We start from the raw sequence: 70,472 nt of genomic DNA, 5'->3' as shown, positions 1-70,472 counted from the left end.
GGAAGGCAACAGAAGATCACCCCAGTCCTTGGACACTTGGGCACTTGCATCCTTATGGGAGACCTAGAAGCTCCTGGCTTTCCATTCTACCTTCTAGGGAGTGCTCCAGTAGATAGAAAATCTCTCTGTGTGTCTCCTCCTCCTCTCTCTTTAATTCTACCTTTCTAATAATGCATCATTAAAGAAAGAAAGAAGTAGAGACTGAGCAGCCATAAAGACCAGGGGAAGAGTAAGCATCACTAGCAGTTGATGTCATTGACTCAACCCTTAGTGAAGAACTTGGAGCTGTGTTTACTGTAGAAACATCAGCTATTCAGTGAAAAGAAAGCAAGAGGAGGTGAATTATGAGGCTCCAAGCGCCAGGGCTTGGGGACAGGATTACAGGCCTTCTGTGAAACCTTTATCCAAAGCACTGCCTACTCCCGGCACAAGGCCTGGCCTGGAGGCAAGTGGGGCCTGTGGAACCAACAGCAGGGCCATGGTTGGACCCCCCACTTCACCCCACCCCATCCAGATTAGCCCATGTGACCCACCTTAGTGTTGCCACCAAAAAACAGATGTAAGCCCAACTGGAGGAAGGGTCTTGGCGAACATAGTACAGCTCACGTGTTTGCATTCATCTTCAGCAGGTGCTCGCTGTGTCCCAGAAGTGGCTGCATCCCTGCAGAAGCAGGTGCTAAGGGGGAAGGCTGGAGGGTAGCTCCTGTGACAGGAAGGTGAAGAACGCAGGATAGAGCAGACCTAGGCTTGGCTAGGGCTCGGTAGGGGGTTTGGCCCAGGCCCCTGTAGCCCCACACGCTGTGTCCTGTGCAGCAGGTACAGGTCCAAGGGTGGAAGCCCGCCCCACTGACCATGACCTCCACACCTAGCTAGCAATTCTCCTCTTGTGGGCAGGGGTCTTGGCCAGAGACAACTTTGTGTTCACCATGACTCTTCTGGCAGATGAGGAAGCCGAAGCCAAGCTTGTGGTGTCCCAGCAGGTGCTACTGACCGCCTCAAATGATCCATGGGGGCCACTGGGTTTCCCGCCTCCCCCAGCAACAGCAATGTCACAGACAAGGAGGACTCCTTCTTACCCATCCCTTCTTGCCCCATCTTTAAAAGTTACAACCCCATTTATTCCCCAAACTTTCTGACTAAGCCTTTGTGGATTCCACCTGTTGGCACCCCACAATAAATATCTCTCTTACCTCTCTAAAAGATTTATTTATTGGAAACAATGCTGTGATGGAGTGAGTTCAGCCTGCAGTACCAGCATTCTTTGTGGACGCTAGTTTGCGTCCCAGCTATTCCACTTCTGATCCAGCTCTCTGCTAATGTGCCTGGGAAGCCTGAAGAAGACGACTTGGGCCCCTGCATCATCATGAGAGATTCCATGGCCTAGCCAGCCATTGAGGCAATTTGGGAAGTAAACCAGCAGATGGAAAATCACTATCTCTCCCTTTTTTGTGTAACTGTCTTTCAAGTATATTAATAATAATAATAATAATGAATTAATAATAGCAATGGGCCTAGTGCTGTGGTGCAGTAGACTAAGCCCCACCTGTAGCATCAGCATTCCATAACGGGAGCCTGTTTGTGTCCTCACTGCTCTACCTCTGAGCTACTTGCCTGCCAATGCACCTGAAAAACCAGGACAAGATGGCTCCAGTACTTGGGTTCCTGCACGCATGTGGGAGGCCTGCAAGAAGCTCCTGGCTCCTGGTTTTAGATCAGTTCAGCTCTGGCCCTTGTGCCCCTTTGGGGAGTGAACCAGAAGATGGGCGCTCTCTGTCTCTCTCTCCTTTTCTCTCTATAAATCTGCCTGTCAAATAAAAAAATAGGTATAGATAGATGGATAGATAATATACCTACCTCCCCAGGGAACTGCATTCAAGCTGAGAGTCCTTACAGCGGCTGGCACTGTAGGTGGCAGCTTAATCGCCATACACAATGACAGCCCCTAAACTTACCTTTGAATTCCATTTCCATGAGCTTTCAGAAGCATTTGCATACTGCACCTTGCCCATGCTTCCACAGCCCACCCCCACAGTCCCCATGTGACCTGCCTGCCCCTCCTGTCCTGGGAGTCCTGTTCCCGTTCCTTTACCATTGCTTTGCCTGGCTTTACTTTTAGTTTCAGAAGGCCATCATGATCTTATTTCTTGGCTTTGAAATTTGAGCACAGGGCCTGGTGCTGTGGCCTAGCAGTTAAAATCCTCGCTTTGACACCGCTGGGATCCCATATGGGCGGCCCCATTTCCCATCCAGCTCCCTGCTTGTGGCCTGGGAAAACAGTCCAGGACGGCCCAAAGTCTTGGGACCCTGCAACCATGTGGGAAACCTGGAAGAAGTTCCTGGATCCTGGCTTCGGATTGGTTTAGTTCCAGCCATTGCGGTCACTTGGGGAGTGAATCATCGGATGGAAGATCTTTCTCTCTGTCTCTCCTCTCTGTATAACTGACTTTTCAATAAAAATAAAATAAATCTTAAAAAAAAAGAGAGAAAGAAATTTGACCACCGGCCCAGTCAGCTTAAGTAGTCACCAACTATGGAACCTTGGGCAAGTGGCTTGGCTGTGGGGCTCCATTCTCCCCCACCCCCATCAGAATGCCAGCCCCTCCCCACCCCTAGGCGCTGGAGAGAGGTGGGCGTCAGTTCTGAATGAAGCTGGGCTCCCCCTTCGTGAGGAAGGGTTATTTCCTTCCTTGGACAATTTCCAGTGAAGATCAAGTTTTCTTTCTCTAAATGAGGACAACAGGGACACAACGACAAATCCCAGGATCTAGATAGCCATGGGTCATCACCAGGGTGAGGAGGAAGCATTTCCTAAATTAAAAATAAAACCAGGAGCTGGCGTGTCATGCAGAAGGTTAAGCTGCTGCTTGCAGTGTGTGCATCTCACATTGGAACAAGGTCCCAGCTGCTCCAGCTCCCTGCTACTGCTACGCGAGAAGCAGCAAAAGATGGCCCAAGCGCTCGGGATCCTGCACCCACGTGGGAGACCTGGAAGAGGCTCCTGGCACCCAGCTTCGGATTGTCTCAATTCTGACCATTACGGACACTTGGGAAGTAAACCAGAGAAAGGCTGGAAGATCTTTCTCTCTGTCGCCTCTCTGTAGATCTGTCTTTCCAATAAAAATAAATAAATCTTTAACAATTTTAAATCTTTTTTTAAAAATGGGATCATTTAAACATGATGTGATCGGTGGAAGAAAGCTGTCTCAAAATATATTTCAGGCGGGCCCGGCGCGGTGGCGCAAGTGGTTAAAGGTCCTCGCCTTGCACCCCCGGGATCCCATATGGGCACCGGTTCTAATCCCGGCAGCCCTGCTTCCCTTCCAGCTCCCTGCCTGTGGCCCGGGAAAGCAGTCGAGGACGGCCCAAAGCTTTGGGAACCTGCACCCACGTGGGAGACCCGGAAGAGGCTCCTGGCTTCGGATCGGCATAGTATCGGCCCGTTGCGCTCACTTGGGGAGTGAATCATCGGACGGAAGATCTTCCTCTCTGTGTCTCCTCTCTGTATATCCGCCTTTCCAATGAAAAAAATAATAAAAATAAATCTTTAAAAATATATATATATATTTCAGGCACCTGCAAATGATAGAGTTTGGTAAAGGACCGTCTAAGTAGCGTCAAACTCACCCGTTCTCTGAGTAGAACAATGAGGTGTCCCAGAGAGGTTCGGCAGGGCCCACCGCCTGAGCGGTCTCCTCTCCACTGACAGCACCCAGGCTCACGGTCCTGTCTAGCATCTCCTGCAGATTTCCTGTTCCTCTCCGAAGATACGATGCGGAAAGATGCTGTGTAAAGCGTCTGGAGGTCTGAGTTCTGATCCTAGGAGCTGATTCGTCCCCTTGAGCAAGTCACGTTACCACTTGTTGCCTCCACGTTCCCCTTCTCCCTAAGAGGGTGAAGAGTGGGAAGGCGCAAACCCTAAATCCGTGTGGGTCCCAGTCCTTGGTGTGGTGCAGTGAGCCCAAGCAGCCAGCAGAGGGCGCGCGGCCCTCAGGAGCCGAACTGAGTCCTGTGGAGGGTGGACACGAGGGACGGAGTGACCTGCTCCTGTGGAGGGTGGACACGTGGGACTGAGTCACCTGCTCCTCCATAGGAGTTGAGTTTAGGGACAGGGACAGCGGGGTGCAGAACGGTATCCCAGGCCTGGTCCCTCTTTATGGCATTGCAAATTAACCCAGATGTATATATATACAAATAACCTTGCCTTCTATACTTTCTTGCCCTGGGGAATCCCATCATGGTGCAGGTGTCATTGGGTAGAAATCACATCAAATGTGGGTTGGGTCACTCCCACCCCCCGATATTTATGTATTTGAAATGCAGAGGAGAAAGAGAGAGAGATCTTCCATTCACTGGTTCATTCCCCAAATGCCCACAGTAGCCAGGCTACATCCAAGCCAAAGCACAGCCAGGCACTCCCTCCAGGTCTCCCAAGTGGGTGGCAGGAATCCAGTTACTTGGGCCATCTTCCCCTGGGGTGTAGGCATATCAGCAGGGAGTTGGAACAGATGCGGAACAGCCATGACTTGACCCAGGGTTCCAATATGGGATACCAGCATAGCAGGTGGCAACTTTTTTTTTTTTTTTTTTTTTTAGGATTTATTTATTTTTATTACAAAGCCAGATATACAGAATGGAGGAGAGACAGTGAGGAAGATCTTCCGTCCAAAGATTCACTCCCCAAGTGACCGCAATGACCGGTGTTCCACATCCTCTGGACCCGACTGTTTCCTAATCCCTTGACACCTCTGTTGAGTAGATACTGTTGCTCCCATTTAGGAGTGAGGAAATCAAGGTCCAAAGCGCAGTTTGTTGATCATTCCATAATAGGTGTGGCAGCATTCCTTGGTTGAACAGAGCAAATGGGCTGCCCAGGTCCCAGTGCGAAGGGGATCTTCCCAAGGGCCCTCTGGGTAAATAAGGATGGACTTGAACCCTGAGCTCTTCGGTATACCCAGAAGCTCTGGAAAAGAACTTGAACTTGGCCTGTTGTTAATATTTAAACAGAAGCAGCTGGTATTTTCTGGAAGTCATACCATGGGGGTGGGGGGAGTAGAAGGATTAAAAGAGGAAGGAATGGAAGAGAAAGGACCCCTGAAACCGAGTCAGAGTCCAGTAGAGGGTGGAGCACTAGCTGTGTGAGGGAGAAGAGAATCCTCGAGGGGGCAGGAGGGTGACTGGGTTGTCATCCAATCCCCTCTCCCTGACCCAGGTGCCCGAGACTCTGGGACGGAAAGGGCTGTGACATAGGGCTACCACTGGCGGGGCAGTGGGGGTGGCAGTTCAGCTGGAATGGTGTGAGAAAAAGAGGCAGAAGCTCCTGAGGCCTTTGGTCAGAGGAGCAAGCAATGGCAGAGGCGGTAATGTAGAAGAAAGATAGCACATGCAGAGGGCTCTGTGACTCCTTGGGGAGAATAAAGCGTGTGAATCCAAGGGCCACACCATTGAGCACCAGGGTTTTGGTAAATCCACTGCAAATGCTACACTCAGGTTGAGCTACATCACCAGGCCAGTGTGGTCTCTTTTGGACAATGTCCACTTGATTCTGAATCAATGTCTCCAACCCGAATAGATGTTATTCTTGTTCTCCTTTGATCCACAAGAAATCAGAGGCTTAGAACTCACCAGGCTCACCCAGCAGGAAACATCTCATGGCCTGTCCTGGGTTGATTGGGAATGCAAGTGTAATGTGGAAGAGACCTAGTGGCAAGGTTCATCTGTCTCACAGAGACCTTGGGTCTGCCACTGGATACAGCTGAAGGAGGCTTGGCTGGCACTAGAACAAAGGGCATGCTCTTCAGCAGCCGTGGGTGTGGCTGAAGGTGTGAGTGCCATGCCATGGTGGGGTGGGTGGGTATGTGAAGATCATACATCTAGCCAGTTGAGCTTGTGTTTTCAGCATCCTTTCCATTCCTGCTTATTTTGCACAGGCTGTGTGGCTGGGAGAATCCCAGGCCAGAGGAGCTCTGATGAATCCAATATGACCCTTTCCCAGGGGTGCGAGCTGGGCCTGGAAAGGACCCACAGTGCCCAGAAGGCTTTAGAAAGAGGCTTCCTATCCTCAAAGAAAATGCAGGGAAAGACACCCTGTTTTCTCCCGGGAATTGTGGGCCTAGATAAGGGGAGCAAGCTGCGGTTGGCATCCACACCTACAAAGCTGGCACCAGCAGAAAACAGAGCAGGGACATCAAGGGAAGTCATGTCAAAGTCCTTGTTACAGTGTCAGGAGGCCTGCCACGGTGGCCCAAGGCCCGCTGCAGTGGACCAGTACATAGCCAAATAGGTCAGCCAGGTGGTGTTGAGCTTGCTGAGACTTATAATTGTAATTGCCCTTGCTGGTGCAGCCTGCCTTTGAAGAAAGTGAATCCCAAATGATCCAGAGACTTCAAGCGTCATAGTGACTGCATCTAACCCATAGTTCAATCCATCTACTGGGTTTTTGCTTTCACCTCTTTTTCCTTTTTTTTTTTTTTAATTAATTACATTGCACCTCTTTTTCCTTTCTAGACCTTCTAGTCCCTCCTCTTTTTTTTTTTTTCAAATTGGTTATGCTGCTTTTCATTGTTTCCTATTTAGTCTAGACTTTTCCAAACTTGCCCGCTTTCTCTCTCCCTTTAAGCACAGGAAGTCAATGTGCTAGACCACGTGGCTGCTGGCTCCGGTCCTGCCAAGGAAGCGGGTCTGTTCCTGTCGCCTGTCTGCGCTCCTGGTGCTCACTGGTTCCTCATTGTACGTACCCCATTACCTCCAACTACACACTGCATAGTGCTGGAATCATCTGTGGCTCCAGCAGAAGCAAGCTTTCTCCAGGGAGTGTGGATGTTTGCTTCTGCCAGGCATGTGGGGTCATTGCTGACTTGGTACCCCACTGATGTCAAAGTTAAGGTTGAACATTCCCTGCACATTTCACAGAGGCGTGCTTCAACTGTAGACATGCTGCTGAGAACTGGTTTGGTTTGTGATTCTTCTTTCCAGACTTGCTTTCCAAGAAAGCTTTCCTTTTTTTTTTTTTTTTAAGGATTTATTGTTTATTTTTATTGGAAAGACAGATTTACAGAGAGAGAGAGGGAGAGAAAAATCTTCTATCCATTGTATCAGTTCCCAAGTGGCCACAATGGCTGGAGTTGACCCGCTCACTCCAAAGCCAGAAGCCAGGAGTTTCTTTTAGGTCTCCCGCGCAGGTGCAGGGTTCCAAGGCTTTGGGCCGTCCTCCACTGCTTTCCCAGGTAACAAGCACGGAGCTGAATGAAAAGTGGAGCAGCCAGGACATGAACCAGCAACCATATAGGATGCTGCCGCTTAGAGATAAAGGGTTATCCAGCTGAGCCAACGTGCCAGCCCCAAGGAAGCTTTTCTTAATAACCTTGGCTCATGGCTTTCTTCTATGCCATTTCCACTCACTACTTTGTGACTCCCATAGATTTACTCAAATTGCTTTTTCTTTTACAATTTTCCTTTATTTGAAAGGTGGAAACACACCTTCAATGAGACTTTCTAGTTGCTGGTTCATTTCTCAAATGCCTGCAACAAGCACAGGGCTGGGCCACATCAAAGCCAAGAGCCTAGAACTCCATCCAGGTCTCTCAAATGGGTGGCAGGGCGCCAGGACTTGGGGGCTTCCCCTGCTGCCATCCCAGCTGCATTACGAGGGAACTGGATGGGAAACAGAGCTGGGACTCAAATCTGGTCACTCTGATTTGAGTTGTGGGCTTCTCAAACTGTGTCTTAACTGCTAATCAAAATGCTCACCTTTCTCCTTTTTTCTTGTAAGATTTATTTACTTTTACTGGAAAGGTAGATTTACAGAGAGGAGAGACACCGAGAAAGATCTTCCATTTGTTGGTTCACTCCCCGAGTGGCCACAATAATCAGAGCTGTGCTGATTCAAAGCAAGGAGCCAGGAGATTCTTCCAGGTCTCCCACGCAGGTTCAGGGTCACAAGGCTTTGGGTCATCCTCCTTTGCTTTCCCAGGCCATAAGCAGGGAGCTGGAAGGGAAATGGAGCAGCCAGGACATAAACCAGGCCATATGGGATCCTGGTGCTTGCAAAAGGAGGATTTAGCCACTGAGCCATCATGCCATGCACCCTCCTTGATTTTTCTAATGCATCTGATTTCTCAAAACTTTGTTGAGACTGAGTAACTCCCCAGAAGCCTTTGCAATAAACCTGCTTTTGTGTCAATTCCAATATCAATGAAAACTTGCTCAGATGCAGGTGGCAGAAGACTCAATCCCAACTGCATTAAGCAAAATTCTGTGGGTTTGTACACCTGAGAAACCCAGTAGGAGGCCTTCAGATGCAGTGTGATCCAGGGCTAAAAAAGACTGTCCCAGGACTGGCCTTTTTTCGGTCACTCTTCTTTTCCTTCTGTTTTGGCTTAGTTCTCAGGTAGCCCCACTCTGTGTGGTAACCACTAGCCCCTCCACACCTACCTATACCCTCACAGCTCCGGCAGGAGTGGGAAAGAGTTCCTGGTAACTCCGACAGACGACAGACATCTCAGAACCTGCCAGAGTGGACTGATTCCACCAGTGCCCCATTCCTTGTCCCCAGGGACATTTGCTGTGGGCTGCTCGGTTCAGTCTGACCTGCAGGGATACTTCCATGGCACCAAAGAGCCCCTTTGTAAACCACATGCTCTGAGGCTGGGGGACTTGTGGTTTCCCAGGCTTGCCCAGGGAGGAGTTACAGTTCTGGGGTGAGCAGAAGCGCTCTCAGCAGGGATCACGTCACCTCCCCTTGCTTTCACCGCGCCCCAAAGCCCACAGCGGAAGACAGTGGAGCAGGACCTGGGGGCAGACAAAGCTGCATGGACCAGATGTGGGTTCTGTCCCGGTCCTTGAGACTGCTAGCGCAGATGCCGCCCTGTGTGGCTGCACACAGAAGGGACAGGAGCCAGAGTACGTGGGTGGCAGACCCGAAGGCTACGCTCAGCCCACCCCCGCTCCTCTGGCACCCAAGACCCCGCTTGCGATTCCTCGGGAACGCATCTTATCCAGCCTCAGCAAGCTATTTTTCTCTATCTGCTATAAACATAACAAGGACACAGGCTCCCCAGCCCCACGTCCTTAGGCAAATCAGCTCTCGGGAGGGCTGCAGCCAAACTCACCCTGGGGTCAGGATGCAGGGTCTTGATTACACAGCCAGTCTGCGAGGGGAACCGAGACGAAAGTCTTCCAGAAATATGATCACCCAGGCCAGAAGCTAAACTCAATCACCGCAGGAGGATTGGTTACCCAGCCGAGGCCAAGAGCGTCTGCTGATTGGCTTTGCCAAAGGGGCTGGTTGGGGGCTGGGCTGATAGCAAGAATAGCAGGGGAATTCCAAGGACCGAAGGGTAGCATGGGGCAGAGCAGAGCCCTGCTCCTCAGAGCTTCAGTACTCACCAGGGGTCTCAGCGTGAAGCAAGCACCGCAGGCTGCCCCCAGCCTCGTCCCTGAACTTGACCAAGGCAGTCTGCCTGCAGACCCTTGCAGCTAGAGCTGGAGTGACACGGGAAGCAGGTGGCAAGGTAATAATAATAGTAACCACTTATATATATATTTATAATTTATTTTGTCTGACCCTGCACTTTCCATAAAGCTGAGTGGTTAAGTTGTGGGCACTCACAGGCACCCTGGGGTTAATTCTTGCTCCATCTAGCTTTGAGATTTTACTCAAATTACCGACACTATTTATTGCTTTGATCTTCTCATCTGTAAAGCTGCAATAATAAACACATTTATCTCATAGGGTTGCCAGGCATGGCATGGAACATGAGCATGTCCCATGTGGGCCAGCACCTGGTAAACATAAGGGGTGCGTACATGTGTAGGGCCATCATCTCCATGTGGAATTCCTAATCCTACTCTGATTGTGCAAAATGACGAAATTAAGAGGGAGGTTTGGCTGCTGGTGCAAACACTTAAATAATTAGAACAGAAGTTGATTTCTCTGAAACCTAAAGTTTAGATGGGCAAATCAGGAGGGCAAGGTTTGAATGGACCCCCTTCTCAAAGTTCTCCTATTGAAAGACTCATCTTCAAAGCCACAATATTGGGGGACCCTTTCAGAGGTGACCGAGGTATGAGGCTCTGTCCTCACAAATGGGCCAAAGTGGGGGCCGGGTATGGTGGATCAACTGGTTAATCCTCCCTTTGCAAGCACCAGGATCCCATGCGGTTGCCGGTTCATGTCCCAGCTACTCCATTTCAAATCCAGCTTCCTACTTGTGTCCTGGGAAACCAGTGGAGGATGGCTCAAAGCCATCCTTAGGATCCATGTGGGAGACCCAGAAGAAACTCCTGGCTTCTGGCTTCTACCTGGCCCAGCCTTGACCATTGTGACCATTAGAGAAGTGAACCAGCAGATAAAAGATTTTTCCCTCTGTCTCTCCTTTCTGTAAATCTGCCTTTTCAGTAAAAATAAATAAATCTTTTTAAAAAATAGATCAAAGTTACTCTTTGAAGCAGGTGCATTATAGCAGAAGTAGATTCAAGAAATGAGTCATTTCGCTCAGCTGCTGTCTGGGGCATATTCTGCAGTGGGAGGGCCTGGGTTTCAACCACAGGTGCTGCTCTGGACTCCTGCTTCCGGTTCATGCGGGGGCTCCGGGAGGCTCTGGTCCCAGCTCAGCAAGTGGGGCTCCTGCTACCCAGGTAGAAGATCCCAACCAAGTTCCCAGCCCTGGGCATTGTGGGCATTTGTGGGCATGAGCTGGTGGATGAGTTCACCCTGCCCATGTCTCTCTGTCTCAAATTTTGGGGGGAAAAATTGAATTGAGCTGTCTTGTATGTTTTTTGCCTGCTCTCACCCACGTGTGGGATTTGCTATTCCAGCTAACACCTTGGGAAGATGCGGCAAGGAGGGCCTCACCGTTACAGCTCTCGGCCATGACTTCTTCAGCCTCCAGAAGTACAAATTAAGTTTCTGTTCCTTCTGTGTCCTCTAGCCCAGGGGATTCTGTCACAGGTGGGCAGACCAGCCCAGAACTGGGAGACACTATCCCTTTAACCTGCATCTTCCTCTGCAGCATCCAAACAGCTGCCCCAGCTCTGGCCAGCACATCACAATTCTAATCAGACTGAACAAGGGGTCCCCAATATCCCATATGAGAATCCGTTTCAGGTCCAGCTGCTTCACTTCCAGTCAAGTTCCCTGCTAATGTACCAGAGAAGCAGCAGAAAATGGCCCAGGTCTTTGGGTCCCTACCACCAATATACAAGACCCAGATGGAGTTCTAGACTCCTGGCTTTGCTTCAGCCCAGTGCCAGCCATTGTAGCCACTGTGGAAGTGAACCAGCAGATGGGAAAATCTCTCTCATTCCCTCTCTCCTTCTCTTTCTGCTATTCTGCCTTTCAAGTAAATAAATCTTTAAAAAAAAAAAAAAAGGAGAAACAACCTTCTAAGTGTCACATGGCATTGCTGTTCAGATCTCATGGGTCACACTTAGTCACAAGGCCATTATCACCTTCAAAGGAAACTTAGACCTAACCCCTTACCCCTTACCAACCTCCCTCCTGCCAACTCCGCAGGGGCATACCCAGGAACCCTGAAAAGGGGAGCAAATTAGGACTGTGACAGGTGTAGTGCCCAAGCCCAGAGGCTGGCATCTCTGTGGGATGGGCAGTTCTGGGGAGCAATGGACTTACGGCAGGCGGTCTGTCCCTTCACTCCCCACCAACAGCTGTTCTCACTCATTGCCTTGGCTGCGCCCCCCCCCCCCGCCCCCCGCATGGTCTCCCCGTCCACTCTCCAGTGTAGCTTCTGGCCTTGTCTCTCAGGACAAAATTGCCCCTCACCCACCCACCACCCTCAGTGGCTGCACCATGAGCACATGTTTCCTGCCAGCACAGGCTGGGGGAGAAGGGGTGGAGCAAGGGTGACCAGAAAGGGTGCTAAGCCAGACTTTGCCTGAGGGTTAGGGTTTCTCTGCCAACACAGTGCTCTCCTCAGTCCTAGACCACCCTGACCAGCTCCGTGGTGAGGACCTTCAGATTCCCATAAATCTTGTTTTGACTTTGGGCTTGGTGTTCCTGTTATTGTTATTTTTAAAAAAGATTTATTTTCTTTTCATTGGAAAGTCAGCTATACAGAGAGGAGAAGAGACAGAGGAAAATCTTCTGTATGTTTATTTACTCCCCAAGTGACCACAATGGCCAGTGCTGTGCTGATTCGAAGCCAGGAGCCAGGAGCCAGATTCTCCCACATGGGTGCAGGGTCCCAATGCTTTGGACTCAAATACTTGGCCTATCTTTTGCTAATACTTTTCCAGGAGTATTAACAAGAAGCTGGATCAGAGGTGGAATATCCAAGACTCTAACAGGTTCCCATATGAGATGCTAGTGCCATAGGCAGCAGCTTAATGCACTGTACCATCAGGCCAGTGCCCTCCTCTCAAACTAGAGGTGGCCACCTGAGGCCATCTGCAAGGCAACACTGGTGTGTGGGAAGGGACTCTGATGTTGAGTGCAGCCCATTGCGCTGGCTCCCACTGACCGCTGACTGGGCCACAGCTGACTCTTCCAAACCACTTCTATTGCTATAAACAATATTAGTATTAGTATTTGAAAGGCAGAGTTACAGAAAGAGAGACAGAGGAGACCTTCTATCCACTAGCTCACTTGCCAAATGGCCACAATAGCCAGGTTCTAGACCAGGCCAAAGTCAGGAGCCTGAAACTTCATCCAACCCTCCCACATGGGCATAGGGGCCCAAGCCCTTGGACCACCCGCCGCTGCTGTCCCACGTACATTAGCAGGGGCTGGATCGGACATGAATCATGTGGGATGCTGGTGTGTGGCATTGCCATACCACTGGTCCCTAAGCTGCCTCCTCTAACTGGATGGTGTATAGCTCTTGTAGTATGTTTGCCAGTAGCAACAAGCAGACGCCAACACAAGCAACGCCTGAATGTCCCCAGCCAGGTTTTGCAAGCTTTGATATCTGTCAGAGTGTGACCAACTCCCAAGGCATCACAGAGGTCAGCCAGAGTCCTGGTTTTGCTGAAACAGACCAACAGTTCGCCTCTCACCAGGGCACGCCATTTTTTCCTGGCTCTCTACTGTCCAACTATAAACAGAGTCACTCTTTGAGGCTTTTCACATAGCACCACTTCCAGATGCCAAATTATGCATTTGTTACAAGATAAGGTTGGTTGCTGTAGCAAAGAATGCTTTAAAGGGGGCCGGCTCTGTGGCACAGTGAGTAAAGCCACCACCTGTGGCACATGCATCCTATATGGGCGCCAGTTTGAGTCCTAAGTTCCAAGCGCTGCACTTCCAGTACAGTTCTCTGCCACTGTTCCTGGGAACGCAGTGGAGAATGGCTTAAGTCCTTTGGCTCTTCTACCCACATGGGAGACAAGACAAAGCTCCTGCGTCCTGGATACAGCCTGGCTCAGTCCTGGCAGTTGTGGCTATTTGGGAAGTGAAGCAGCAGAAGGAAGTTGGCTCTCTTCTTTCTAATTCTGATTTTCAAACAAATAATAAATATTTTTAAAATGCTTTCAGAAAGAAGGCTTATTGCTCTTTTATATAGTAATCTGCAGACAGTGTTGAGCTTGTAGACTGTCTTGGAAACCCCTCACCAGTGTCTTCCCACCTAGGCCCAATGTGGGTGCTCTAGCTCCTGCCACCACATCAGCATTCCAGCCAGCAGAGGGGAAAAGGGAACTCATGCCTCTTTCATTTAAGACCTGACCTGCAAATTGCCTCCATCACTTCTATTCATATTCCATAGGCCAAGTTTAGCAACCCAGTCACACCTAACTGTAACAATGGCTGGGAATCTAAATCGTTATTCCTGGCTGCCATTCCAGCTTAAATTCTCGTGATTCTATTCCTAAGGCAAGGTAAAACAACAACATGATGTCGGGGGGCAACTGACAGTCTCCATCACAGATTATGTCCTTGAGGAAAATGAACCACAGTTCCCACCCTACCTGGCAAGCAAAAGGAAGGAAAATGTTTGGATCAGATCTGTCTACCCTCAAATCAGGCTTCTCTCACAGCCAATCAAATATTTTTGTCATCAAGCTGCCCGTGGTTTGACTGGAGAGAAAAGATCTTCACATGTCTGTCACATAAATGCCCTCTCAGTTCTATACTCAATTCTGTACTGAAGACAGGGCAGTCTGGAAGACACAATCCAAGTGATGGACCTGCTGCTGCCTGCAGGGCAGAGTGGAGGGGATGGAGTGCAGCGGGGAAAGGTGATGTGTGTCAGACAGCTCTGCACCCTGTGTAGACTCTGGAGGTGGCCCAGGGCCTGGGGGGGGGGGCGGTCAGCAGTTGGGAAAAGGGACTTTCCAGGTCCTCTCCATCATATCCTCCAGGGGTGGTTCCCTGACCTTTCCCATCCCCTGTTAACTGTACCTTGGAAAGTTCCATCCTGTGGGACCAATCAGGGCCTGGCCCCCCAGGAGCCTGAAGCATCCAGAACAAGCATGGAAAGGTCCAGCCCCTCCCTGGTCAGCTTTCCTCCTCATCCCCCTTTCTCCTGAAGCAGATCAGGCACTTGGAATGATGATAGGAAATCTGCCCTCTCAACTGAGCAAATAGCCCAGTCAGCCATTACTGAGTGACCACTCCAGAGCCAGGGGCTGGGATGGAAGAGGCTGGAAGAAGGAGAAGGGCGGGGCGGGGAGAGGGAAGCAGCAGCAGCTGGGTCAGCATTCCCTATGTGGAGAATGACTCAAGCCCCAGGAATGCCAAGGAAGGGGGTAGGCAGCCACCAAAGCCAGGCTGGGATCCCGCTGGCAACAACAGATGTGGGATCTGGAGGTGCTGGACCATGGGGTGAGGGGCTGGGGCTCCTAGCCACAGGGACACAGCAGGTGTCTCTGCCACTCTGGACAGGTGCAGACCCAGGGTCCTCACACCCACCCACTCCTCCCCTCTGAAGCCCTCCTCGCAGTTCAGCCTGCTTGTCCTTTGGCTGAGATAGAAGCCTAGACAGCAAAGCAGACATGACCAGCTCTTCCAGGACCACCCCATCAAACCCCTGCCTGGCCTTGTCCCCACTTATCCCTTCCAAGTGTATTCTTAGTACAGGCTTCTGCATGGGATAAAAAGTAGGGCTCAACCACCTTCCACTGCCCCTCTCGCCTTCCCCACAGCGCTCCAAGACACCTGCCGCTCCGTGGCAGGGTCTCTAGCCCGGGAGCCAGGAGCCAGGCAATCTGGATCGCGAGATGTGCACTCCTTCCCTAGGCGCCCGCGGGATTGCAGCAGCTGAGCTGGGGGACCCCTCCCTCCGCGCGGTCGGACACCCAATCAGAGAGAAACCGATCCGCTGTCGGGCCAGGGGCCAGGGGCCGGGCCCAGAATAGTGCTGCCCAGCTACAGTGTCGTGCAGCCAGTCGCTCTGCGCACTGGGGCCGGCCGCATGGAACCCGAGCTGGAGCTGGAGCTGGAGCTGGAGAACCTTCTGCTCAGGGTACGGGGTCCCAGGAGGCCGTGGACGCCGGGGCAGCTGAGGCCGGAGGGGGGCCTTGCTCTGCGCTGGGGCTGGGCTGCCTGTTGCCGCCGCGCGTGCGCGCGCGCGCGCGCGTGTGTGTGTGTGTGTGTGTGTGTGTGTGTGTGTGTGTGTGTGTCTGTCTGCCTGCCTGCCTGCGTGTATGTGCGTATCCACGGCTTGGCTTTGATCTGTGCGCCCCTAAGTGGGCTAGAGGCTGTCTTTTAGAAGTGCGTGTTGGGTGTCCAGCAGCAGCTGGCTCTGCGTGTGACTGTGTGTTATCTGTGCTTGTGGGGTGCCACGGTGGGAGGGGGAGGTTGCAGGTCTGATCGGGATGCAGGCATCTTCCCAGCCCTCAGACATTCCTTCTTTTGGTAGGTCCCATCCTGGAGCACACTTGGAGGCCCTGAGCATCAAGGTGGGTGGGCTGCCCCTGGCTGCGGGCTCAGTCTCCTCTGAGGCATCCCTTGTCCCCCACCCTCCTGACACCTGAGTCCTGATCGTCTGGATTTCATCTTGCCCTCCCTTTCCCTCGTTTCTCTCCATTTTTGCTTCCCTCTGTCTCTTGGCAGGTGCCCTGACCCTCCCCACCCCTTCTTTTTAGAGGGGGCACCTGAAGGCTGAAGGCTCAGATCCCAATCCTGAGCTGGGTGAACTGCAACAATTTGCTGAACCCCCCTGAATTTCTGGCCCTGGCCAGTAACGCAGGGGCCATGATACTTCCCTTCTAAGGCTGCTAGGAGTTTGAGCTGAGAAATTCCTGGCAGAAAAGCTCTCTGGAAGCTTGCAGATCGTCAGTGCAGCTGTTAATAGCATCTTGATGAATTAGGTATCTTGCTTGCTCCCTATCAGCCAACAGACCCATTTCCCTTTCCAGAAATAAGCTTCATAGAACGTGAAGACAGCGCCCCATGGTCATCACCAGCCGTGACCACCAGCTCTGAAAAGGTCCATGGGAAACAGGCCACCAAGGCCTCAAGATGGATGAGACAGGAAGCTGTGGAGGAAGGGGATCCATCAGGTGGGGGCCAAGGTGAGACCAAGGCTAGTTCTGGGGAAATGAGAGCCTAAGCCTTGGCAGTGCCTCAGAGCCCTCCATTACGCATTAGCCCTTGTGGTCTTGGTCTCCCCACATGAGAGAGAACATTTTGTAGAATAGAGGACTCAGCATGGCTAACTCAGAAAGATGGGACCAAGCCACCCCCTGGTGTGACTTAAAGAGTCAGCTGTCGACCTGCAAACTTGGGTCACAGCATCTGGGCTAGGCATAGCTGCTGAGATGAAATCAACTGAGACAACAGATGAGAAAATTACAGTTCTGCCTTCTCCCCCTCCTCCTCCACTCCAACAGGTCCCCAAGCCAGGCCAGCTGCTGAGTCTGCCACTGGGCAGGAAGCCACATTCCCTCAGGCCACACCCTTGACTGGGGTGGGCACCCCTGCAACAGGGTGGGACTACCTCTCGCCTGACAGTGCAGCCTCAGCTGTGCACTCCGGCATGGATGACGTGGAGTTGGCCATGGCAATTCCGGCCACGGAAGCCTGGGGCTGCGAGCTGGAAGACCTGGCAGAAGAGGGGCTAGCCCAGTGCCCGTCCCCACAGGCACAGCCCCTCAGCCTCGGCTGGGATGACGAGTTGCAGAAGCCCGGAGCCCAGGCCTACATGCACTTCATGCAGGAACATACCTGCTACGATGCCATGGCAACCAGCTCCAAGCTGGTCATCTTTGACACCACCCTGGAGGTGAGGCCACAGCTCCACCCTGCCCTCTCTGGCTCCCACCTCAAGGCCCCTCCAAGATCTCCTTCTTGGCATCAGAAGGATAGGAAAGGGATATTCCAGCTCTCTAGAAGTATGTCCTAGTTACCACTCTTGCTTCGCATCTGTAGGGTACCAATGGACCAATAGAATGAGCTCTGGCGGCCTTGCCTGGAGCATGGGAGAGGTATTGTCCACAGGACACAGTTTGAGTGGGGTGACTTGTGAGCACATATATTTATCTCAATAGCTGGAAAACGTGTAGAATGGGGAGGCTTAGGGTAAGGCACCCACAACTCAATATCCCATCTATTTCGGGAAAAAATAAATAAACAGATGTGCAAATATGACCTAAATATTCATAGCTCCAAGACTTAAGAGTAAAAATTAATCTGTGCACCTCTGAGAATCTCAGTGCTCCTGACCCCTCAGTACCTCCGGCCACAAGCTGACTTACCCATGGGCAAATAGACCCCAGCATGACCATGTCCAGTGACGTGGGCAAGACAGGCCAGCTACGTCTGACATTGCCTAGGACATTGAAGGGACAGCAGGCAGGCGAGGTGGAGTGAGGGAGGAGGGTAAGTCTTCACACTGCTCACACCCTCTGACCTGCTCTGCCCCTCAGATCAAGAAGGCCTTCTTTGCCCTGGTGGCCAACGGCGTGCGCGCAGCCCCACTGTGGGACAGCAAGAAGCAGAGCTTTGTGGGTGAGTAAGGGTTGGAGTGGGGCATGGGGAGCAGAAGGCACTGGCACCACCTTTAAGAAAGCTGGGTCTGGGGTCTCCTGGCTTTAGGCAGAGAGGTCCTTTGGCTCCATCTCCTCCTGTCAGAGTTGGTATCAGCTGTTCTCTTTTAGCTTCACCCTACTGGAATTCAAGTCCATGGGTGCTAAGTAGCAAAAGAGGAAAGGAGAGGCAGGAATGAGGAGCCTCATTTTTCAGGCACAAGTGGGTTCCCCCACTGCTCACTCTGCATCTTGGGACAAGGACACTGGCAGGTGCAGCCCTCTGCCTCCCCAAATCATCTGCCACCAAAAGGCCTCAAGCCGACCTTGCCGCTGACTGCCCTCCTTCACTCCCAGGGATGTTGACCATCACAGATTTCATCTTGGTGCTGCATCGCTACTACCGGTCCCCGTTGGTGAGGAAGGAACTTAGGGAGAGGTTCCCCCAGATGCCCACATGGGCTGGGAGCAGGGCTGCCAAGGCGGGAAGGGCGCACCCCTGATTCCAGGAGTCTTTTGGTGTCTCTAGGTCCAGATTTACGAGATCGAAGAGCACAAGATTGAGACCTGGAGGGGTAAGGAAAGCATGAGGACCCCAAAGGGGACTAGAGGATTGTGTGGCCAGCAGGTTCCTGGGGGGCAGTGCAGGGGAAAGATGTGGTGTGGGACAGCCCAATGAGATGGAATGGCATCCCAGTGCCCAAGGTTGATTCAAGCTCTTCTGCAGAGATCTACCTACAAGGCTGCTTCAAGCCCCTGGTCTCCATCTCTCCCAATGACAGGTAGGCAATCCCCTCCATCCATCTGAGCCCCTTCTTTGTCCCCTCCTCTCCCCAGTCCCACTTAGCCCTGAACTCACGGCAACAGGTGGCAGAGGCAGTCTAGGGGGCTCCCCATTCCTGGGGTTGAGTGCAGCTGGGATATAGGGTATTTCCCCTGGCTGCCCTCAGACTCACCTTTCTACTTCGGCAGCCTGTTCGAAGCTGTCTACACTCTCATCAAGAACAGGATCCACCGCCTGCCTGTGCTGGACCCGGCCTCGGGCACAGTGCTGTACATCCTCACACACAAGCGCCTGCTCAAGTTCCTGCACATCTTTGTGAGCCTGCATCCGGGCTTGAGCCCACATGGGGGCCCTGGCAAGGGGACCAGAGGCGCTTAGGGCTGGGAGGAGCAGGAGCCCTCCAGGAGTGGACCAGCCTTTGTTCACCACCCTGAACCTACCCTCCATCCAGGGTGCCCTGCTGCCCCGGCCCTCCTTCCTCAACCGCACCATCCAAGACTTGGGCATCGGCACATTCCGAGACTTGGCTGTGGTGCTGGAAACGGCACCTGTGCTCACGGCGCTGGACATTTTTGTGGACCGACGCGTGTCTGCACTTCCGGTGGTCAATGAATCCGGTACTCACATTCTAGACAGGAGGATATGGCTGGCGGGGGCAGAGAAAGAACAAGGAAGAACCTGGTGGGGAGAAGGCAGGATGCATGTGGGGGGTGAATAGGGGACAGCAGTCTATGTGGAGTGAGGGTTAGGAGTCTGTTTACTTTGAGCCTTGGTCCGTGACTTGGCCTGTCTATGCCTCGGTTACCCCACTGAGGAGATAGGAGCCCTCACAACAGCAGCCCTTCTGAGCCTCCAATGGAGGGTTTGCAAGGTTGGGAGGGATAAAAGGTCACAGTAAGAGAGCAGCCGGAGCCAGGCTTCTAGTAGCAGATCATCCTCAAATGGGCCACAGAAGTGTGGGCCGCACACCAGAGCTCAATTTCCTGCTTTGAAAAGGGTTAGAGAGGGGAATTATTTCTTTGGATGGAGGATGGCCATACACTGTTTCAAAGTTAAAATCACCAGAGTGAAGCAGGGTATTAAAAGTGTTTTTATCTTATTTTCAATTGTGAGAAATTTCAAATATATACAAAGGATGTAAAAACATTATATAATGAACTCCATAGAGTGGTTGGCTGGATTAACTACTGCTTAACAAATTGTCCTCAATCAGTTAACCTTATTTATTTATTTATTTAAAAGATTTTTTTAAATTGGAAAGTCAGGTATACAGAGAGGAGGAGAGACAGAGAAGAATGTCTCTGTCTAATGATTCACTCCCCAAGTGACCATAATGGCTGTAGCTGAGCTGAACTGAAGCCAGGAGCCAGGAGCTTCCTCCAGATCTCCCACATGGGTGCAGGGTCCCAAGGCTGTGGGCCATCCTCGACTGCTTTCCCAGGTCACAAGCAAGGAGCTGGATGGGAAGTGGGGCTGCCAAGATTAGAACCGGCACCTACATGGGATCCCGGTACGTGCAAGGCAAGGACTTTAACCACTAGGCTATCGTGCCGAGCCCTACCTTTTTCATTTTTTCTGAAGCAATTTAAAGTGAACTACAGAAATCACATCATTCCATCCCTGAAAGTTTCAGTCTGCTTCTCTCAAAGTAAGCAGACTCCCCCTCCCTTGTGTTACCTAAAAAAGGTTGAGAAATTGTTAATACAACCCAAGACCAAATCATTTTCCCCAATAGAATCCTTCTTTAACCACCAGCGCATTCAGACCAGGATCCAGTTAAGACCCGTAGCTTGCATTTGTGTCTTTTGTCCCTTAAGTCCATTTTCCCCTTAGTTTTCATGCCGCTGGCACCTTGAACTTGATGGATCTGCTTGCCCACTGAGGTGGCCCTTGTCCCCTCCCTTCTAGCCATGTGCTTCCGTAGACAGTCTAAATGGGGTCCAGACTGCACAGGTGCCATGCCCTGGAGGTACCCTGTCTCACTTTCTGGATGCTGAGCCTGGTCCATGGGTTCAGAAAGTGGCAACTTGCTGCCTGGGTAGGAAGCTAAGGACCTGGGAGAATGGTAAGGAGTCCACTCTGGAGTTTGTCCCAAGCCCTTTGCATAGCACCTGGGTTCCGATGTGAGCTTCTCCCCTTTCCCTCCTCACCTCGCTCCCCCCCGCCCCATTTTCACTCTCCACTGCAGGTCAGGTCGTGGGCCTCTACTCCCGCTTTGATGTGATTGTAAGTGTATGGGGGAGCCGGGTCGGGATGGGGGATGGAGAATGTTAGTAGCCTTGGGGACATTTTGAGGGCATGGGAAGTAAGGTGATTAAGAGCCCTGCTTCTCACCCTGCTGTAGCACCTGGCTGCCCAGCAAACTTACAACCACCTGGACATGAGTGTGGGGGAAGCCCTGAGGCAGAGGACGGTGTGTCTGGAGGGAGTCCTCTCTTGCCAGCCCCACGAGACCTTGGGGGAAGTCATCGACAGGATTGCACGGGAGCAGGTACCCCATGCCCCATGGGCACCAGCCCTGTTTTGCCATGCACTGCTCCAGCTATTTCTGAACCTTGTGCCCTTGCTCTGTCCTCTTGTTTTATGACCCCCCTGTTCCTGACAAAGGAGCCCTGGTGTCCAAGGCCATAACCAGCTGAGTGCCTGCTGCTTGCCATGAAACCCGCTCTGGTCCCTGTTCCTAGTTCTGTTCAGTGATATGCCCTGATTCTGACTTCTTTGGCAGCCACTGTCCCCTAGCTCTGTGCCTTCCCTAAGCACTCACTGTGCACCTGCAGGTGCACCGGCTGGTGCTCGTGGACGAGACTCAGCATCTCCTGGGCGTGGTCTCCCTCTCCGACATCCTTCAGGCACTGGTCCTCAGCCCTGCTGGCATAGATGCCCTCGGGGCCTGAGAACACCCAAGTCTTCCCTCCTGGGCCACCTATGGCAGCTGGAAGCCAGCAAGGGGAACCGGAGCACTTGGCCTGCATCTTCCCTACCCCTGCTTGCTGGTTCAGCTTTGTCTGGCTCAGGTAGGCTATATTCTGGATCTTTTTGGGCTCCCAGATCTCAGATTAGGGGGTTACCCTGAGGGTGGGAGTGACCCTGAGCCATGGCTGAGCAGCCTCCCTCCATGGAAATCACAAGTGTGAGAGCTGCCCACCCTTGTCCCATGCTTAGCTAAAGTCCTTGGAGACCCTCCTGGAAGAGATGGACAGAGGCCCAGCTAAGGGACAAATCATTGCTCCTCTGCTGGGGATCCCATGAGATGGGAGAAAACTTGTCAAACTGTGCCGAGTGGAATTTCCTTGCACAAATTTCATCTCCCTAAGGGCAGTCAGCTCCCCTTCCCTGCTTGGTCACCTTCCTCTCTGCTCTTCCTTGCAGGTATCTCCAGCCCTTCCTAGCTGCTCTCACCTGCCTGTGCTCCCCAAAATCCTCGAGTGTGGCCACTGCACCCTGGGATGCTGAGATGAAGCAGAACCGCTTAGCCAAGCCTCGAGGCCCCTGCATGCCAGTTCTGGGATGAGCCCAGGTCATCCATGCTCCGTGGCTGCCCAAATTCTTTCCCCAGCCTGGGTCAGAACTGGCCCTGGCAGGGAGCAGTGAACCTGCAGCCCATGGGGCTAGTCAGGGGCTCCAGGCTTCTCATCTTTGGGTCATACCCAGCTACTGGGAATGCCAGCTGTTCTTCTTTCAGGCCACCACCCTCCTCCTCCTCTAATGTCACTTTAAGGATGCTGGAGGTCATGACACAGCCACACTTATTCCTAGAGCTGCCTGGTGGAGTGGAGTCTTCCCTCTGTTCTCTTCCAGAAAACTTGTTAGCGCTCCTCAGGGAGCAGCACTATCAGTCCACGCTGGTGGATGGCCTTGTATTTGGGTCCATGAGAACAAGCCATGGCAAACACAAAAAGAACAACCTTCTTAGGGTTCACTCAGAATGGTACAGTCATTTACCCTGAACTTGTGGCCAGGATCGTAGCGCTTTCTGAATTCAAAGACTCCAAGGAAACTCCGCAGTTAGCAACAAGCCCCAAGTGGCATTTCTTTTGCATCCACTGTGTTTTCCATTGAAATTTCTTTTATACCTTTTGTTTGTAACAAAACCATAAAGACGATGTCCATTACTTATGTATATAGCAGGAACCACCTATCAACAAACTCATCTGTGAGAAATGTAACTCATCCAATACCAAAAGCAATTTTTACTGTGAACCTTTCAATTTGAGGTCTCCCCCACCTTTTCCTGAGGTTAAGATAGGTAGGGAGGGGGATGCTTTAACCGGTGTGTTAGACTTTGCTCCTTTGATGTCAGCACCATCCATGCTAGCACTTGCCCAAGAATCCTGATTTCCCACCAGGCAGCCAGTTGTCAGTCATTGGCATGTATGGTCATTGCCAGTTGCTGCCTCACTCCTGCAGAGTCTCCTGCACTTGTGACATGCAGAACAGGCCAGCTTTGGCTTCCTGAAGTCCCATGAGGCCATTCCAGAGCCAGACACTCAGATGTACAGCCGACAGCGTGTGTTGCTCTGCCTCTTGTTATTAGTTTGCCTAAGTTCAGCACAGGAAGAGTGGGACTTCAGGATCTTCTATTCCCCAAATGTACATAGGGTCCTTTCTCGGGGTTCTTTGCTTGAGGACCCCAGAAAATATCTACATTCTCTTCGTTCCTTAATGCTCTACCAGCCTTGGAATCTTTTTATTTAAATTGATTAATTTATTTGAAAGTCAGAAAGAAAGAGGAAAGGAGAGAGATCTTCTACCCATTGGTTCACTCTCCAAATGATCACAATGGCCAAAACTGGACCAGGCTAAGGCCAGGAACTAGAAGCTTCTTCCAGGTACCCCCTGGAGGTGCAGGGGCCCAAGCACTTTGGTCATCTAATACTTTCCCAGGCGCATTAACAGGGAGCTGGATCAGCAGTGGAGTAGTCAGAACTGAAACCAGTGCTCATGTGGGATGCCAGTGCTGCAGGTGGCTGCTTTCTACTTGCTATGCCACAACACCCACATCTTTGCCAGTGCGAAGGGGGTTTTGTTCTCTAACCCATATATTCTTTCAAGTCCTTGGTGTGCATCTGAATTCTGGCCATCCACTTTGGACATTGAGCTTTTGAAACTCCAAAGCAAAAGCCTCTGCATGGCCATGGACACTGCAGGTCTGTCTGTCTGCTTGGCTGAGTGGAGTCAGAGCACTGCTGGGCAGTGGATGATGGGATTTTCTCATGGGACACTTAGCCCACATTGCTGGTTCTGCTTCAGTCCCTCCCCAGAAGGTCTGGGATTATGGCTCAAGTGGAAGAATGCAATAGAGTGTGGTTGGCTCAGAGGGAAGAGAAACTCTCACAAGAGGTGGGTATTTATCCTAATGGGTAAGATGCCCATGTCCTGTATCAGAGGGCCTGTGTTCGAGTCCCAGCTAAGGCACACTCTGGGAGGCAGCAGATGATGTTCTTGAGTCCCTGCCACCTCTGTGGACAACACGTATTGAGTTCCCAACTCCTTACCCTCTGCCTGGCATAGCCCCAGCTCTTGTAGGCAGGTGTAGGGGCCAAAGTGAGGAGTGTCAAGACAGGGGATGAGTCAAAGGATTGGAGATTTCTCACTACCTCTCAAATAAAAACAAATAAATATTTTACAAACCTGATTTCTCATGTGACAGTATGGGGGAGTGACTGGGGCAGGCTATGTCCAGCTATGACTGGCTCTGGGAGAGCGAATCAGCCCAGTCCTTTGGAGCTGTGCCTCTGGATGGTCATGCCTGGGGGACCCTAAGGGTTGAGAGCCCAGGAAATGCAGAACAGTCTGAATGGGGGGCTATGCTCCCCTTGGGTACCCCTTCTACCTCCCAGAGCGCAGATTTCTCTCTACCAGTCAGTATTCTGGCTACCCTCTATCCTGATCTAACAATTCTCCCTTGGGCTCTGTTTTTGATTAAGCCAGGGCTTTTTTGATCAGACCAAAGATGACATCCATGGGTGGCAAGGGGCAAAGGACTTCAAAGCATCCCCCACTGACTTCCCAGGTGCCTTAGCAGGGAGCTGGATGGGAAGTAGAACAGTTGAGCTCAAATCAGCACTCTGATCATGGAACGTGGGCATAGCAAGCCACAGCTTAACCCATTGAGCCAACAGCATCCCTCACCCACTGTGTTGTTCTGTGGGGAACCACTGCACCCCTGCACGCCCACCTCAGGCTCCCTTGTCACTTCCCCCTGCCACCCCACCCCAGCCCTGTCCCAACCTTTGCCAGGCGGCTGGCTGTAACAGCTTCCAATCCAGATCAGAACAAATTCCAGGCATGCAGGTTACCTGTTGCCCCTCTGTTTCCAGGTGAACCCAGCCTGGTCCCCAGCTCCTTCTCAGCCCTCCAGGGACTTTGAAGGAACATAACCTCTGAAGCTGACTCCCAAAACTTCCTATACTTTCTGTCACAATAGCCTCTCCCTTAGTGGATCTCTTACCATGGCTCACTACAAAAACTTTATAAAATGCAGATTGTAGGGCCCCATTGCTAGAGATGCCATCTTCCTAACTTGGAATCTGGGCACATACATGAATTTTCCATCAACACTACAGAGTTGTGACTAATAACAGGCTAAGCTGAGACCCTGCTCCCTCTCATAGCAAAATTATTTGTCCTATTATGGGGTCTAACCACATTGTTTAACAATGACTAACAGTGTACAAGAAACGTTGACTAACAGCAGTGGCACCACTTTCATCCCAAACATCCCTGCAGTCTGACGTCACATGTGTCCATTCTACAGGGACAACTGTCTACAGTGTCATTGGATACACATAGAAACTGGAGTCATAAACAATGACTTGAAAATAAATTCTTGTTAGCCAACTGTAATGTACTGAGCGCTCAGCCCTCTACAGGATATGAGCATGTAGACACCAGACAACACTGGGCACTTGACATGCTTCACAAGAGTGTTGCCTCACTGTTTGCGAAGAAAGCTGGATCAGGACCAGTGCACTGGCTCAGCAGGCTAGTCCTCCATCTGCCAGCACCAGCATCCTTGGGGGAACCAGTTTGTGTCTTGGCTGCTCCACTTCTGATCCAGCTCACTGCTTGTAGACTGGAAAAGCACTGGAGGCTAGCACTAGGTCTCTGAGTCTCTGCACCTTTGTGAGAGACACGAAAGAAACTTCAGGCTCCCAGTTGTTGCAGCCATTTGGGGAGTGAGGCAATGAATGCAAGACCTCTCTTATCTCCCTCTTCCCTATAAATCTGCCTTTCAAATAAAAATAAATAAATTTTTTTAAAAGTATCTGTTAAAAAAGAAGAAAACAGCTGTTAAAAAAGAAGAAAATAGCTTAACAATCAGTTAAGTTATGATTTGCAACAGCTGCATTTCCAACACCAGCATTCCTATCAGAGTGCCACTCCGATGGTTACTCCACTTTCAATCCAGTTCTCTGCCAGTGAATCCTGGGAGATATATGACAATAGTTCAAGTACTTGAGCGCTTGTTTCCCACTTGGGAGACCCTAATGGAGTTCTGAGCTCCTGGCTTTGCCTGGCTCAGTCCTGGCTGCCATAGGCATTTGAGAAGTGAACATGTGGATGGAAGATCTCTGTTTCCACCTATCTCTCTTTTCCTCTGTTACTCTGCCTTTCTTTCTTTTCTTTTCTTTTTTTTTTTTTTTAAAGATTTATTTATTTATTGGAAAGTCAGATATACAGAGAGGAGGAGAGACAGAGAGGAAGATCTTCCATCCAATGGTTCGCTCCCCAAGCAGCTTCCATGCCTGGAGCTGAGCCAATCTGAAGCTAGGAGCCTCCTCCAGGTCTATCACCCAGGTGCAGGGTCCCAAGGCTTTGGGCCATTCTTGACTGCCCTTCCAGGCCATCGGCAGGGAGCTGTACGGGAAGCGGGGCTGCCAGGATTAGAACCGGCGCCCAAATGGGATCCCGGTGCATTCAAGGCGAGGACTTAAAATGCTACGCAATCATGCTGGGCCCCAATAAATATCTTTTTAAAATTAAAAAGATAAAGCTGGCATGCCACAACTGGTTAAGCCACCATCTGCAATATTGCATATCGGAGCACCAGTTTATGTCCCAGCTGCTCTGCATCTTCTATTCCAGTTTGCCAATGCACCTGGGAAATCAGTGAAAGATGGCACAAGTTCTTGGGCCGTGGCACCCATGTGGGACAACTAGATAGAGTTGTAAGCTTTATACATTGTCCTGGCCTAGCCCTGGTCATTGCAATCATTTGAGGAGAGAACCGCTGGATGGAAGTTTTTTGTCTGTCTATCTCAGTCTATCACTCTACCTTTCAAATAAATAAAAAGTCTTCTAAGAAATTGAGTGAAAGGGGTGGACTTGAGTGCAAGGAGCAAACTTCTTTGGCCAAGCTGAGTTCTGTTGTGTGTGGGACTCTTTGATTCTCTTCCTCCCAGTGACATATTTGTGGACTTCTGCTGGGGTCCCGCAGTGGATGTGGGGGACATGAAAGTGTGAAGAGTATTGTTCCACTGTAGGCAGGGCCGCAAGGAACTTCCCACTGTAGGGCAGGGCCCAGCGGATGTCTCTACAACCACCTGAATGCAGCTCCACCTTCCTTTGCATGGACACCAGACCACCCTGTGGAAGAATTCTAAATGCTACTGTGGAGTTTGCTTTTTACTCAATGTGAGCTTGAAGGTTAATGTCAATAATAATGCCTTGCAAAAGGGCGTTTTATTATTCATACTGTCTTGGCTCTTCCCATTCAACTTATGCTAATCAAGGGACCTGTATTTAGGATTTCATTCTTTCCTTGATCTTTAGGTTCTCCTTTTTTGTGTGATGCAAGATTGAGTTGTAGAGTAAGAATTGTAGTAGGAACTTCTATTGTTTTTAGGTGAAACAAATGGCAGAATTATTCTTTGATACACCCACTTGACCATGACATCAAAAGTCTGTGCCAGGGCTTTTGACTGTTTCTGTATAAATAAAGGGATAGCTTCCTCATGTTGGCCTTTATGATCCTGGAATTGTAGTGGTCCGTTTCATTCGTCTTTGTACCTCATCCATGCACCCTTCTCAAGTTCCGATTTCAGCTGGAGCTGGACTCCAGCAGACTTCCTGATAATTGCCTTGGTGGCCAAGATTTCACATTTACATTTACAAATGGCAAACCCTTATTTGGGGGAACCACTGAAATTATGCCTTCCCCCCATCAGCAAGTGAGGAAACAGAGCCTACTCTCTACTTACCCAACAACGACCCCATCTTTTGGCTAATCTGTTTTGCTCCTGTTTTCCCTCTGCATTTTCAGTTTCCTAATGTGAAGGTTGAGCTTTAGGACCTGGGGTTGCACAAGAGGACAGCATTGCCTCCGAATACTTGGTGACATTCCCATGAATCCCTTGGCAGCGACCTGCCAGGGCATAGACATTCACTGAAGTGGTTCAGAAGCCACCTGGGACACCTGCTTCTCATAACGCTTCTCATAACCGGGTCCCTGGGTTTGAGCTCCAGCTCCACTTTCAATCCAACTTCCTTCTGAGTCACAGCCTGAAAGGCAACAGGCAATGGCTTAAGTATTTGTGTCCTTGCTACCCACATGGGAGACTCAGATCAAGTTCCTGGCCCCTGAATTAAGCCAGGCCCTGCCCCAGCTGTTGTAGGTATTCAGGGAGTAAACACTGGATGGGAACCTTTTCTCTCTCTCTCCCCGCTCTCTCTGTCTCTCTTCCTTTCAAATAAAACGTTGGAGCATTCTGAAGGTGTTGAATACATTTGAATCTATTTCTGCAATAACATCATCACACTTGTCTTCATAGATTTTGTTTTCTGTAGAGACATAATTCACATACCATCAAATTCATCTTTTCTTTTTAAAAATGAAAGATTCAATTACTTTTATTTGAAAGGCAGATTTCCAGAGAAAGAAGGAGATAGAGCTTCCTTTCCTTGGTTCCTCCTCCAAATGCCCACAAAAGCTGAATCTGGGGCCAGTCTGAAGCCAGGAGTCAGGAGCTTCCTCCAGATCTCCCACATGTGTATAAGGGCCCAAGGACTTGGGTCATCTTCTGCTGCTTTCTTAGGCCCTTTAACAAGAAGCTGGATTGGAAGTGGTATAGCCAGGACTCGAACCAGCACCCGATAAGGAATGTCAGCACCACAGGCAGAGGCTTAACCGACTAAATCACGGTGCCAGCCCCCAATTTATCCTTTCAAAGCATACAGTTAGATGTTACCTGGGTATACTCATGAATGTATGCTAGCATCGCTAGTATCTAATTCCAGATCATACGCATCACCTCAGAAAGAATCCCTATCCCTCTCATGGTCCATTCCCATGCTCCCTTCCCCCAGTCTGACAATCACTCTCACCTACTTTCTGCTTTTAATTGGTTGTCTGTCCTGAACACTTAATATACCGGACTCAGGAAGCATGTGGCATTTTGCATCTGGCTTTCACTCAGCATGTTTTCAGGGTTCACCCATGTGGTAGCATGAATGTGCATATCTCTATTTTCCTGGTTGAGCAATAGTTCATTGTATATAAATGATCTTCATAGATATAAACTCTTTTTCATATATTTTAATGAATATTTTTCAATACTTTTTAAAGTGCATATATTTATGGTGTACACAGTTTGGGTGTATACATTATGGAATGGCTAACCTGAGCTATTTAACATAAGCTCGGCCTCACACACCTATTTGTGTGTGTGGCTATGTGGTGAGGATATCTGAGGTATACCTCTTAATAGTTTCCAATTACTCAGATGTAGTGTTATTAGCTATAGTCACCACAATGTCCAATGGAGTTCTTGAATGTATTCCCCTCATCAAACTGAGATTCTGTGACCCTTGAGCAATAGCTCCCCAGGCCCCTAAGCCCTGCCTCATTCCCTAGCAACCCCCATATTAATCAATTTGTGTCAGTTAGACTTTTTTAGATGAGGCACACAAGGGCATGAGATACAGAGTCAGGGGCTGTTTGTCTTTCTGTGCCAGACTTTTTACAGTTCATGTCTTCCAGTTTTTCCTGTGTCACAGATGACAGGATTTCTGTGAGACAGTGGGGTGTCTTCTATCCTCTGGGTCACTTCACAAATGTCCACAACAAGCTGCAGCCAGCCAAAGCCAGGAGCCAGGAACTGTCTGAGTCTCCCATGTGAGTGGCAGGGACCCCTGGACTTGAGCTGTCAGCTGCTACTTCCCAGGATATGCATTAGCAGGAAGTTGGATTGCCAGATTGAAAGCCAGAATAAGTGGAATTTTACCAATTACTCCAATATGGGATGTGGGCATCCCAGACAGTAACTTAAGCTGCTATAACAAATGCTCACCCTATTTACTATGACGACTACTACTATTAGAAAGACAGAGTCACCAAGACAGATATCTTTATTACCGACTGGTTCATTCTCCCAATGCTGTGGTTGACTTTGTGACACAAACCCTGGTCCAACTCCTATTCTCTGCATCTTTTATGAGTTTGCACAGGTGCGATGGGAAGCCACGCCTTAGAGGAGGAATTCAAGGACCCGGCATGGTAGCCTAGCAGCTCAAACCCTTGCCTTGCACGTGCTGGGATCCCAAATGGACACTGGTTCTAACCCCAGATGCCTCGCTTCCCATCCAGCTCTCTGCTTGTGGCCTGGGAAAGCAGTGGAGGTCAGCCCAAAGGCTTGGGACCCTGCACCCATGTGGGAGACCTGGAAGAAGCTCCTGGTTTCTTGCTCAGATTGGTACAGCTCTGGCAATTGCAGCCACTTGAGGAGTGAATCAATGGACAGAAGGTCTTCTCTGTTTCTCCTCCTCTCTGTATATCTGACTTTGCAATAAAAATAATAAATAAATCTTAAAAAAAAAAAAGAAGAGGAATTCCATCCAGTTCTCTCTCAGTGTAGAAAACACTGTCTTCCACTCTCCTCCCCTTCCTTTCCTTCTATTCCAGAGCTTTCTCATTCAACAATCAGCCATATACTGGAGACCAGACTCAGAGAGACCAAGTGAAAGAGGCTTGATTTGAGCTAACAACCAGGCAGGGAGAGACAACGGGGTGGCAAGGCAGGCAGGACAGGCAGGCGTGCTGAAGGCTTGAGGGCAGAAAGTGTTCACCAGAGTTCAAAGGGATCAGGGCAGGCTTTACGGAGGCAATGACATTTGAGCTGAGTCCCAAAACAGAGCAAGTTCTCTGATGTGACAGTTGGTGAAGAGGCTGTTCCAAGAGAGGGACAGGAAGTACAAGGTGCTGAGGTTACAAGGAGAATGCAAGGAAGTCTGCTCAGCTGCCCAAAGGGGCAGAAAGTGCTAGAACACATGAGTCTCTGAAAGCTGACAGGAAGATTTTGGACTTGGCCTTGGGGACCCAGAGGAGCCACTGAAGGATTTTTTTTTAAAGATTTATTTTTATTATTTTTTTATTGGAAAGGCGGATAAACAGAGAGGAGAGACAGAGAGGAAGATCTCCATCCGATGATTCACTCACCAAGTGAGTGCAACAGGCCGATACTATGCCAATCCGAAGCCAGGAGCCTCTTCCGGGTCTCCCATGTGGGTGCAGGGTCCCAAAGCTTTGGGCCGTCCTCGACTGCTTTCCCAGGCCACAGGCAGGGAGCTGGAAGGGAAGCAGGGCTGCCGGGATTAGAACCGGCGCGCATGTGGGATCCAGGGCGTGCAAGGCAAGGACCTTAACCACTGCACCACCGCACCAGGCCCCACTGAAGGATTTTAATCAGAGCAATGAGACAGTGTATTTTATTTATTTTTCCATGACTTAGCAAAAATTCACACTGGCAAAGGGGTGATGGCAGTTGAGACATGCTGAGTTTCCAAGCTGGGGTTGTGGAGCACTGGAGGTCAAGGCCCCACCCCCTTTCTCCTGGGAGCTTTCTATACTACAGTAGGGGCACTGGGTTGATCCTGCAGATGTCCAGAAAGATCTGGAAGGTGAGAGAAGCAGAGGCCAGGCTGGTGCTGCCCCTGCTCTTCCTGCTATGGAGCAGCTGGGAGGCACCAGCACAGGTCCAAGGGCAGTAGCTGCTGGCCTCTGGAGTACTGAGAGCCAGCAGGAACCTAGGTGACTTAGAGCAGCTCGGGACCATTACAGGATTAATCTGACAGCTGTCTTGCTCCTCACTCAGACCACGTTCCCCAGCCTGGTCTGAGGTCAGCTCCAGCCCAGGCTTCCACTCTTGGACACTATCACCTGCAGCTCTGCACTTCCTGTTCAGATGCAGGTGGTTCCTGCCTTGGGCCACTCAGTGGCTCCTGCTTAGTGCCATGTGAGATCTGGGGAACCCTATGATGTTCTTGGTGGCCAGCAGCTGGGCCTCCCACCTCCGTGCCCAGGTGGGAGAGTGCATCTTCAAACATAGAAGGGGTTCAGATACTAGCTAGTCAAAAATAACAACACTGTGTTTTTTTTTTAACAAACTGTAAAACTTCTCAGTGTCAGCAAAGCAAAGCACCGTTGCTGTCAATCGAGGTTCAAGAACCTTCCATACTCAAATACATTTTGCAATGTTCTATTATTTTTTTATATGTTTAGAAAGCACAAATGTTTTTGAAGTTAAATATCCAGTCATGAGTAAAAGTCCTTTATTTCATATGGGGCCCAAGGACAGTAAGTTGATGTGGGAGGGACCTTAGATCTGAGTGACAGCTGCTGACAACCACTTTTGTGGTCAATGCTCAGGTTTCTGTGCAAAGGGCTACAGCCCCTTCTCTCTCTCCTCACCTGAGACATGGCAGGCACTGCAGTGCCAGGGCCTGGAGTAAGGCCCAGCACATAGGGCCCAGGTCAGCACTGCCTGGGCAGGAAGCGCAGGCCCACCTTCTTGTTGGGAACCAGGACGATGCGAGCCTGGCTATGCACCTCCCCCGTCTCGGGAGCTAGCATCAGCTTGTACCGCTGGACCAGCTAGGAGGCAAAGCACAGACAGGCCAGTTGGAGTCTTCAATGTCCACCCCCAGCCCCTCCACCCACCCCTGCACACTCCCACCTGACCCTCCTTGGGCCCTGGCCCAAGTCTCCCTTCAGCCTTTCCCTGTAGCTCACCCTGGCCACTAACAGTTGCATCTCCAGCTCAGCAATTCTGCGGCCCAGGCAGCCCCGAATCCCATAGCCAAAGGGCACAGAGCCAAATGGGTGTTGAGTCCTAGAGATCTCAGGCTGGCCCTTCCTCAGCCAGCGGTGGGGTTGGAAGGTGTCCGGCTCAGAGAAGATGCTGGGATCTCGGGACATGGCATAGTGGCAGAACACAAACTGGGTCTATGGAAGCAGAGCAAGGAAACGTGACTCCATCAACAGGAGTCCATGCTCCCATGCCCAGGGACTCTCAGGCCCCACTCACGTTCTTCGGAAAGAGGAAGTCACCAACTCGAGTCTCCTTGTCCACCATGACACGGGAGTTGGCAGGGACCACGGGGTAGAGGCTGCAAGGAAAAGGCAGTCGTGAGTCACTAGGTTCCATCCTGCCTCTGTAGATCCAGCACCTACTTCCTACTGACCCCTCCCACATACCCTCACCTTGCCCCTCTCTCCTTCCCACATCCCTACCCTGCAGCCACTTACCGTAGGGTCTCTTTCAGTACTGCCTTGAGCAGGGGCATGTGAGCAAAGTCCTTATGCTGGGGCACCTGTCCAGCTGCCACCACACTTACCACCTCCTTGTGCAAGGCCTCCTGGATCTCTGGATTCTTTGAAAGGTGGTACAGGGCCCATGTGAGTGTGTTGGATGTCTAGGAGTAGAACAGGAAATGGAATGAGGGGAGGAGGTTTCAGGAGAAAGGCCAGTGTGTGCAATGGGCAGCTGTATGAGTGGGGTCATGCAAAATGGCAGGGGGAGCACTGCCCATTAGCCACAGGAGAAGACTATAACAAAGAGAAACTTCCCCCAGGACAGCAGGTGCTTGGGAACATGCTTTCAATTGTCCCCTTAAACTGCAGCAAGTCAGAGATGCAGTTGATGTGAGATGAGACTTCCCAGCATCAGAGATGGCAAGGAGATCCCAGGACTCATAGGGTACTCCCATACACACAAGGATAAGTGCCCGCTTGCATCAGCAGGGCTACACAACCCACATGTTTTCCTTCTAGCATCACATGTGAGTCACAGAAAGAGAAGCAGATAGCAGTCATGGTCATTTGGAAGGTAATGAGGAAAGAAGCCATGGATGGGAGCTGGGAGCTACAGAGTTTCCTCTTTTACACACCGTGTCCATTCCGGCCAAGACAAGCTCAGGCAGGCTGCCCAGGACCTCCTGGGGACTGAGCTGTCCATTGGTCAGCAGGGAGTAGAGGTAGCCAGAGACCTGGACCCCACCTGGCCCCGCTACGTGGAGCTTGGCCTTCACCTCCTCAAGTGTCTGATCTACCATCTTCTTCCCTGCAGGTGCAATAAAGAATGTGATCAGGAGTCCTGACCTGCCAGGAGCCTCAGGCACTCCACTGAGAGCTGACAGCACAACTGAGAAGGTCCTGAGAGGGGTTGGCCCCAACTTCCCCCTTGGCTCCAGAGCAGGACATCTCACCAAAGAAAAAGATGTTGTCCCAGACATCCAAATATTGCTTCCAGAAGGGCAGCAGGGGACGGGTCCACACGGGGAGGAAAGTGGTATAGACCAAGTTCTTGAACATTAACCCCACGGATCTGATGAAGTTTACTGTCTCCTCCGGGATGGATGCTTCCAAGCAGCCGATACGTTTCTCAAACAGGACGTAGCAGATAGCTGGGTTGTGCATGGGAGGTCATCACAGGAGGCCAAGAGGGCCTCCAGACAGGGAGCAGGGTCTACCCCAAACCCCTCTCCCAGCAAGGATACCTTCTAAGGCAAAGTAGTAGAGAAGTTGAGCTGTGTCAGCCACCTGGTCCCCAGAGGCGCTCTCAGCCCGAACCTGGTCCAATCGCACTATAAAGCTGTCCACCACTTCATTTAAGGCATTGGCATAGAGTGCAGCATCAGCTGGCTTCAACAAATGCTGGTTCAGAGCCTGGCGCATGCGGTACCAATCGTGACCTTCCCTGTGGGCACATGGAAGAACAACACATACCTAAGTCCCCAAAAGGGTACTGAGTCAATGACCTCCACCCCCAGTCACCCACTGACAGGTGGGTGACCCCTTAGGTAGGTGTCTTAACACCTGTGTGCTTTCCTCCCCATCTATGAAATGGGGTAGTAAGAGTGTCTTGCTGAAAGCATAGTTCCGTTCACTGAATGAAGCACTTAAATCATTGCCTGACACATGGGGGAAATACTAAATGAAAACTGACCATGACCATCCTAAAATCCACTGCATATGATGAAGCAAAAGGCAGCTTTGATGGTTCCAGACCCCATAAGAGGAGGTGGACACAGAAAAAATCAGATTCCTGAGGTGCTCAGTTCTGCCTCTTTGACTCTGCTTAGCTTCATGGGACAAGGATACAGGGAACCCCTTTTCCCCCAAGATTGAGGCCTGGCCATGCAGAACATGGTGAACTCCCTCACTGATTAGGCAGGGATGCTCAGGTGGTGGGGGTGGAGCCGTGCTTCCTCCACGGGGTTTCATATTCGAGAGCTGTCTATCCTCACCTCCAGCTCTCCTCCAAGCCTGCTGCCTTTCCTACCCAAGCTAAGGATGAGTCCATGTTTTAGAGCTGCTTGTAGAGCAGGAAGTATACTATGGCCCGATTTTCAGAGGAAGAGAAGTCTGATATATCCACACAGCTCCTAGCATACTTCCAGATAAAGCAAGGAAGGACACACAGCAAGGGGTGGGTCTTGTGGCACTTCAGGTGAAGCTACTGCCTGCTTGAGACATCCACACCTTTCCTTGGGAGTCCTGGACTGAGTTGTGGGTGCCCAGCTTCAGCCTAGCTGAGTGTGGCACATGGAGGGTGAATGGTGGATGAGTGGAAGATTGTTCTTTCTCTCTCTCTGCCTTTCAAATAAAATGGGTAAAATGGGAAATAACTAAATGTATGTGTGTGCATGTATATTTGTAATATCTTTGGAAACTTGAAATAAACAACTGATCATGAAAAGGTCTACATCATATTCAGCTAAAATTCCACATCTGAGCTGTTAAATCATCTGACCTGACTACAATGTGGTAGCCAACTCTTGCCTTCAGAATCACACATCACATGAAAGGGTAGAAATCCTCTACTCTGCTCCCAAACTTCTAAAGAAAGGAGCCAAGAATTGTTTTAGTCTGGAAGCCACTAACCTGGGAAGCAATAACATAAAGGAAGAGGAAACACAACAGGAGAACAGATGTATGGACACGAAGATAGGTGGGACAGGCCCTCTGACGTGTCCAGCTCCTCTCCAACAGTGCTAAGCCTGAAGTCCCAGAGTACCAGAATCAGAGTGATCTATTCCACTACTTGCTTGACGGGCCACCTGACAAGTGATGGAAAAACCTTTGTAGGAGTGGGGTGATGATGCTGTGATGTAGCATGGTAAGCCTCAGGATGCAGCACTGGCATCCCATATGGGCATGGGTTTGCATCCTGACTGTTCCACTTCCAAGCCAGTTCCCTACTAATGTGCCTGGGAAAGCAACAGATGATGACCCAAGTACTCGAGCAATTGCATGCATTGGGAGACCCAGAGGAAGCTCCTGGCTGTAGGCCCCGGTCTCCCAAGGGTTAACTCCACAGCTTAGCCGGTTTCTCAAGGTGTAACAGGATGGGCAATCTTTACCTGATGCATTTAGCCCCTGGCTTGACTGCAAGTTCCCTCTTCTTTGCTTCCCCCTTTTTTAAGATGCCACCAGGTGAGCTTAGGAGTTGCTTGAGCATTGGGAAAGTTCTGGGAGGAGCTAAGCAGACTATAAAAATCGGGACCAACTTTGAGTAAAGGGCATTCTCTTTACAAGAATGACCCACTGTGTGTTGTCTCTTTTGTAACTCTAGTCCCTCCGCTAGGCTCTGGTAGTGGCGATGTGGGCATTGCTGACACCTGGCTCTTGTCTTTGAACCAGTCCAGCAACTTATCTCACCTTTCCCTACCAAAAACTTCCCAACTTTCTTAGACATATCAACGTTGACATGTGTGTGTCTCTCCTCTGTAACAAGCAGCTTCGAAAGTTACATCCAGCAATAAGCACGAATTGGGGAAATTATTGAAAAAAACTAAATTGAGCCTTCCCAAGTAACACAGTCGTGATTTTTCCTGATGATAAGCAAACATACTGCATTATGACTTGACTTTTTCTTCAACCACAACATAGAATGATGGATCTAGAACAGCCCAAGTGATACTTTGGGGATACTCTGGTCCAAGCCTCCTGTTTCACAGGTGAGAGACACAAGGGTGAAAGGCTAATTAGCATGCCTGGGCTTCAGTGGGTCTCAGCTGGAGCTTCTAGACTGAGCACTGGTCTCAGTGGAAGCAGGGAGGCCCTACCCCCTATCAGTCACTGACCATGCGCTGCCCCTTCCGACCCCGGCTCACGTGGTGAAGATCCCATAGCTGAAGCCACGCTGGTCACGGTGCTCCTTCCACAGCTTCATGTCGGTCCGCATAGGATGCTTGCTCTCCTGTCGCATCACCATCTCCATGAGCGGGGCACTGGCCAAGTTCACCAACTTCTGAGTCCCCGTGAAGGATATCCACATTGGACCAAACCTGGCCTTGTGGAGTATCTGAGGAGGGGATTCAATGAAGCTGAATTACTGAGGTCTGCCTGGGCATGTACTTCTGGATAGGAGATGTCATGGTGGGGTGTGGGATTGCCACACCAGGGCAAGGAGGCAAGCACAGGATGGCCAAGGTTCCCAAGGGAGAACCTTGAGAAAATGAGCACATGAGGAAGTGGTAGTTGGCAGCAAAGAATTATCCGGTGGCACTGGGGGAGGTGAGCCCCCTGGAGGAAGGAGGTGGGAAAACCAGCAGATGTGGTGAGCTGGGTATGCCCAGCTAGTTGCAGTCTAGCAATTTAGGAAAACTAAATTCTTTAGTTAAATGAGGTAGCAAACTCTGTCTGCTCAGCACTAAATTCTACCGCAGTTGGCTGTCAATGGGATGAAGGCAATGTCTAGATTATCAACAAGAAAAAAGAAAGACAATAAGACATTCCAGGAAAAACAAGAAGCTGGGTGATAAAATCAGAACCCATGTATGAATTAAACTATGTGGTATGATGTTTGAAATAACATAGTTCTCAAAGCCTTTATCTCAGAATTTCCTAAGCACCTCATAGTTGATACCCACAGCACCTACGAAGTTGACATGGCTACTGAAAAATGACAGAGAAAAAACAATATATTTTGATTCCCAAAAAGACAAATATCATTATGCTCTCTCTGACATAAGGCAACCTTCATGCAATACAAGGGAACTAGATATATAGATAAATATGTATATACCTATATTCTCATAGATGAACTGTATAATGGAGACTAGCAAACTGGGAAGTGAAGATAAATTGAAGTATATAGTTCTACTCCTAAATAGAAGGAAGACTCCCACTGCAACTGATATATTTTATCTTGACAGGGTCCAGCATGATAGCCTAGCAGCTAAAGTCCTTGCGTTGCATGCACCAGGATCCCATACGAGAGTCAGTTCATATCCTGGCAGCCCCGCTTCCCATCCAGCTCCCTGCTTGTGGCCTGGGAAAGCAGTAGAGAATGGCCCAAAGCCTTGGGGCCCTGCACCCATGCGTGGGAGACCCAGAAGAAGCTCTTGGCTCCCAGCTATGGATCACCTCAGTTCCAGCCGTTGCAGCCACTTGGGGAGTGAATCAGCGGATGAAAGATCTTCCTCCTTGTCCTCCTCTCAGTATAGCTAACTTTCCAATGACTTCCCAATCTATATCTTGACAATGGGATGCTGGACTTTCTACCATCGTCTATACCTACAATGCCATGATTCACTTAAATAACAGAATTTTGGACTTGTGACTGTTACTGAAGGACAATACTGTTGTAATAAATCAGTGAGCGATGGAGGGAGGTGTTACGGGGAATCAGTATGCCTATGGAACCGTATCGTGAAAAAATAATAGTAAAAAATGAAAAAAAAAATGCTTTGGCTTAGGGAAGGTAAAAAGGATCTGCATTCCTGTTAAACTAGGGTCTTCTTACTTGTTGAACTCTTCAGTTAGTGCAGCATTAAGCCCTGAGCTGCAGTGTGAGTTAAAAATATGTCATTTGTCTCACCCACCTTCCTCCATACCTGACCCTCCCCACCCTAATCAGAGACCTACTTGAGTAGCATCCTTCTCAACTATGTAAACAATATTAGAAAATAAGAAAATGTTTTAATAATAATAAAATATGCTATCTCAAAAACTGAAAAAGAAGGAAGGCAGGGTAGAAGGAAATGTCATTATATTCCTAAAACTGAATATGTGAACTACATTGAAACTGTTCTTTTTACTCACATCATATTAACATAAAAAATAAAGTATCAGATGGCTATAAAAAATAGAGAAAGATAAAAGGGATCTTATAAAATAAGATTGATGTTGAAAAAGTAATAAGAAGAAAGACCACAAGGCAAGGCTCGGGGCTGGGTAACGCTAGCGTCAAGTCCGACCTGTGAGTCACTGGGTACTTAGCAGCATTCTTGGCCTCTAACCTTCAGGACTCCAGACTCAGATGGGATAACCAAAAATGTTCCCAGAAGTAAGCAAAGTGATTCCCAGCATTTTTCCAACAAATCCCACCTCTTAATGTGACCTTCAGCTGTTTGCAAGGTGCAGTTCTTTAAGGAGGAATGTATCACTCTGAAGAAATGCTGATCTACTAGATTTCATTTCTCCCAAATTCAAATCAAATTGCTTTAACATTCTTCTCAGAATGTGGACAACACGTCTCTTGGAAGTGATAAACAGCCACTTCCAGGCAAATTTTATTTACTCTTTACACCAAGATTTGCTCTTCAAATGTTTGCCATGGGGGCCAACACAGTGGCTCAACAAGCTAATCCTCCACCTGCAAGCACCAGCATCCCTTATGGGCACTGGTTTGTGTCCCAGCTGCTCCACTTCTGATCCAGCTCCCTGATTAGGGCCTGGGAAACATCAGAGGATGGCTAAGGTCCTTTGGCTCAGGTCCTCGGGCCTCACCCACTTGGGAGACCCAGGAAAAGGCTCTTGGTTCTTGGCTTCAGGTTGGTTCAGCTCCAGCCATTGCAGCCACCTGGGGAATGAACTAGCAGACAGAAGATCTCTCTGTTTCTCCTTCTCTCTCTGTAAATCTTTCAAATAAATAAACAAATAAATCTTCTAATAAAAGTTTGCCATTATCTTAGAGCCGGCAGGGGAGAGGGCCAACTTCCAGCTTAAGAGACTGGTAAACAGTCATTCACTCAGGTGCCAGCACTTTCTCAGGACCCACAGCTCAAATGAGGCTATTTCCTCTGTGTTTCTGAAACATTTCCTCTTCTACCTATCCTTGCCCCTCTTCCTGACCCCTCTTTCTCCAAACTCTTCTGTTAGCATGCTTGGTGGAAGTCCCCAAAGCCCTGCTTATGTAAGAAGCTATTTTCGAAAGACACCAGAGGACTTGCTGAGAGATGTGTGCTGGATCTGTGAGAAGGACCATTAGGCTGTAACCCGATCTGGTGAGAAAGTTCTCAGATGGGCACTGCGGAAGAGCCCTCTGGCGGAAACCTTGCAGGAGGACTAAGCCTGCCAGCTCTCACCTCGAGGGGACTCCAGCAAGGCAGGGTGCTAACTTCATCCAGCATTCGTGTACTCTCAAGCTCATGTGCTGATGCTCCCTGGGGACAAAAAGTCCAGAAACACAGCAAGGAAGGACTTCTCAGTGTGTGCTCCCAGCTGTTGAGAACTTAATCACACAAGCTCCAGAACTGTTTGCTTATAATTCTGTGGATGTCTTATCTCTTCAAGGGGTATGGAGAAACCCCTGGGCAGGACCATGTTGTACTTCTTGATTACCTCCCACATTGCTAGACACGATGCAAAGCAAATGACAGATGCTCCACAAATATTTAGCATCTGTCAACAGATCGAGTGAAAAGATAAACAAGCTGCAGGACAAGGAGAGGAGTATGAGACAGACAGAGAGGGGGTGACGAAGATGATTTTCTGAAAACTGTACACAGTAGGTCCCTTAGAGTGGGTTTCAGTGCTTGTTTTGTTTTGCTTTTAATTTTTGCTTATTTGAAAGAACAACAAAGACAGAGAGCAGGGAAGAAATGCTGATTGCCTTTCCCAACAGCCCAGCTACATTAGGCCAAAGCCGGAGCCTAGAAAACCACCTGGCTCTCCCTTGTAGCTGGCAGGGAGCCAGGTGCTTGAACCATCATCTACTGCCTCCTAGAGTGTGCATAGCAGGTAGCTGGATCAGAAGCAGAGCAGGGACCTGGCCTAGGCATTCCAATACATGATTCAGGTGTCCCAAGCAGTGTCTTGACCACTGTACCCAACACATACCCCTCAATGAGGGTTTTTCAGAGCCTGGAAGAACACTATGAAGAGGTAAGAAATTGATCCCATTTACAGGCGCCTCTGCTATGGACTGAGTGTTGATTCTGACCCCAGTCCCTGGTGTGGCTGTATTTGGAAATGGGGCCACGAATGGAGTAAGCAGGGTTATACAAGGTCACCGGGGTGGGAGCACTGATGGGATCAGATTAGATCCTAATAAAAGGAGACACCAGAGGGACTGCTCGCTCCCTCCACACGCAGACATGGTGAGAAGAGGCCATGTGAGTTCACCAGGAAAAGGTGACTGCCAACAGCAGTATGTCTGGCAGGCGAGCCCTCACCAGGAACCACAGCACCAGCACACTGACCGGCACCTCCAGCCTCCAGCCCTGACAGCAGACATTTCTGGTGCCGGAAGCCATCAAGTCAGAGGCATTTTTATGCTGGCAGTCCAAGCAGACTGAGAGGCAGTGTCACCTTCAGCTGTCCCCAGGTAAACATGACTGGCTTCACCCAGCCTCCCAATGAACTCAGCACTGGGGAATGGGGAACACCCACCCGATGTTATCCCAGGGTCCATGATATGGAGCATGCTCTGAGGGTTCTGTGCAAGTGGTTTTAATAGTTCTAAAATGCTGTTGGTCTCGCCAATCTACGAATGAGAAAATCTTTTCAAGTTCTATTGACTGACATGGTCCACCTTAGAGCCTCCATTCACACAGATATGCGTTGTCAGCGCTTGGCTGGGGAAGTTTACCAATTTGTTCTGCCCTCCTTCCTCTGCTTTGGTACCAGATGTCCTGCACCATTTTAAGTGATTCATTGGAGGCGATGTGAGTTTCAGCCCTGAAATTATTTTTAAAACCCTGAAGTGTGTTGTCTTTCAAAACCTCCAGAGCCCCATTAAGAACCTGGCTGTGGACGAGAGAGGGAGAAGCCTGAGAAGAGAGAAAATAGAAAGGAGCCAGGCGATCATGCTTGTCTCATAAATCAAGGGGCAGGCAGCACAGGCTGTGTGCGTCTCTCCCTCTCTGAGAAGCACACCGGCAGGGCCCCTTTCTCTTGCACTGCCTGGAGTAGCATTTTCCTCCACAGCATGTTCGTGCTAAGCAGTTTCTCTCTCTCTCTCTCTCTTTTTCTCTCTCATTGTCTCTGTGATTTATTGTGTTTGTTTGAAGGGCAGAATGACAGAGAGGGAGAAACAGATCTTCCAGCTCCTGGTTCACTGGCTCACTCCCCAAACTGACAAAACAGCTGGAGCTGAGTCAGGCCGAAGCCAAGAGCCAAGAACTCCATCCGGGTCTCCTATGCGTGTCACAGCAGTCCAACTACCTGGGCCATCACCTGATGCTTTCCCAGGCATATTGCAGGGAGCTAGGTCAGAAGTGGAGCAGCTGGGGATTTGAACCAGCGCTCTAGCGTGGGAAGACAGCACCACGAGCAACAGCTTGGTGCACTGTACCTCCATGTCAGCAGTCCATCTACCCCTCCAGCAGCTTTCTAAAAGAATTAGGAGAGAAACAGGAGGGCTTCCTGGCTTTTGACAAGGTGCCAGCATAGGGTTCCCAAAGCAGCAGCAGGAACCTATGCCTGCTGAGACACAGGCAGAAGCTCTACAAACTAGCAAGAACTGGAAATAGGCTACAGTACAGACATAATGATCACTGGGCAGAGAGAATGAGTGTTGGAAGAACAGTTAGTTGTTTCTTAGTATCTCAGCCTGACTTTAAATGAGAGAACAGATGGACAAATGTCACAAAGTAACTAGCTGATTCTGTAGAACCTGCTTCTAGGGCCACAGTGGCCTAAAGAGTGATTTTTGGAGCTAGTGTTGTGGTATAGTATGCTAAGCTTCTACCTGTAATGCCAGCATCCCATATGGGCACTGGTTCAAGTCCTACTTGTCTCACTCCCAATCTAGCTCCCTGTGTTTGGCCTGAGAAAACAGCAGAGGATGAGTCAAGTCCTTGGGCCTCTGTGTCCACATGGGAGACATAGAAGCAGTTCCTGACTTCTCATTTCAGATCAGCTGAGCTCCAGCCAATGTGGCCACTGGGGAATGAACCAGGAGGGTGGAAGATCTCTGTCTCTCTCCCCTTCTCTCTGTAACTCTTTCAAATAAAAATAAATCTTTTTAAAAAGGGAGTGCTGGGCCCAGCGCGGTGGTGCAGTGGTTAAGGTCCTCGCCTTGCACGCCCGGGATCCCATATGGGTGCCGGTTCTAATCCCGGCAGCCCCGCTTCCCATCCAGCTCCCTGCCTGTAGCCCGGGAAAGCAGTCGAGGACGGCCCAAAGCTTTGGGACCCTCCACCCGCGTGGGAGACCCGGAAGAGGCTCCTGGCTTCGGACTGGCATAGTATCGGCCGTTGTGCTCACTTGGGGAGTGAATCATCGGATGGAAGATCTTCCTCTCTGTCTCTCCTCTCTGTATACCCGCCCTTCCAAAAAAAAAAAAATAATAATAATAAATCTTTAAAAAAAAAAAAAGGGGAGTGCCTTAAGTGGGAATTAGTAAAAGTCCCTATGCAGAGGGTGAACTGTGGGTAGAGCACAGCCAGGTCCACAGTGTGGGACGCAGCAGGCGCCCCTCCCTGCTTCCTGGGTCAGGCACCTGTGCCCTGCAGCCCTCACACCAGACACAGAAATTAACCCCAGATGGGCTCAAGATTTCAACAGAAACCACAGAAAACTAGGAAGAGCATACAGATGAATAGATTATTTATACAGTCTTGCTATAGGGTTTTGTAATGCCACACCCAAACTCAAGGAGCACATGATAAAGACTGATTTGATGACACAAAATTATAAAGAGAACAACTCAGAACAGTTGTGTGCCATAGAATGATGTTTTAGTCCAGGAGAGACTGCATACGTGGCGCCGGCCCCATAAGCTCTGCACAATAAGGAAACCTCCTAAAGACACTCTCTCGGAATGCATTCCATTGGTAAATGACCACAGTCTGCACCCTGTAGGATCGACAGTGAATGATTTTGCTATATAGTCAGGAAGCTAGGGCCCGGCATGATAACTTAGCAGCTAAAGTCCTTGCCTTGCATGTGCTTGGATCCTATGTGGGTACTGGTTTGTGTCCTGGCTGCTCCACTTCCCATCCAGCTCCCTGCTTGTGGCCTGGGAAAGCAGTTAAAGATGGTCCAAAGCCTTGGGACCCTGCACCCACGTGGGAGACCCAGAAGAGGCTCCTATTTCCTAGCTTCAGATCACCTCAGCTCTAGCCATTGCGACCTTTTGGGGGAGTGAATCAGCAGATGGAAGATCTTCCCTTCTGTATCACCTTCTCTCTGTAAATCTAACTTTTCAAGAAAAATAAATAAATATTAAAAGAAAATCAGAAAGCTAAAAGTCATATGAAAAGGAGTGTCTGTTAATGGGGCAAGCGAAGCATTGTGGTACAGAGGGTTAAACAACTGCCTGAGACCTGCATTCCATATTGGAGTGCCTAAGACACTAGTGTCTGCCAGAGGCCGCAGATGACCATTGAAGTACTTGGATTCCTGCCACCCACCTGGAAAACCCAGATGGAATTTCTGATTCCTACCTATACCCTGGCCAAGCCTGGGGAGTAAATCAGGAGATGGAAGCGTGTTCTCTCTCTCTCTCTCTCTCTCCCTGTCTATGTCTCATATAATGTTTTAAATATAAAAATATTATGGGGAGAGGTTGGGGGAACCCAAGAGCCTAAGAAGTGGTGTCATAAAATGAAATGTAATAAAAAATAAATAAATATTTTTGAGATTTTTTTTTATTTATTTGAAAGGCGGGGTTACAGAGAAGAGAGAGAGGGAGAGATTTCATCCATTGAGTCACTCCCCATTGCCCATAGCAGCCATGGCCAAAGCTAAGAGCCCAGAGTTTCTTCCAGGTCCCCCACATGGGTGCAGGGCCCCAGGCACTCGGGCCATCTCCTGCTGCTTTTTCCAGGCACATTAGCAGGGAGCTGGATTGAAGTGGAGCAGCTGGGGATCAAACCAGTTGGATACCTGTATCACAGGCTGAGGCTTAACTTGCTACATCACAACATCAGTCCCAAGAAAAAAACATTTTCTTAAAAAACAATTTTTTTTTTTTATTGCAAAGACAGATTAGACTTATGGAGATAAGGAGAGACAGAGAGAAAGATCTTCTATTCATTGGCTCTTAACCAAAGTGGCCACAACTGCCAGAGTTGAGGTGATCTGAAGCCAGGAGCTTCATCCAGGTCCCCCATATGGATGCAGGGTCCCAAGGCTTTGGGCCATCCTCTACTGCTTTCCCAGGCTACAAGCAGGGAGCTGGATAGGAAGTAGAGCAGCCAGGACACAAACCAGTGCCCTATGGGGTCCTAGTGCATGCAAGACTTTGCACTGGGCCCAAGAAAAAATATTTTTAAGGTGATTTTAATAGAAAAAAAGAATCTGTGTCCTTGTGATGTGCTTCATCTCAGTCAGAGCTGTCATTCACAACAGGTGGCATCAGATAAGGGGTCAGAAACTGCTTAGCAGGGGATTTTCTCCTGGTTACAGCCTCCAGCAGGCTGTGTGACTTTGTCATGCATGGCACCCTGATGACCTTCACCAAGGCCTGGATCCAAGCTTCCCTGGGCCTCAATGACTGATTGCCCTAGGAGCCTTCCAACACATGAAAGATCAGGAGATCTGTGAGAGGAACTGCCAGGAGGCCACCTTCCACTGCCCCTAGCGCCACCTTCCCTGCGAGCTGTCTTGAAGCAGCTTCTCACCATCCCCTAGTTCTGACGAGATGCAGGCTGTCTGCCTCGTTTCCCAAGGAGAGTGGCAGGAGCTGAAGCCCTGCAGCTGGGGAGGATCAGGAGAGGACTCCCCATGATTGGGGTAACCTGTAACTCATGTTGCAGTCAGCTCTCCCATTGTGTTTGGGGCTGTGCTTTCCAGAGTGTGGGACAAGCATCGTAGGAGCCGGTACCCCTGACTAATCTCCCCTTTGTATTGTCAGCATGCTTGTCATAATCATTCTAAGTTGTAATGGCTTGTGGTATCTTCAGCAGCAGAATCTGTCAGGCTGGGCCTTGGGCTTGTTTACCACATGTGAATTTGGCTTAAGGCTCAATGTGCAGCTGGTGAAGTTACAATGCCCTTTTTGAAGGCACAGGGCCACATGGGCCAGTTTAGAAAGTGAAAGATTCTTGGCATCTGGCAGCACTCATGCTCTTGTTTAGATGGTGTGGGCAGTGGACTCCTCCCACCAGGAACTTGGCCCTGGCCAGGAGAGAAGACAGCAATCTCCAACCATCTAGTAGGCTGAGGGAGCAAGGATGTTCCAATAGGGCCACTCATTATGCCACTGAGGTGTGAAACCAACCACACAGTTGGACTGCTGCCTCAGATGGTTGTGAAAAGCTCACTGTTGACACTGAGCGAGCAACCATTTAAAAGCCAAAGTAGCTAATGCTGCACCTGCTGAAGGTGGGGCTCCTCTGACCTGCCCCTCCTTCCAATTCCAGCCTGGGGGTTCCTACAGTATCTCCTCAAGTGTCTGTGGTTGTAAAAGCCCCATATGTCTCTGGGACTTTGTTTAAACCTTAGCCTACTAAGTTGAGACAAGAACTTGGAGTGAAGCAAGAACAGCAGGGAAGGTGTTTCTGTGACAGGCATGTGTGTGACACCTTCTGGGTGCTGTTTTCAGAGCTGACCCTGAGAGCAACACAGTCACAGGGTCCCTTTGGAAAGAAAACAGTAAAACCCTCAAGGCTGACCAGTGAGGCATGGAACAGCATCTGGGCAGGCAATGGCAGATCTGGATGCTGTGGAAATCCAGTCACAAGAGGGAGAGGTAAGCTTTAGCCATTGTCCCTAAGAATTCCAATGACTTGTGCTACTTCTAGTTAAAAGGGAGAGGGTGCCATAAAGTCGGCATTACATGGTCCTCACCCATCTCGATTGGCCTTGACCATGAGTAGGATACACAACACTCCCTGGTCATTAAGACAGTCAGTTCCCTAGAGATGGACAAAGGTCTCTTCCCACACCCTGGTGATAACTCAAACAAACAGGAAAAATAGGTCAACAGTGACTCCTGTGAGAGTCCACCTTCAAGCACCGGCATCCCATATGGGCCGTGGTTCATGCCTGGCTGCTCCACTTCCCATCTAGGTCTCTGCTTGTGGTCTGGGAAGACAGTGGAGGATGGCCCCTGAACCAGACCACCAGATGCCCAAGAGACCTGAGTCTCATACATTCTTAGCAGACTGAGAGTACTGGCAGGAAGCAGTCTTCCTGATGAGACTGCAGTGGCCTCGTCCGGACAAGCGTGACTGGGGACATGTGGCAACTCACCGTCACTCCTTCCTCTTTTAGTGCTTGTGGCCTAAGCATGTCTGAGTACAGTTTTGTTATGTTCCTTTTTTTGTTGCTGTTATTAAATCTGTTTGTTTACTAATATCGGTTCCTTTAATTCATGTTTGCTATGCTATTACCATAAAACCTAGTGGTTGCTATCCAAATTCCTTGTGATCTGTCTTTAAGATTTATTTAATTTTATTGGAAAGGCAGATAGATATACAGAAAGAAAGATACAGAATGATCTTTCATCCGCTGACTCACCACCAAAGTGGCCGCAATGGCTGGAGCTGAGCCGATCGGAAGCCAACAGCCAAGAGCTTCCTCTGGGTCCCTCACGCAAATTGCACAGTCCCAAGGCCTTGGTCCATCCTCAACTGCTTTCCCAGGCCGCAAGCAGGGAGCTGCATGGCAAGTGAAGTAGCAGGGACACGAACCAGTGCCCATATGGAACCCCAGCCACTAGACCATCATTGCAGGCCCATGATCTATCTTTAGAGGGGCTTGTGTGCTATTGCTTAGTTAACAAGTAATTCACCTGCCTGCCTTGCCAAAGTTTTCATCTAAAGTGCCCAGAAAAACTCAATAAAGCATGTATTGGTTCATTTGCCTTTGCATCTCCTGTGTCCTGATTCTTCTCAGTGCAGTTGTCACACCCTGAGTCCAGGTCCCCCCAGAAGGACCTCCTCACAAAGTGATCAAGGTGGGGGAGGAGTGCTGTGGCACAGTGGGTTAAGCCATATCGTTTGACACCACAATCCCATATGAATATTGATGCGAGACCCAGCTGCACCACTTCCGAATCCATCTCCCTGTTAACACATCTGGGAAAATAGCAGATGAGCGGCCAAGTACTTGGGCCCCTGCTGTCCACACAGAAGATCTGGATGGAGTTTCAGGTTCCTAGCTTCAGCCTGGCTCAGCCTCAGCCATTGTTGACCACTCAGGGAGTGAACCAGCAGGTGGAAGATTTCTCTCTCTCTCTCTGCTAAACAAAGCAGTGATAAGGAATTGCTGTGCGGGTCTCACATACTGTAGCCTTCCACAGAGCTAAGCTTCCATCTTTTGAATACCACCACCAGGGAAAACAAGAAGGGCAGCAATAACCCCCTTGTGGGCAGTGTAACCTGACCTGGATTTATAATGGACAATGTAATACCCAAGTCATGAGCTAGTCACTCATGGTCAGACTGACTAGCTTGCTCAATGGTACTAGCGGGCTTCTGGGTTGTCCAATCCTAAGGCAGGCATTTGACCCAGCAGCTGAGATGCCAGTTAGGATGTCTGCATTCCATAGCAAAGTGCTGGGTTTAATGCCTGGTTCTGGCTCCTGACTCCAACCTTCTGCTAATGCAATCCTGGCAGGCAGCGGTGATATCTCGAACACCCATGCAGGAAACGTGGCTTTAGTTCCTCACTCCCAGATTTGGCCTGGTACAGCCTAGTTATTGTGGGCACCCTGTAAGGCACTCATTTTCTGCGGGAGTCCGTCAGTCTGTAGCACTGTTTCAGGGCTACCAACGCCACTGAATACTTAGACTAAAGATCTACTGACAGCCCAGATTGACCCTGGTCATTTTACACTGCTATGGAAAAACATCATAGACTGGGAACAGGGGAGGGGCAGAGGGGACTCATGAACAACAGAGATTTATGTCTTGCTCTTCTTGAGGCTGAAAGTCCAAGATCAATGCACGAGCAGACTCAATGTGAGAGCCAGCTTTCAGGTCCCCAGGCAAAGCCTTCTGGCTTGGGTGGAAGGGAAAAGGTGTCGGGTCCTCCTGGTTGAGGGTATGCAGACTCAGCTTTCACAACTTAGTGGCCTCTCTGAGACCCCCACCTGCTAACAGTACCACCTTGGGGATTGGGTTCCAGGAGGGAGATTTGGGGGTCACATGGTATTCAGTCTAAAGGATCTTATGGACCTCTGGTGCCAGGACTCCTCAAAGAGGAATGATGCAAAGAAGTAAGCCAAGCAGGGAATGGAGTAGTCACCCCCTAGATGAGCTGATTCAGATCCAGGGGCTGAGTCAGCAACTTGGGTCTCTTGGGGGTTTCAGTACATGCAGGGCCTTGACCATTCCTTGGCCTGGTTCATATGTGGATCAGTTAAGCAAAAGGCCTGTGTTGTACACTGATGCTGTTTAAAACTAGCATAGAGGGGCTAACACTGAGGCTCAACAAGCTAATCCTCCACCTTCAAGCACTGGCATTCCATATGGGCCGTGGTTCATGCATGGCTGTTCTACTTCCTATCTAGGTCCCTGCTTGTGATCTGGGAAGACAGTAAAGGATGGCCCAATGCCTTGGGACCCTGTACCCATGTGGGAGACGTGGATGAAGCTCCTGGTCCTGGACTACAAATAGGGCAATTCTTCATTTATGCACAATTTTTAATGCCAAGATCAGGGAGGTGGGATTGGCTGCAAAAGTCCCAAACCACACAACTAGCTCTTCTTGTTCTTTTCTTTTCCACACCTCAGACAAGCAGGCCATCAGCATTTGCAAATAGCAAAAAGAGAAAAGATATGAACAACTAGGACTTGGTATTGCCTTTGTCATCAGTGATGTGAGTTGGCCTTGGGCAATCAGGATTAATGATGACAATAATCATGGACATAAAGTGATAACTCTAAGGACACATCAGGGGATGAAGATGTTCCAGGGCCCAGCGACATGGTCTAGCAGCTAAAGTCCTCGCCTTGCACGCCCAGAATCCCATATGGGCACCGGTTCTAATCCTGGAAGCTCCACTTGCCATCCAGCTCCCTGCTTGTGGCCTGGGAAAGCAGTCAAGGACAGCCCAAAGCTTTGGGACCCTGCACCTGTGTGGGAGACCCAGAAGAGGTTCCTGGTTCCTGGCTTTAGATCAGTGCAGCACTGGCCATTGCGCTCATTTAGGGAGTGAACCATCAGACGGAAGATCTTCCTCTCTGTCTCTCCTTCTCTCTATATATCTGACTTTGTAATAAAAATAAATAAATCTTTAAAAAAAAAAAAGATGTTCTCCATTCCTATATAAGGTGTACAAGGAAAACGCTACCAAGTCATCTTGGGACAAACCAGGGCACACAAGTGACAAGACGTGAGGATGACAGGTTAGGGTTGGGGTATACAGTGACTACTTAGGGACTGCTCACACTGGTGCTATGCCTAAGGAAAGAGACCCACTCTGGCTCAGGCAACATCAAATATCAACTCCAGGAAGTCAGGAGTGAAGGGAGATACCACCGATTTCTGCGTCTCCACAGAGATGACCCAGACAGCTGCTACCACTCTCAGCTTTACTGCCAGCTGCAGTATAATGTGAACCTAAGAATTCTGGAGACATCCCATCAGCCGCTGGCTTCACGGAGGTTCGGCCTCCACATAGATGACCCAAGATCAGCTTTCTGGATACTGATTTGTTCTCTCTGGTTTCTCTCCATTCCTGTTGGGCCTTTTTTGTTACGTATGTCACAAGTTGTCCCAAAGCTGTCAGCATGTTCCTATAGGTCAACAAGGGAGGCTTAGCTACCCGCCACACTCCACGGAGGCCTGCCCAACCTACAGGGAGTTGTGACTGGACACACTGTCCCCCAGTCTTGCCCAAGACAAACAGAACACAACTCCACAGTCAGCTCCAGTCAGTCTGATACAGGTGACCTATGCTCCTGAGAAATCCTAGTAGAACAGATCAAAGGGGATAGAATTGGAGGAAACCAACTCTGCCAACCTTGCAAATGTGCATGCGTGAAAATATTTGAGCCACACTGGCTGGGTCTTGGCAAAGTGCTATGGTCCTCCTGGACTGGAAAGGGAAGGAGGTGGGTAAACAGCTGCAATGAAGCCACTTCCCATTTCCTCCTTGTTTCACTGAGGGTTGGGGGACTACCATAAGACAGTACCTCATGAACTCCTTCCCACATTGTAACCAGGACTTTCTGCTCCAGGTCCCTTGGCACATGATGAATGACTACAACATCTGGGGCTGAATCAGGCCAATGCCAGGAGCTACACCATCTGGATCTCCTGTGGGTAGCAGAAAGTCCCATGGCTGAGACACCATCTGCTCTCTCTCAAGGAGCAGTAATAGGAAGCTGGATCAGAAGCAGAGTTGCCAAGTTGAGACTTGAACCCAGGTGATCTGAGATAGAATGCAGGTGTCCCAAGCAAGGAGTATAACTTACTGTGCTACAACACCCGCTACCCATCAGACTTCCCTCTTGGCTAAATATGGTCTTTTTGGATGTATGAGACAAGGACCCTAGAAACTTAGTACCTTTAGCTTATTCTGCTTTTCATTTTTTAAGATTTTATTTTTATTATAAAGGCAATGTACAGAAAGAAGGACAGGGAGAAACATTTTGCATCCACTGGTTCACTTCCCCAAGTGATCACAATGGCCAGAGCTAAGCTAATCTGAAGCCAGGAGCCTCTTTCAAGTTTCCTATATGGCGCTGGGTGCCAAGGACTTGGGCCATCATCTTTTGCTTTCCCAGGCCACAAGCAGGGAGCTGGATGGGAAGTGGAGCAACCAGGACACAGACTGGTGACCATATGGGATCCCAGCACATACAAAGGAGGATTAGCCAGTTGGGCTATTGCTCTGGGCCATGTTTTTCACTGTCTATTTAAGTAACAAAGCTGTTTAAATCTAAAAGACACTGTGGTATCTTTCGGTTGAATCTGTTGAGCCTTAGCCCATGACTTTATATCCTCATCGGTTAAAAAAAGGAATTATGCATTATTGGTCCCAAAGGTACACAGTGATGAGCCTTTATGTTAAGGGTAGATAATTCGGGACCGGTGATGTGGTATAATGGGTAAAGCAACAGCCTGCAGTGTTGGCATCCCATATGGACAATGGTTTGAGTCCTGGCTGCTCCACTTCCCACGGGAGATCCAAAATCTCCTGGCTCCCACCTATTGTTGGCCACCAGTTGTTTCAGCTGCTTTAGCCATCTGGATAGTAAACCAGAAGATGAAGGCGCTCGCTCTCTCTCTCTCTCTCTCTCTCTCTCTAACTCTGCCTTTCAAGTAAATAACAAAATCTTTGAAAAAAATGGACATATCGGGGACCCTAGGATGACATCAGGTGACTGTCCCCAAACCTTGGTACTGATGTGTTTAGGATGCTGGGTTTGCCTTCCCACTTCTCTCTCCCCTTCCCTCAAATACAGAAAGAAGAAAAAGAAAATTAAAAATAGTCTCAATCCACCTTCCCCTGTTCCTTGATGCTAATCAGTGGTCCACATGGGCATGTACCCTTCTCAACTACCTAGTCATCATCAAAAATAAATTTTTTCAAAAGTGGATAAACCAAGGCAGGCCCTGTGGCCACCAACTGTATTAAGTCTCCCAGCCTCCCAGGCCAGAAGTCAGGCAGCAGCTGTGAGCCAGAGGAGGACAAGAGGCTTTTGCATCACGCAGTACATCCACTCCCTCCAGAGCTGAGAACCCAAAACAAGCTTAGGAAATTCTGAGTCACATGTGCCTCAAAACTTCAAAAAGCTGATCCTGAGCCAGAAAGTGGAAACAGTCCAGACAGCCACTGGTACATGAATGGATAAACAAAGTAGGGTGCATCCTTCTGAGGATTTGGTACTCAGTTATAACTTTTGGGACAAAGAGCTGATGCTGCAATGTTAGGACAAGCAAGAGAGGGTGGATGGAATGGCCCTACATACGTGTAATATCCATAGAGATGAAGGTAGATTTGTGGTTGCTATGGGCTGGTGGGTGAATGAGGAGTGACTGTCAAAGAGTTCCAAGTTTCTCTCTCTAGGGTGCTGACTGCATAATTTTTTGGATATACTCAACACTATGCTTTCCATAGACCACATAATCCAGTTATGTTTCAATAAAACTGCTATTTAAAAATAGCACATTAAAATCATCTGAAATCTACCTCCTCCATCCCCTGCCCCAAATGACATTGCATTTTAATGTTCTGACTAGTGGGCTCCTTAGGACACAAGAATGCAACACCAGAAGAGCAAGTCAATAACCCTGACCATTCAAGTGAATTCAACAAACTCCAAGCAGTTTTGCCAGAATCAACAAACGAGGCCTCCCAAGCTGGTAGCCATCTGCCAAGTAAACAGAAGGCTCCCCAGGAACCGTTCTGCCTCAGCTGACAGATGTGAGAAAGAGGGCCCATTTTCGGTCAAAGGCCAAGAGTGCAGCCAGGACAGTGCTGTCTCCATGCTGACACAGAATGTCGATGACAGTTAACCCCAATTCCCTCACACAAGGGGAATTCACATTTCTAAGTGGCAGGAGGTGCTAAATGATTCACAGCATTCCTGGGTTCTCCTAGCCCTGCACTTGACCTTGAATGTTCCCTCCAGGAGCAGTCCAAGAGAGTGGCACCACTGGGATTCACGACGAACGAGATCACTGTATACTCTCATGTTGAAAATTCAAGGAAATAATGCTATGAACTCCCATGAACTTATCCTTCCAGGATTAAGAGATGTTCATATTTTTTCATATTTGCTTCACACATTTCTCAAATGCAAATGTTCAGATACAAAAATCTCCTCCTTAGTTTTCTCTGGTACCTTTGTGCTTCCTCACTGGAGCAACCACTGTGGTATATCCTTCTTGCCAATGTACGTCACATTTTACCATACACTCAGGAGGTCTTCAAAAATTTCAAGGAAAATGCAGATTATGCAAAGACTATGCCTGGATCCCACAATGTTTTCTGTACCAACTACAGAAAATGTATTTGAAAGGCTGAGACTGGGCCCGGTGGCATGGCCTAGCGGCTAAAGTCCTCACCTTGAACACGCCAGGATCCCATATGAGCACCGGTTCTAATCCTGGCAGCTCCATTTCCCATTCCAGCTCACTGCTTGTGGCCTGGGAAAGCGGTCAAGGACGGCCCAAAGCCTTGGGACCCTGCACCCACATGAAAGACCTGGAAGAGGTTCCTGGATCCTGGCTTTGGATCGGCATAGTACTAGCTGTTGTGCTTACTTAGGGGGTGAATCATTTGACAAAAGATCTTCCTCTCTGTCTCTCCTCTTCTCTGTATATCTGACTTTCCAATTAGAAAGAAAGAAAGAAAGGAAGGAAGGAAGGAAGGAAGGAAGGAAGGAAGGAAGGAAGGAAGGAAGGAAGAAAGAAAGAAAGAAAGAAAGAAAGAAAGAAAGAAAGAAAGAAAGAAAGAAAGAAAGAAAGAAAGAAAGAAAGAAAGAAAGAAAGAAACAAAGAAAGAAAGACTGAGTCAGAGAAACACATACACACAAATAAAAAGATCTTCCACCCTCTGGTTCATTGCTCCAATGCCCATGAAAGCTGGGTATGGACGAGGTTGAATTTAATTCAGTTCTCCATGTAGGTAGCAGGGACCTAAGTACTTGAGCCATTACATGTAGCCTCCCAGGATATACGGAAACAGAGAGCTGGAAGCTGGAATCAGGACTTGAACTCAGACCTTTCAACATGGGACATGAGCATCCCAAACAGGGTCTGTCCTAACCACTTGTGCCATACACCCACCCTGATTTATCTTATAATTTCACTTTTTTTAAGATTTATTTTATTTTTATTGGAAAGGCAAATATACAGAGAAGAGGCGAGACAGAGAAAGATCTTCCATTCGTTGATTCATTCCCCAAGTGGCTGCAATGGCCAGAGTTCAGCAGATCCAAATCCAGGGGCCAAGAGCCTCTTCCTCCAGGTCTCCCACATGGGTGCAGGGTCCAAAGGTCTTGATCCATCCTCAACTGATTTCTCAGGCGACAAGCAGGGACATGGATGGGAAGTGGGGCTGCCCAGGTTAGAATCAGCAGACATATGGGATCCCGGCATGTTCAAGATGAGGACTTTAACTGCTAGGCTACCATGCCAGGCCCATGATTTCACTTTTAATAAAGAGGTTGGGCATGGGAGGGCAGAGGAAGAGATCGCCACCTGCTGGTTCACTCCATAAGTGGCTAAAATAGCCAGGCTGAAACCAGGAACCTAGAACTCCCACCAGGCCTCTATGTGGATGGCAGGGGCCAAAGTATCTGGGCCATTTTCTGTTGCTTTCACAGATGTGTTAGCAGGAAGCCAGTTCAAAAGTAGAGCAGCTGGGCCTCCAACTGGTATTCTGATATGGGATGCTGGCATTTTCAGGTGGAGGCTTAACTCCCTGAACTACAACTCTAGCCCCTTTTCATTCCATTTTGTACCACATATGTATCAAATAGTAGCCAACAGCATTTTCATGTGCCTATAAGGTACAGAAATGAAAAGTGACTGTACATTTGCTGTGCTCAACTTTTCTTGTGAGTTATCCCTATTGACACACGGAACTTGAGTCTTCATTGTGATTGCTGGGGAGTAGTCCATTGCATCACTACATCACATGCTAACTATTCTTTCATAGGCACATTTCTGAAGTTTGGATTTTACAAACCACAGGTCTGTGACTGTTGCTTCTATAATCAGGAAAATAACCATTTTTATTCAAGAAAGCAGAATTATCTTGCATATTACAAAGACATTTTCCTGGCATATGTGGTAGGGCAGCTCCACACATGCTTTCTGCATAGCAGGCTCCTAGGAATCAGGGCATGGTAGGCATACCAGGGGGTCAAGGATGAAGCCTGTGGGGCCATACAGGGACCTGGGGACTCACATCCAGGTGGTCCAAGCAAGCCTGGGGATTTCCCCAAGTGCTTGGACCCAGACAAGTGTTGCAGGGAGAAGTGGGGAAAGCCCTGGGTTAGAATGCTGGTCTGGAGTGCTGATGGACTGAGCTTGGGGAACTAGGAATGAACCTGGATCTTGGGTGTGTGCAGATAGAAGGTCCCAGGCCAGCACATGCACCTGGAGCTTGGACCCCAATTGGGTGGTCAGAGCTCCAGACCAGCACACCACCCCACTGGAAGACTGGACTCCAGAAGGATGGGTTGTGGAACCCATGCAGTCCTGGGTGCAGGGACTGTGGATTGATCAGGGAAAGGGGCAAAGGAATATGTGGGAGGGAAGACCACTGGGGGAATATGTTGCAGGAGAGAAATGACTTTCCAATCACCTCCATCGAAAAGCTCACTATGCTTGCAAGTAAGCAAGGATGTAGAGGTGGAGCAGTTTGGAAGAGGGATGCTGGAGGACCTTTACTGGTCAGACCAATGCACCAACCCAAGTGGGAGACCTAAGCTGAGCTAGTTAGTAGGGTACACCGCCAACCACCAATCACCAGTGCACACTAAAACCAGGGCTGGAGGCTTAGCTGGTAGGGCTAGATCACAGTACCCACCACTAAGAGTCAGAACAGATGGTGGGTAATGTTAGGCTGGGCCATGAAACTAGCCAGCACATGGGAGAACTGGGTCTGGAGGCAGATTTAGGAGGGTGATATGTGGACTCACCCCTGTGGAACTGTAATTTCTGCTGGTTTGTTCAAGAGCTGAGGATAGTGATGGGATGAGCTAGGCATGACCACTGAACCCTCCAACACTCATGTGGGTGCTAAGATTGAGGACAAGACAGGCTGGTCCAGGATGCAGCATAACTAAGAAGAGGTGTGGGGCAGGCCAGGCCACAACATCCACCAGCTCATACAAAGGCCAAGATGGAGGGGGTAGACTATGATGGGTAAATACCTAGCATCCACTGACACACATGAGATCTGGGTCTGGCAGTGTGCCTGGTGGGAGAACTTCAGAAACTTTCCTGGTGAGCTGTAGCTCCCGCTGGTGAGCATGATTTGGGCATGCGTGTTGGTCAGGCCAGGCATGGTAGCTCCACCCATTGGCAAATGGGTTGGTTCTGGAGGAGGGTGAACCAGGAAGAGTCAGGTCAAACCTTAGCCCACTGGAAAGTGCAGGAGCCAAACTGAAGTGGAAGGCATGCCATACTAGGCTATCATACCTTCCAGTCTGCAGGAGCCAGGCATGGAAGCAGATTGGGCAGGGCTAGGATGCAATACCTGCCAGCGATTTGGGATTGGGGCAGGGCAGGGCAACTCAGCCTGTAGCATCTGATGGCAAAGGTCAGGACAGGGGAGGGGTCATGCCAAGATGGGTCAGAGCAAACACTGGCACATTCAAGATCTGCAGCAGGGAATAGGCCTGGTTGGAGAGCTAAGTTGATGCCTCAGCTGGGTTATGGTTCCCTCTAGTAAGAACAAGAGCCAGAATGGGGACAGCAGTCTGGGCTGGATATGACTGCAATGTCACTTAACATGGATGTGGACTGGGTCTGGGGTGTGCCAGACTGGGTGTCCCAGCACCAACTAGTGCTCATGAGAGCCAGAGTGAGTATAGGACGGGTTGGGCTAGGTCTCAACACCCACTGAACCACAGGCGAGCTGTGTCAACAGGCATAGACCAGGTGTGGCTGGACTGTAACAACCAACAGTAAGAACCAGAATGGATGAGGGCTGGAAAGGCAAGGCCACCATTCCTCCTGCCAGGAAGGAGATGACAAAGTTAGACTGGACCAAGAACACATTGGTGTGTGAAAGATCTGTCACTGGGAGGAGAGACATGATAGAGGAGCTTGGGGAACTCCTTTGTCAGCAGCCTAGACCAGGCCTGGTTACAGTACCCACTGGCATAGGTATTGGTCAGGTCTGGGGGCAGGCCAGGCTGAGCCAATCTATAACACCAACAAGCAGATCTGAGAGCCAGTACGGGTTGCAGGACAGGCCAAGTCAGGTCACTACACCACCAGTCCACATTAGTGCTGGTACTCAGGGATGGCTGGGCTGAACTTGGCAGCAGCCACCAGCATGAGCTGGAGCTGGGGACAGACTGGGCTGGGCCAGGCTTCAGCACCCACCAGAAAATGCCAAGCTGAAGAGGGCCATGCCAGACTAGGCTGCAGCACACACAGCACATGCAAAACCCAGGGGGAAGGGTATGAACATGGTAGGCAAGTTGTGGGGATTCCCCTACTGAGCCACTGCTCCTGCTGGTGAGAGCTGGGACTAGGGGCAGACCCACACAGGCAGGGCTACAACACCCATTGGCCTGCATGTGAACTGGGCTAGGGGGAGAGCCAGGATGGCCTAACCGACTGTATCCACTGATGCAGGCATGAGTCATGGTAAGGGCATTCTGCTTGGGCCTTGCTGCAGCATCAGCTGCCAAGTGCTAGGACTGGGGCCAAGTCTTATCAAGCTAGACTGCAGAAGCACCTGGACAGTGCAAGATTCGGGGCAGTGAGTGGGTCCAATAGGGAAACTGTGGGCATCTCTCTGACAGACTACAACTCTCATTGGTGAGCATGAGGACCAGAGCTATGAGTGGACCTGGCTAGACAGGCAGTGGCACCCACTGGCATGAGTGTGGGCTGAAAGGTGGAGTTGGTTGGGTTGAGTTAGGCTTCAACGCCCAATGATGTGTACGAGATTGGAATGGGATGTGGGACAGACAGGACCAATCTGCTGCACATGCTGGCAGAGAAAGGAACCAGGGCTGGGGCAGAACCAGTGAAGCTTACTGGCGGTCACTCTGACTGTGCTGCAACTCCCACTAGTTTATGTGAGTGCCCAGTGTGTGGTGGGCAGGATTACGCTGGGCCATGGCACCCACTGGTTTGCATAAGAGATGGGGCAGAAATCAGTTCTGACCTAGCAATTGCAACTACCAGTGTGTGGGTAGGCTGATGTGGATGACAGAATGAGCCAGTCCCCATAGTAGCAGGTGCACATAAAAGTCAGGTCTGGGATCACCTCAGACAAGATTTCTTTGAGGATCTCCCCAACTGGACTCAGGTTCCAACCATGAGGAAAGAAGCAGAACTTGGAGTCTGACTGTGGAAGGCATGTGTCCTTAGCCTCCTCAATGGCTAGGACAGAGCAGTAAACGGCATACCCAGATGCGCATGGAGGATATGGGAGCACACTGGGATCTGCAGAAGACATCCAGTACCATAGCAGAGGAAGGAAAGTACAAATTAGTTAACTACCCCAAGCACTGACAGCAAATATTTGAGTGAATGCAAATTCTGGGGTGGACTATGCCAATAAATAGACCTTGAAAGGATTTCCTCATCATTGGATTAGTGAGATTGATAGCATTTTTTAAAATTTATTTATTTTTATAGGTAAGTCAAATATACAGAAAGGAGAAATAGAGAGGAAGATCTTCCATTCTATGATTCACACCCCAAGTGGCTGCAATGGCTGGAGCTGAGCCAGTCCAAAGCTAGGAGCCTCTTTTGGGCCTTCCACATTGCTGCAGGGTCCCAAGGCTTTGGGCCATCCTCTGCTGCTTTCCCAGGCCACAGGCAGGGAGCTGTTTGAGAAGTGGGGCCACCAGTCTTAGAACCAGTGCCAAAATGGGATCCCAAGCATGCAAGGTAAGGATTTTAGCCACAAGGTTACTGCACCAAGCCTGAGTGATGGCATTTCATAACTATCAAAACCACTTGAGAGGACCCTCGGGGCATGCTCTATGTCAGTGACCCTGCGATGATATCAGGTGGCCGATCCCCTTCTCTGAGTACTGGGGTGGTTGTTAGGCTGGATGCAGCTTCTTATCTGATCTCTTCCCTGCCCCCAGATGCAAGCAGAAGAAAGGGAAAAGTTAGAAAAAATGGTCTCACTCACTTTTCCCTAGTCCTTAACCCTTTCCACCCTGGTCAATTATGCAAACATCAGCAAAAATAAATAAAAAAAAATGAAAAGATATCCACCTGAGAGCTGGAATTTCCCACTAGTTTTGCAACCTGGGGAAAAAATGAGATGTGGGAAGTAAAAAGAGAGAGAGAGTTTAAAAAAAAAAAAACACTAAGAAAAGGTTTAGCAGTACTGTTCACTCCCAGCACTTCCGGCACCCAGGGACAAACCTCAGTAAGCTGAGTACAACTGGGTTCATGAACTGGGCCAAGCTGGATTCAACAGCAGGAATGTTCTAGGAGGAGGAATGGATGGTCAGCAATAAATGCAGGATCAAGAACAGGATAGGGCAGGGCCAGCACAATGGCTCACTGGCTAATCCTCCAATTGCAAGTGTCAGCATCTCATATGGGCACCGGTTTGTATCCCGGCTGTTCCACTTCCCATCCAGCTTCCTGCTTGTGAACTGCATGTGGGGGTCCTGGAAGAAGCTTCTGGCTCTGGCCTTGGTAGGTTCTAGTTTCGGCCGTTGTGGTCATTTGGGGAGTGAACCAGCAAATGGAAAATCTCCCTGTCTCTCCTTCTTTATGTAAATCTCTTTCCGATAAAAATAAATAAATATTTTTAAAAGAACAAGAGGATGTCTACATACAGCCACATGTTAGATGTAATGTCCCAGAACCAGAAGTACAAGACAGGAAGAGTTTCCCTCAAACCCCAAAATATTTTGCTGAAAAAGGATGTACTTGGTCAGCCATCCTTTTATTTCTTGCTCTTGAGATTTTTTTTCTTTGTTATCTTTTCTAATTGCAAAAGGTAATAAATACATGTACATTATTAAAATTTAAGCAGCCTATGGAACTGTACCATAGGATAATAAAATTAACTTTTTTAAAGAATCAAAAAACAAAATCAAGCAATGTAAGAAAATATGCAATATGGACCTACATTGTAGCAGAGTAGGTTGAGCTCCTGTTTTCAATGAGGGCATCCCAATAGGTGCCTATTTGAGTCCTGACTGCTCTACTTTGGATCCAACTCTCCACTAATATTCCTGGGAAAACAGCAGCACATGGCCCAAGGGCATGAATCCATATGGGAGATCCAGAAGAAGTTCTTGGCTCCCGGCTTGGACCTGGTCCAGCCCTAGCCATTGCAGTCACTTAGGGAGTGAGCCAGCAAATGGAAGATATCTCTTTCTGACTCTCCTTCTCCCTCCCCCTCTCTCTCTCTCTAACTCTGTCTTTCAAATAAGTAAAGTAAATCTTTTAAAAAGATTATGCAAACAAATTTAAAAAAACAAAGAACATGCAGGGCCCAGCACAGTAGCCTAGTGGCTAAAGTCCTCACCTCGCACACACTGGGATCCCATATGTGTACCAGTTCTAATCCCAGCAGCCCCACTACCCTTTCAGCTCCCTGCTTGTGGCCTGGGAAAGCAATCAAGGACAGCCCAAAACCTTGGGACCCTGCACGCATGTGGGAGACCCGGAAGAGGTTCCAGGCTCCTGGCTTCGGATTGGTTGAACTCCGGCCATTGTGGCCACTTAGGGAGTGAATCAATGCATGGAGGATCTTCCTCTATGTCTCTCTCCTCCTCTCTGTATATCTGCCTTTGCAATAAAAATTAATGTAAAAATAAATGTTTTAATTAGATTAGGGCCCAACACAGTGGCCTAGCAGCTAAAGTCCTCACCTTGAATGTGCCGGGATCCCATATGGGCACTGGTTCTAATCCTGGCAGCCCCCCTTTCCATCCAGCTCCCTGCTTGTGGCCTGAGAAAGCAGTTAAGGATGGCCCAAAGCAATGGGTTTCTGCACCCATGTGGGAGACCTGGAGGAGCTCCTGGCTCCTGGCCTCGGATCGGCGCAGCTCTGGCCATTGCAGTCACTTGGGGAGTGAATCATCAGTTGTAAGATCTTCCTGTCTCTCCTCCTCTTTGTATATCTGACTTTGCAATAAAGACTAAAATATTTTTAAATTAAATTAAATTTTAAAAGAGCATGCAATGAAAATTAATCCTGGGGCCTTGCATGGTAGTCTAGTGGCTAAAGTCCTTACCTTGCATGTGGCGGGATCGCATACGGGTGCATTCGATATGGGGATCCCATATGGACTGTTCCACTTCATATCCAGCTACCTGCTTGTTGCTGGGAGAGCAGTCAAAGATGGATCAAAGCCATGGGACCCTGTGGGAGGTCTCCGGCTTAGGAGACCTGCAAGCTCCTGACCACTGGTTTTGGAATGGCAACACCCCTGTGGTAGCCACTTGGGAAGTGAACTAGTGGATGGAAGATCTTTTTCTCTGTCTCTCCTTCTCTCTGTATACCTGCATTTCCAGTAACAATAAATAAATCTTAAAAAAAAAAAAAAGAAAGAAAATTAAGTCTTCTTGACTCTCACATCCAGGACCAAGACACATCTCCATACAGAGGCCACCATTGTCATCAAATCCTCCTGTGTCCCCCTAGAGAATATTTCATGCATATACAAATATACCTATGCATGAGCATACTTGAGTAAAGTTTCTGGAGGGATGACATTAACAGTATGAGGTTATATTGGTACAAAAATAGCTTGAAATTCATGTAGGTTTTTTTTAAATTTTTTTTAAAAAGATTTATTTATTTATTGGAAAGTCAGATATACAGAGAGGAGGAGAAAGAGAGGAAGATCTTCTGTCCAATGATTCACTCCCCAAGTGGCCTCAACGGCTGATAATATGCCAATCCGAAGCCAGGATCCAGGAACTTCCTCTGGGTATCCCACGCGGGTGCAGGGTCCCAAAGCTTTGGGCCATCCTCGACTGCTTTCCCAGGCCACAAGCAGGGAGCTGGATGGGAAGTGGAGCCGCCAGGATTAGAACCATGCCCATATGGGATCCCGGTATGTTCAAGGTGAGAACTTTAGCTGCTACGCCACACCGCCGGGCCCATGTCGTTTTTAATAATACATATTTTTCACAGATTACAAAGCAATGATATATACAAATATAAATATAATTCTCGATTCACAAGGGAAAATTAGTTTTGCACCTCATTTTCCTCCTATCTTGTCATTCAGTTCCTATTTACACACTAGATCTGTCCCAGTTTTTCTAATGGTCATAAAAATCTTTCCATATGGAGCCCAGTGTGGTGGCCTAGAGGCTAAAGTCCTTGCCTTGAATGCACCGAGATCCCATATGGGCAGCAGTTCTAACCCTGGCAGCCCTGCTTTCCTTCCTACTTCCTGCTTGTGGCCTGGGAAAGCAGTGGAGGATGGCCCAAAGCCTTGGGACCCTGGACCTGCATGGGAGACCCGGAAGAGGCTCCGGGCTCCTGGCCTTGGATCGGCTCAGCTCTGGCCATTGTGGCTGCTGGGAGAGTAAATGAACAGATGGAAGATCTTCCTCTCTGTCTTTCCTCTTCTCTGTATATCTGTCCTCACAATTTAAAAAATTAATTAAAAAATAATTTTACCATATGAATATAGGGGACTAACTAAATTAGTCATCAGAATCTTTCCCAACCACAAATACTTTCCCTTTGTATAATTTATCTGTGAAATAAAATCCTGGTAATAAAATCCTAATTGTACAATTCCCACATTCTTTACATTAATACTTAGTTTCAAATTTTCCATCCCAAAGGTTTAAAAGCACGGCACCCAGTTCTGCCACAGTGTCACAGGCAATCTAGAAATGTCTGCCAAGGAATTAAAAAAAAAAAAAAAGCTTGGTCAAGGTAACTGGAGGATAATTTTGAAAAGACTTGATGGTAACATGAGTGCTGGGCAAGGAAAGCCATCCAGTTATTGGATGGAGCTCAACCGAGGAAAGAATGTGCTAACAGGAGGGGAGTGGTCTTCACAGAATCCAGAAGAACGGAGCCAAGCATCAGGAGTCTGGCAGTATTTCTCTGGCACCATCCAAGGGAGAGACACTTAACCCCACAGAGAGGCTTCAGCGAAAGGCATTCAACCAGGCTTCCCTGAGGTATGGATGGAATTTCCTCCTGTGCAAATCCATTCTCCAGTCCTGGGTTTGGCACACTACACAAGCCACGAATGTAGTTACTGTCTGTCTCTGGGACCTGGATCCTTGGTCAAGTGTTCAGTGGACCGAACACACCTCCAGATACCTTGGAAATCCCTCCCATGAAAAAGTCTACATCTTCTATGGAATTTCAGTAGATTCTAATGAGGGGAATGCAGTAGAGATAATCCTATACCAGTTTCCATGGCTTAAGTAACTAGAAGAAAGGAGATAAAGGCTCACACGATCCAGCCAGGACCACGCACCAAACAGGTACATGAAGAAGGCCATGTTGGCTATTGGTAGCACCAGCAGCACAGACATATAACTTCTTTTTCATCATCCTTGGCCATTTGGGTTGGAACTCCATTCCATCACGGAAGAAAGATAAATAATTTTGACAGTGTCCTGCCCAAGTTCCTAGCCCATATGGTCATGACCAGACAAGCTTGGAGCTGGAAGCAACCAGTTTCTAGCTCAGTCTGTTAGGCAGCAGCAGCTACCTGGAGCCGAGGCTCCTGCATAGGGGACTGCTCTGCAGCTCAGGAAGGTTAACCTGCTCCATAAGCACTGGGCTTCTATAGGTTCTATAGGTTTGGTCCCCAGAATCTGTCTACCTGGAACGTGTTAAAATGGTGCTCCTGCACCCAAAACACCAAGAACTGAGGGGGGAGCAACTGATCAATCATAACTGTATAATTATATGGAATTGCCCTGAAATGTATAAAAACCCTGTGCTGTTGAACCTCAGCCCTTTTTTTCTTCTGGACCTTCTTCTGCCCCTTCTGCTGCAGCTTTTCCTGCTTCTGCCGCTGTTGTGGTGGCTGCTACTGCTCCCCCATCCTGCTGGGCTGGAAGGCTAGGTTAGTTTGAATAAACCGCCTTTATGCGTTTGCATTGACTTCAGACTCCTGATGATTTTCTGGGGATCGCGAAATCTGGGCACAACACTGGCCCTTTTTTCTCCTCCTCAAGTCCTTGAGTGTGGAGGTTCTTGAGTAAGTGACTGCTCTAGAGATCCCCACCCCACCCAGGGGGAGCCCTCAGTCCCCACCGCTGGAGTACTCGCCTTTTCCAGTGCTAGAGGGCCAATGGAACAGGTCCCTGGGTCCATCTCCCAGGACTTTGTGACCTGCCCTCAAGTGGTCCAGGAAACATGAATCCAACAAGGAGGGTCCCAGGGGAGACAGCAGCTAGCAGCTCCTCAGGGCAGATGAACAGCAGGCAGTTCCCGACTGGTTAGGTCCACCATTTAAGCCCTCAGTCTTTCTTGTGCTTGACTCCAAGTACACCTGTTGCAGAGTACAACTCAGATCCATTGCTCCACGCCCGCTTCTTCCAGTGCTGCCATAGCTCAGCCTTCATCACCTGAGGTTCCCCTACACCTCTACTGTCTAACCCAGCCTACTGTCCACATCACAAACTGGGCACTCATCCTCAGAGGTCATCTTCCATCCCCCCACACTGTCACCCCAGGTCTGCTCAAGAGCCTATTGCAATCCATTTGAAAGACCAGGGTCTTTAGCCTGGCTTGCTTGCTTGCTTTTTAAGATTTATTCTCTTTTTATTGAAAAGTCAGATATACAGAGAAGAGAGACAGAAAAGTTTTCCATCTGGTGATTCACACTCCAAGCAGCTGCAATGGCCAGAGCTGAGCCGATCCAAGGTCAGGAGCCGGAGCCTCTTCCAGGTCTCCCACATGGGTACAGGGTCCAAAGGCTTTGGGCCGTCCTCCACTCCTTTCCCAGGCCACAAGCAGGGAGCCGGATGGGAAGTGGTGCACTGAGATTAGAACTGGTTCCCATATGGGATCCCAGTGCATGCAAGGTGAGGACCTTAGCCTCTAGGCTACCATATCTGGCCCCAGCCTGGCTTTCAAGGTTGTCCTTAAAGGCCTGCCCTGCCACCAGTCCCCACAGCATGGACACATGGCAAAGAGATGGCTGCCTCCCTTCCTTCCCAGATCCAGTTCTGCCTGTATCTCCTGTGAATCAATGACCAGCAAATGCCTCACCGAGGGCACATGGGAACCAAGGCCCAAATCACCTTAGGATAAGTTTCTGCTCCCTGAATTCTGACTACCTCTAAGAAATTTGCCATTAGTTTCATGACATCATCCATCTTTCCCTCATAGGAACACAGAAGGTCAGCGAGGGCAGGGATCTCACCGCACTGAAACCCAGGAGCTGGAGCCACATCTGACACTTTGTAGGAGCTTTGGGATGTATTAACAATCATTAGGAACACAGGTCCCACCTGATTCCCTCTGGTTTGTTTCCCAAACTGTCTCCAACTTCACCACATGTTGGTAATTACAGGTTGGGTCTTCAGTCTGTGTCAACTTCTGGTGTCAACAGTTGGCGCTCTCCCTGAATCCCTACCTCATCTCCACATTCTGTGCCCCTGAGAACCCTTGCCCTCTGAGATGCCATGTGTTTATTGTTGTTCCTAAAGGGAAATTTACCTTGCAATCGCTAGGAAGCCTCTGCAGCCCTGAAGAGGTTATTTACTCAGGAAAAAGTGCTAATGTTGCTGTAGAATCCCAGGCTCACTCAGCACGCTTGCAATTTATACACTTGCCTGGTCTGTCTTTCTCTTCCCAAACCAGCTCCCAAAGAGGCTTGATTTGTTGCACCCTGATTTGTTTCAGTTCCACATCCTGTTTTATTTCAGCTCAAGAGAGATTTCCAAAGCACCCAGCCCAGCTAAGTTCCCAGGTCCAGTCCAGAGTCTCCCAAGTCTCCAGGCTCACTCCTCTGCCCCCACACCCATTTCCTCCAGACCTGTTACCTGGAGCTTGTGCGTTTGCAGAATGTATCCTTGCACGAACATCTGGAATAAGAAGCGCAGCTGCCCTAACTTCGGAATCTCTTCCAGGCTGCGCCACTGCCCAGCTCTCGGACCCGGGGCGCCTTCGTGCGACCGCGGTGTTGGCTCTGGCCCCGTGTGGGCATCGCGGTCTTGGATCGCGGTCTTGGCTCTGGCCCCGTGTGGGTAGAGACCACAGCCGGCCACCCGCTTCCCCAACAGCACCCATCTCAGCCTCGCGCAGCCCAGCGCAGCCATGGATGGAGTCCGCGCGCTGCGGTGCGGGTGAATGCAGAGTGCGCGGCACCTGGGCCAGCCCACAAGGCCGCAGTGGCCGGACGGGCTCTGTGGCTCAGGTGTCAGGGAAGGGCGGAGCGAATGGCGGCCTGGACCCTTCGCGTCCGCTGCCCGGTTCAGTGCTGGCGAAGCAGGACCTCTCGAACCTGCTGCGGCCGCTAGCTGCGCCTCTCAGCGACCAGCTCCAGAAAGGCCGCAGAGAAACCGGGGGACTTCAGGAGGTCCGCAAAAACCCGGAAACTCTGCCCTGAGTCTGGGAAGTCGGGGCCACCTCCTGGCCCACAGGCTCCTCCCAGAGGGAGCGGTCCCGAATGCCAGCGGCCCAGCAACCCTCATTGCCTCGGGGCCTCAAAGTTGTCCGAAGGAATTTGCGTGCTGGGAGATCGACCCGGGAGCAGAACCAACCTAGCGGCCAAGGCAGAGGGGAAGCCGAACAAATTAAAATATTCGTGAGATATATATATATATATATATATATGATATATATATATATTTTTAATAATGCCATCTGGGCTCGGCGCAATAGCGCAGTGGTTGATGTCCTCACCTTGCACGCTCTGGGATCCCATATGGGTGCCAGTTCTACTCCCGGGCGACCTGCTTCCCATCCAGCTCCCTGCTTGTGGCCTGGGAAAGTAGTTGGGGACGACTCAGGCCCTGCACCCCTGGCTTCGGATTGACTCAGCTCCAGCCATTGGAGCTGCTTGGGGAGTGAACCATCGGAGGGAAGATCTTCCTCTCTGTCTCTCCTCCTCTCTGTATGTCTGACTTTCCAATAAAAATAAACAAATCTTTTTTAAAAAATAATAATGCCATTCTCCTACACAACTTCCGCGAAGTTGCTGAGAGTTTCAAACTACAGGTTGAAACCAGATCTGGTGGGTTGTGACCAGAGTTTTTCTAATTTAAAAACATTAAAGATTAATGTTTGGGACCAGCACAATAGCCTAGCGGCTAAAATCCTCACCTTGAATGCGCAGGGATGCCTGGCTTCGGGTTGGCTCAGCACCAGATATTGCCACCCCTTGGGGAGTGAATCAACAGATGGAGGATCTTCCTCTCTGTCCTCTCTATATATCTGACTTTGCAATAAAAATAAATCTTTTTAAAATTTTTTTTTTTAATTGGAAAGGCAGATATACAGAGGATGGGAGACAGAGAGGAAGATCTTCTGTCCAATGGTTCACTTTCCAAGTGGCCTCAACGGCTGCAGCTGAGCCAATCTGAAGCCAGGAGCCTGGAGCTTCTTTCGGGTCTCCCACGTGGATGCAGGGTCCCAAAGTTTTGGGCCGTCCTCAGCTGCTTTCCCAGGCCACAAGCAGGGAGCTGGATCCAAATGGCAGAGCAGTCCTGACTTGAACCGGCATCCATATGGGATGAGAGACTTAGCTTGCTGTGTCACCATACAGACCCCAGCAACTTGAAATTATTCATTTATTTATTTTACTTTTTTGGAAAGCAGAGCTCTCTCATCCACTGATTCACTCTCCAAATACCAACAACAGTCAGGGCTGGGCCAGGCAAAAATGAAGTCAAGGCTGGTCTCTCTGGTGGGTAGCAGGGACCCAAACACGTAGGCATCAGCTGCCATCTGCCAGCGTATACCTAGCAGGAACCTGGGATTGGAAGCAAAGCCAGTATTGGAACCCAGATACTGAGGTGGGATAGAGGGTTCCCCATTAGCATCTTCTGCTATGCCAAACACCTGCACCCAGAACTTTTTCTACATTTCCCCTTCTTTATTTTTAAAATATTCCTTGTTTTTAAACTTTCAGTATTCTTTTATCAAAATAAAAAAAAATAATGCAGAAAACATTGTAAGAGCAAACAGTGTTAATACATGAATCTTTCATTTCACATATTCAGGCTAGAGTTTTGTTTTTGTATTTTTTTTAAGATTTATTTTTATTATTATTTTTTCATTGGAAAGGTGGATATACAGAGAGGAGACACAGAGAGGAAGATCTTCCGTCCGATGATTCACTCCCCAAGTGAGCACAATGGCCAATACTATGCCAATCCGAAGCCAGGAGCCTCTTCCGGGTCTCCCATGAGGGTGCAGGGTCCCAAAGCTTTGGGCCATCCTCGACTGCTTTCCCGGGCCACAGGCAGGGAGCTGGAAGGGAAGCGGGGCTGCCGGGATTAGAACCGGCGCCCATATGGGATCCCGGGAGTGCAAGGCGAGGACCTTAACCAGTTGCGCCACCGCGCCGGGCCCTCAGGCTAGTTTTGAAAGAGTTAAGAAAATTACTTATCCAGCCACTGGCATATGGCCTAAGCCTCTGTCTATAGTGCTGGCATCCTGTACGTGTGCCAGTTTGTGGCCTGGGAAAGCAGCGCAGGATGGTTTGAGTTCTTTGGCCCCTACACTCACAAGGGAACCTGGAAGAAGCTCTTGTCTTCCAGCGGGCTCAGCTCCAGCCACTGCAGTTGTTTGAGGGAATGAACCAATGGATAAAAGATTCTAACTGCATTTCAAATAAAAATATTTAAAATGCCTAAACAATAAAATTACTCATACAAGTATGCAGATGCACCTAGGGTCAAAGATTCTTGAAGCTGTGAGTGAAGGAAAGCTGGTTCAAAGGGCTTTTGAAGAATTGGCTCTCTGCAGGCAGTTGAAGGGGAGAGGTATGTCAAGTTCACCAATTAGACTGATAGCTCATGGGGTTGGGTGTGGATTTCTTTTCATTTACCCTAGAGTCAGAGTTGCTGGAACATGTGGCTTGGGAGTGAGGGGGTCTTCCATCCGTCCGGGGAGTTTTACCAGTCATTGCCTGTTCAAGCATTGCTTTTACCCTTTCTTCTCTCTCCACGGACTTCAAACTACATTACATCTTCCCATTGTCTTCTTCCTGTCTCTTATCATGTCTTTTCTGCTTCTCTCTTCTAGTTCACTAATTCTCTGTTTCAGCTGGGTCTCATATGCTGTGAAATCTATCCACTGTATTTTAGTTTCTTTTTTTAAAAGGTTTATTTCTGTATTTAAGAGGCAGAGAGAGAAAGAAAGAACTTTATTCCTTGGCTCACTCTCCAATTGTCTGCAACAACTGGGGCTTTGTCAGCTGTTAGCCAAGCCCACCATCTGCAAAGTCCATGTGAGTGTCAGGACCCCAGGCACTTGAGCCATCATCCACGGCCTCACCGGTGCATTAGAAGGGAGCTGGATCAGAAGCAGAGGTGGACTTGATCCTAACTTCCATATAGGGTGCAGATATCCCACACAGCAGCCTAACGTGCTGGACCACAGCATCTGCCCTTGTTCATTTCTATTGTTTCATTTTTCAGTTTTCAATTTGGGTGAAATTAAAGTTTATGTCTTTTTCATAGTTACTACTTTTGTGTCCAAATTTGTAACTTTATATTCCCCTTGACTACATAAGCATAGTCTTACTAAAGAATTGAACCATTAAAACTTCAATATCTGGACCCTACGGGAGACAAGCT

General features: G+C 49.3%; 2 protein-coding genes across 2 annotated transcripts; one reads left to right on the top strand and one right to left on the bottom strand.

Annotated features, from left to right (window-relative positions):
• The first annotated feature begins 15,365 nt into the window (after positions 1-15,365).
• Positions 15,366-21,715, top strand: PRKAG3 (protein kinase AMP-activated non-catalytic subunit gamma 3). Its single transcript, XM_040986442.1, has 13 exons — positions 15,366-15,416; positions 15,813-15,852; positions 16,312-16,467; positions 16,786-17,177; positions 17,821-17,902; positions 18,277-18,335; positions 18,449-18,494; positions 18,647-18,701; positions 18,892-19,018; positions 19,155-19,320; positions 20,892-20,929; positions 21,048-21,194; positions 21,481-21,715. Exons 1-13 carry the CDS (start codon positions 15,366-15,368, stop codon positions 21,595-21,597), a joined length of 1,476 nt encoding a protein of 491 aa, XP_040842376.1. The 3' UTR covers positions 21,598-21,715.
• A 10,559-nt stretch (positions 21,716-32,274) lies between these two features.
• On the bottom strand, positions 32,275-67,199 carry LOC121160537 (sterol 26-hydroxylase, mitochondrial). The gene is made up of 9 exons (XM_040986411.1): positions 66,711-67,199; positions 37,097-37,287; positions 34,478-34,677; positions 34,187-34,384; positions 33,869-34,041; positions 33,228-33,394; positions 33,007-33,088; positions 32,712-32,924; positions 32,275-32,573 (listed from the first exon to the last, which is right to left on the bottom strand). Exons 1-9 carry the CDS (start codon positions 66,984-66,986, stop codon positions 32,454-32,456), a joined length of 1,620 nt encoding a protein of 539 aa, XP_040842345.1. The 5' UTR covers positions 66,987-67,199; the 3' UTR covers positions 32,275-32,453.
• Positions 67,200-70,472: the final 3,273 nt, after the last annotated feature.

Source organism: Ochotona curzoniae, unplaced genomic scaffold (genome assembly GCF_017591425.1).
Source record: "Ochotona curzoniae isolate NIBS_2020 unplaced genomic scaffold, NIBS_Ocur_1.0 contig_4514, whole genome shotgun sequence".
Classification (NCBI taxonomy): domain Eukaryota; kingdom Metazoa; phylum Chordata; class Mammalia; order Lagomorpha; family Ochotonidae; genus Ochotona; species Ochotona curzoniae.
The sequence above is the reverse complement of the archived record's forward strand: the minus strand, read 5'-3'. Positions and strand labels throughout refer to the sequence as shown.

Coding starts and splice junctions, on each gene's coding strand:
- LOC121160537 (XM_040986411.1), bottom strand. CDS start 66,986: ATGGCTGCGCTGGGCTGCGCGAGGCTGAGATGGGTGCTGTTGGGGAAG. Junction 34,678..37,096: donor AGCTATGGGATCTTCACCAC/GTGAGCCGGGGT, acceptor ATGTGCCCACAG/GGAAGGTCACGATTGGTACC. Junction 33,395..33,868: donor TCTTGGCCGGAATGGACACG/GTGTGTAAAAGA, acceptor TTCTACTCCTAG/ACATCCAACACACTCACATG.
- PRKAG3 (XM_040986442.1), top strand. CDS start 15,366: ATGGAACCCGAGCTGGAGCTGGAGCTGGAGCTGGAGAACCTTCTGCTC. Junction 18,702..18,891: donor TCCATCTCTCCCAATGACAG/GTAGGCAATCCC, acceptor CTACTTCGGCAG/CCTGTTCGAAGCTGTCTACA. Junction 20,930..21,047: donor ACTCCCGCTTTGATGTGATT/GTAAGTGTATGG, acceptor ACCCTGCTGTAG/CACCTGGCTGCCCAGCAAAC.